Genomic DNA, 67,937 nt, shown 5'->3' on the forward strand with positions numbered 1-67,937 from the left:
CCTTCCCTCCCAACACTCCCAACACATAGGGCCAAACTACCTGTTGCAATAATGACTAGTTTGACTTGGAATGTTTATTTTTTCTAAAAGGCTGACTAGCAGTCAGGGGCTGGGGGGGTTGGGCAGTCAGGATTGGGACCATGCATTTGGGAAGGGGGTATTTAACCCTTTCCTGCCACACCACCATCCCAATGGAAAGCTTGTCCTCAAAGCTGTTGGGCCCAAGGGAAAGCTCTCATGGGGCCCAAAGGGAGATTTCCCGCAGGGCTAAGAGCAGCTTTGGTGGGGCAATTTCAGTCAGGACTGGCATGTCAGGAAAGTGTTTTGGCTCTCCTTCCCTGCGTGCCTGGAGCTAGTCCTCGCAGACACATGCAGAACCTTAATTTCATATGAACACAAGGCGAGCCTCAAACCCATCATGGTCTTCCCAGGTCTCCTCTGAGCCCTTTCCAGCTAATCAGCATCCCCCTTAAACTGGAAGTGCCCAGAAATGAACATGGTTTCATTCGTTCTGAGTCCAGTGAGGGTGCCTGGGGGTTAGCTGGTTGGTGTGTTTCTTCCAGTGGCCCATCTTCAAGGTGCCCGTCACAAAACTGCTCTTGATAGATCCTGTCCTGCTCAGTTCTGCTCTATCCTTCACCACCCAAATCCAATCTGTATAAAATGTCTCCTTTCATCATTTATTTCTGGCAAAATAGCTGTTTTGCCACAGAAAGAACCTTCTGTTTAATAAAGAAACCAAAAATTAAAGCCCACCCAACTCAGTGGACAGACTACTTAAATGGCAACAAAGGGAGAAGTCATCCCAGTTATCCCCCAATTCAGCTACAGATGCGAGGAGGAGCCTCCCAGGAAAAGAAGCAGGAGTCCTTTCCTTGATGAGAACGGCTTCTGAGAAGGGTCATTGCTGGATAATGCCATACTGTGCTAAGGGCCAAAGTGGACCATGGTTTCAATTCTGCTTCTGGTGGCTCAGCACTGCTATGGGACTTAAGCATGGAAGTGGCCACAGACATATGGCTCCGGATGAGCCTCCAGGCCCAGCACTGACAGAGGCAACCTTGGAGCTTCTAGAACCCACACGCTGATGCTCGGGCAGCTACCTCTGCAGCCTATCCCTCTGCAGTCCAGAAGAAACAAGTTCCCTCTCCACCCACTACCATGAAACGATGCTGGGACACAGCCATGCATGTCTGCAACACCCAGCCCATCTCTGGGCCACATGTTCCTCCAGAAGCCCAGGCAAGGCCGACTCAAGATCTCCTGGGGCCTGTGGTGTGTTAAATGCTGCCCCCTTTCACTGGTGATGCACTGGCCTTGGCTCCTCCTACTCCTTGTATTGACAGTCTAGCACACCACGCTTCACTCTACACTTTCTCTTGAGTTCCATGCCCCTCATCCTTTTCCAGTACAGAGAATGGGAGGAGGAGCATCAGTGGAGGTGAGTGGGTGGACAGAGGTGGGTTGTCCTCCAGTTGTTACCTGCTGCCTGAGGCAAGAACCTCAGTTGGCCTCATGGATGGGCCAGCCCTGACTCTGGGAAATGCCTCCACCTGGAGAGGGGTCATAGCTCTATTGCAAAGCACTTACCATGCAGACCTCTCCTGTGAGGAGCACACCTCAGCGGGAGGCCATTGGAAGTCCCTTGGAAAAGGCAAACACGCCAGGCTGGTAGTGTCCTTCATTTGCCGCCCTGACGGCCTCACAGTCGTGGTCCTGCTTCCTCTTCACCTCCTGCAAGGGCGACCACAAAGACATGGGGGGAGATGAGTTCACAATCTGAAGGGGAAGAGTTTATTGACACAGCTCACTCTTTGCGAGGACAGGCTCCCAAAGGGACTTGTCAATTAAACAATAGTAAAAAGTACAATTAAATGGGGTGGGGTTTGTGGAAGCCTTGGAAGGGGGCAGGAGGTGCTGCCATGGAGCTGGGAGCAGACTGATGCGATCAAGACTGCCAGCCCCCAAAAGCAGTCAGTCCCTGGCTCTGCTGAGTCTTCGGGCCCCGACCAGGGCTACTGTCAGGAGTGGGCCAGACCAGGGCCACCAAACGGCCCGAGTGGCTGGGCCAACCCTGAGATTCAGCACTGCTGGCAGCATCCGCTGCACCATCAGGGTCAGGTGTGGGGTGGGGGCCAGGGCAGGGCTTCCAGCAGCCTGATGCCAGCACCATTCCTGGCAGTTACGCAGATGGATTTGGAGGTCGAGCACTTGGAAAGATGTCTGTGTGATGTTCCCTGGAGAAGGAAGCCATTTGCATTTCAGAAAACAAAGGCTTGGGGACGTAAAGAAAGTAAAAGACGTGGGAACCATGAAAACACGTGTCTGGTGGAAATAAAACCGAGGCCACTGGCTCAGCCACATCCTGCCCCATCCCCAACCTTCCTGCAGCTTGCAGCAGACCAGATAGCCATCACCAGGCTCTACCATGAATGGAGAGCTGTCTCCTCACCAGGGAGCACCAGACACTCCTGGCACAACCCCACCCAGCTGGAAGGCATCAGAAGTCAGCAGGGCAGGTCCATCCAAGGCCTAGGGGTGCAGCTTACCAGACAGAGGAGGCAACTTTTCATTTGGAACACTTATGCCCCACCTTTCTTCCACATGGTGGGAGTCCAATGCAACACAACAGACACATTAATGTACAATCATAAGATTTCACAGGAAAGCTTGTAACCAGGGGCACATAAACCCAGTGGGAGAGGAAGGCACCCACTCTGGGGGAACGAAGGGAATCTGTGAGCACTGGGACCTTTGTCCTTGACAAGACTTAAACGTTCCCCCTTCTTGGCATCTCTGTCTTATTGGCCTCGTCCCGGGACACACACACACACATAAGAACAGCCCTGCTGGATCAGGCTATAAGCCCATCTAGTCCAGCTTCCTGTATCTCACAGCGGCCCACCAAATGCCCCAGGGAGCACACCAGATAACAAGAGACCTCATTCTGGTGACCACCCTTGCATCTGGCATTCTGACATTGCCCATTTCTAAAATCAGGAGGTTGTACATACACATCATGGCTTGTAACCCGTAATGGATTTTTTCTCCAGAAACTTGTCCAATCCCCTTTTAAAGGCGTCCAGGCCAGACACCATCACCACATGCTGTGGCAAGGAGTTCAACAGACCAGCCACACACTGAGTAAAGAAATATTTTCTTTTGTCTGTCCTAACTCTCCCAACACTCAATTTTAGTGGATGTCCCCTGGTTCTGGTGTTATGTGAGAGTGTAAAGAGCATCTTTCTATCCACTCTGTCCATCCCCTGCATAATTTTGTATGTCTCAATCATGTCCCCCCTCAGGCATCTCTTTTCTAGGCTGAAGAGGCCCAAACGCCATAGCCTTTCCTCATAAGGAAGGTGCCCCAGCCCAGTAATCATCTTAGTCGCTCTCTTTTGCACCTTTTCCATTTCCACTATTTTGAGGTGCGGTGACCAAAACTGGACACAATACTCCAGGTGTGGCCTTACCGTTGATTTGTACAACAGCATTATAATATTAGCCGTTTTGTTCTCAATACCTTTTCTAATGATCCCAAGCATAGAATTGGCCTTCTTCACTGCCGCCGCACATCGGGTCGACACTTTCATCGACCTGTCCACCACCACCCCAAGATCTCATTCCTGATCTGTCACAGACAGCTCACAACCCATCAGCCTATATCTAAAGTTTTGATTTTTTGCCCCAATGTGCATGACTTTACACTTACTGACATTGAAGTGCATGTGCCATTTTGTTGCCCATTCTGCCAGTCTGGAGAGATCCTTCTGGAGCCAATTCTGTCACATGAGGCAGTTTCCTAGTTTGTCTCTGTGGTTTGGCTGGTCCAGGACTTCAGCCCAGTCTTGAGCTGCCTGGTGCATGGGGCTGCCGCAGTGCCAAAATGGCTACCGCGACATCCTGAGTGCAACCAGGCAGCTGGCGGCGGCTCCTCAGAGGAAGGGGACATTCATCCCCTTCCCCCGAGTAAGGGAAGCAGCCCCGTAAGGGGGCTACTTGACGCTGCATTGGCTATTTTGCTGGTGCAGAATCAAGAAACCTCGTGTCGAACCATTAGGCCTGACAAGACACTTTCATCGACCTGTCCACCACCACCCCAAGATCTCATTCCTGATCTGTCACAGACAGCTCAGAACCCATCAGCCTATATGTAAAGCTTTGATTTTTTGCCCCAATGTGCATGACCTTACATGTACTGACACTGAAGCGTATCTGCCATTTTGCTGCCCATTCTGCCAGTCTGGAGAGATCCTTTTGGAGCTCCTCACAATCACTTCTGGTCTTTACCACTCGGAAAAGTTTGGTGTCATCTGTAAACTTAGCCACCTAACTGCTCAACCCTGTCCCCAGGTCATTTATGAAGAGGTTGAAGAGCACTGGTCCCAGGACAGATTCTTGGGGCACACTGCTTTTCACCTCTCTCCATTGTGAAAATTGCCCATTGACACCCACTCGCTGTTTCCTGGTCTTCAACCAGGTCTCAGTCCAGGAGAGGACCTGCCCTCTAATTCCCTGACTGTGGAGTTTTTTCAGTAGCCTTTGGTGAGGGACCGTGTCGAACGCCTTCTGAAAGTCCAGATATATAATGTCCACGGGTTCTCCCACATCCACATGCCTGTTCACCTTTTCAAAGAATTCTAAAAGGTTCGTGAGGCAAGACTTACCCTTACAGAAGCCATGTTGATTCTCCCTCAGCAAGGCCTGTTCGTCTATGTGTTTTGAGATCCTATCTTTGATGAGGCATTCCACCATCTTACCCAGTATAGATGTTAGGCTGACCGGCCTATAGTTTCCCAGGTCCCCCCTCTTTCCCTTTTTAAAGATAGGCGTGACATTTGCTATCCTCCAATCTTCTGGCACCGTGGCCGTTTTGAGGGACAAGTTGCATATTTTAGTCAAGAGATCAGCAACTTCATTTTTCAATTCCTTAATAACTCTTGGGTGGATGCCATCAGGGCCCGGAGGCTTATTGATCTTTAATTTATCAATGAGGTCTGAAACATCTTCTCTTTTAACCTCTATCTGACTTAATTCCTCAGTCAGGAGGGGCCGTTCAGGCACCAGTATTTGCCCGAGGTCTTCTGCCGTGAAGACAGATGCAAAGAACTCATTTAATTTCTCTGCCATCTCTAAGTCTCCCTTTATCTCCCCTTTCCCTCCCTCACCATCCAGAGGGCCAAGCGCTTCTCTGGTGGGTTTCCTGCTTCTAACATATTTGAAGAAGCTTTTATTATTCCCCTTAATGCTGCTGGCCATGCGTTCCTCATAGTCTCGCTTGGCCTCCCCTATCACCTTCTTACATTTCCTTTGCCACAGTTTGTGTTCCTTTTCTTTCTCCTCATTAGGGCAGGCAGGACCCACATTGGTGCCACCAGGGGAGACCAGTATGGGGGATGGAAGGAAATGCCCCACCTGGAAGATTGGGCTCTGCTCCGACAGGCAACGCAACGATTTGTCCAGCACATTTGCAGGGTTGTTGGAATCAAACTTGAAACAAGCCAGGCACAGCTGCTTCCTCTGGGCAGAGAGAGAGAGAAAGTGACACACACACAGAGAGATTGCTTAAGTCTGTTTTTGCATTTTCCAAACTGGTAAACAGACAGAAAACCAAGGTCAAACTGCACAGCCACATCCATTTTCTGCGCCATCATGCAGGCATTGCTGCGTGAGGTGACCACTTCAGTTTGCTTCATCAATGGACCAGCCATGGGTGGGCTTGATGGCCTCCGATCTGATCTAGCAGGGCTCTTCTTCTCTGCTAGCCTCTTCCGTCAGACCCCCACCCCCCTTTGCAGAAAGGCCCTGATGTGAATGGCCAGCCTGTCCTTGTCCTTGTTTGGACTGAGGCACCTGGAGTGCTGAGACTGCAAACACTGCAAGGGCAGGGCTGGACATACAATACCATTGAGAAATGGGACCCCTCAGAGTCAGCGCTGCCCACAACCCCACCATTTGGTTGAGCATCACTGCTCTGAGGAACAGGCCACAGAAGCATTCATGGACTAGCTTTCTGCAGGCTTCATGCCCATTGGCTTACCACATGTGAAATTAAGAAAAACAAGCTCATTTCACTTTTTTTAAAAGGGATCCTGCAGGGGATAAAGACAATGTGTCCCACCCCCCAGCCCGGCTCACCCCTCCTGGCTTGATTCGGCAGTTCTGGGTCTCCCGCTGCTGCTTCCTGCAGAAAGTCTGGATAAGATGAACCTGCAGCTGGACAAAGGTGCCCATCGGGAATTCCTGCAGCAAGACAAATGCAAGGGTCCATGAGCAGGAGTGGCCATGGCCTGCTCAGGCCATGGCAGGATGTGCCCCTGCCAGAGGGCCATGAAGGGGTGCCTGTCCTGTCTGGTAGCCCACAGGGGCCTTCTTCACGCAGAGCACTGAGTCAGCTGTCTTCCCAGCATGCACTGGGTGACAGGCGGGGATGACAACATTTGCATCCCCTGCTTCAGTGACCTCCACCACTGCTTCTTCCCAGGCACAAGGCTGGGTCCAAGAGCACCAAGTCATGACCTTGACCCTCATCAGAAGCAGGAAGAGGTACCATCTCCACCTCAGCAGATCTCCTAAGCAGAAGGGCCCAATTGCTCCCCCCTCCTTCATTCCATTCACGTTAATAGAGGAGTTAATGCCTCCCTCCCACCCTGGAAAACAAAATCCAGTTCCTTTCATCCTTGGCCATTGGGAAAGTAGAAATTAAAACTGAAATCTAGTCCTTAATTGAAGCACTCTATTGCAAAGAGAAAAGAATGTTTTTGAAACTAAGCGATGTCAGAAAGCCATGGGGGAAGGGGCTGTGGGGCACACAACTTGGAGATGCAGAGCAATCAACTGAGGACAGTGCAGGTGCCCCAGCCCTGCCAGCAGCTGCCCCACAGAGCACTTTGCCACACTGACTGGACTGGAAGGCTGCCTAATGCTGCAATTATCTCCGAAGTCAGAAAAAGCCACCGCAACTGTTGTTCCATTTGCTTAATGAGAAAAGCTGAGGAAAGCGCCTGCTGCAGCCACCCACCCTGGACAGATCCAACAGAAAGAAGAGGTAGCAGGGAAGACTTCTGAAAATCTGGATGTGCAGGCCGTGGTGAGCATTTCCAGGGCTGATGCTCACCAGTGTGGCCACAAGTGCCATAGGCTGTGGTGGTGGCAGGGGGGAGAGTTTCTTGCTGCAGTAGTGGCAACACTGAATTCTGATTTCCTATCAATGGGATAATCCCCCCAAGGAGCATGGCATGTCCGAGTGGTGGGAGTTGCTTGGGGCCAAATCAGCCCAACTTTGTGGCCCCTAAAGAGAAACAGGCAGATCGTGATGGGAACTGATTCCAATCAAAGGCGAGATCCCCTCAGCTGTCACTGCCCACACATTGGGTGCCGCCACCACTGCTGCCACCGGTCCCAATGATGCACAGGGCCCTTGGAAGGCCAGCCCCTGACCTGGTTGACATCCAGTGCCCTGCCTGCCTGCTCCAAATTGGGCGCACTCACCACCTCCATGGCTTCGGCTACCGACTGCTCCTTGAATGCGGCCTGGACAGTGCGTCGGCTGTGGAACTCCTCCAGCACCAAGTCCAGAGCCCGTTGCTGCAGGGGTGAGTGGTGAGCAGCGGCTGAGGCCAGGAGGCCCAGTACAAGCACTAGCCCCACCATCCTCTGTTGTTCTCTACTGCGGGTCTGCCCCCCAGGCCTGGCACCTGCAAGCTCCCCTCTGTTGATCTTAGTGGGTCATTAACTGGTTTCCCTGTGAGATGCCCCAGGCAGAGGCCCCCCCCTCCTCTGCTGGTTGTTTATTGATTTATACCTAGCAGATGAATGGGAGGGCTGAGCAAAGGGCATTGGATGCAGAGGGTTTCAGCAATCTACCCCCCCCCATCCCCTGCCAAAGGAGTGGGGCACTCAAGGCAGTAGTTTCAAGTCTGGCTTCATTCAGTGGAGAGAGAGGTAGCACAGAAGGCTTCTGAAATCTGCTTAAACAGACACCCCTAGACAGGGGAGAAATCGCCAAAAGGTTCTCTCTTGCGCCCTCCAATACCTAGAACAACTCCTACTGCTTCAATGGGTCTGAGAAGTAGGAGCCCCCAGGCCATGGCACTGTATTCCTCCTTTCCATCAGTGGATCTGACCAGTCTTGTGTTCCAGTGGGAGGGTGCAGTGCAGCACCCAGTGAGTCATCATGGTGAGTCATCAATCATGAGACAATGTCTGCATATTGCTTAAACACTGGAAGGACACAGCATACAGCTGCCATCTAGCATCATCATAATTCATCTTGGCCCCAGCAGGTCCCCTTTTCACTGCCTGGTGAGTTGCCAGCCCTCCAGGATTAGTCAGGACTACCAGGAATCTGCCCCAGCACTAGAGACAGGGACAAGGCCTCCCTGGCTAAATGACAGTGCTTTGTGGTCGAGGAAACAAATCTCCAGGAGTGGTTCCCATAAGAGTTGGCCACTCTGATTGGCAGAATAGCTCTTCATCGTGGATGAACTCAGAGACTGGAATGGAGGGCTTCATCCACTCACAGTCCTACATAAAGGAGCAATCCTGTTTATCATGAAGTGCCTGGCAGGGGGTGGCCCCCCAGTGGCTACTCAATAGCTCTTAGCCCGTCCTGGCAACTCTCTGACTTCCAGCACTGAGGCTGGGCCAATGTGGTGATTAGCTCCCTGGATATTGCAGCAATGATGTACCTACAGTATGAGCTAGCATCACACGCGTTATGGGCTGCATTGGGGCTTCCATACACTGTCAGTGGAAGGGCTGTCCCAGTGGGGCATTGCCTAGATGGATTTAGGAGATGACAGGTTTTGTACTGGTACCAGTACACCGTTCGCAGAGCATCTGAATAGGATTAGGCCGAAAGTCTTGTAATTCTTCAAAATTATTTTTAGGAGTGGGTATATACATGCGCACAACAGAGTAACTAGGTCAGCCCTCTGCAAGTTGGAAGAACAAGAAGGTCTTAACTATCTAACTCAATAACCACACAAAACCAGGGCCAGAGAGGTCCTTGTGGGGAGTGAGCAGCTTCATAGCACAGAACCTGTGCATTCCCCCTGTGCCAGGCATCCAAGGAAGGCTCTCAACTCTTATGCTAAGTGGAGCTATTTGGGAAAGAGCAGAGGTGATGCTTGGCAGTGTTGACATTGGAGGTTCTGCCTGCACTGCTCAGCCTATGGTCTGTTTTGTTTTCCAGGAACTGATCACCGTGTCTGATGGACAAATCAAGCAGCCTTCCCACCAGAGCCTCCTAGTTCCCCACATTGCTGGCCGGGTGCCTGCCTTGTGAGCTTGGCCATCCCTCTGGAGGTTGGGTTGTGGGTAGCCAATTTCTTTCTTTCTAAAAGTCAGGATGGATAAGGAAGTGACCACTGAAGGACAAGGATGCATGTATTCAAAACAGGCTATTTATTGAAACAAGTGTCAAGCAAATCCTCAGCATAAAGAATCCTATCTGTTCCGTGGGAAGAGCTGGAAGTGGAGGCATGTCCCTGAGGCAAGGTGTTCACTACAATGCCTAAAAACACTACGAGGAGGCAGTGCTCTTTGGGGGGCAGCCTGGCTCTGCTACTTTCTCATTTCACAGCATGCCAATGGTGGCAAGGGGCAGGGTCAGTTGGAAGAGTGATCACCTAGGCTGGTCAAGGGAGTCAAATTGCCATGTGGAGGGCAAGAAGTGTTTGTCCTCCTGTCACACTGCTGGGAGTCCGGGTTGCCCAATGAACCAGAGGCGCCACAGACACAGGGCGGGCAAAGCTCCAGGTTTCATGCCTGTCAGGAGCCTGGATCCTGAGCTCTCCCTGGTGGTCACTCTAGCACACGCCCAGCATGGAACATCAAGACCCCAGGAAGGGCTCACTTCTTCACCGGAAGACCAGCAGCTGGGAAGAATCTTTCTCCTAGGGGAGGATCCAGGAGGAGCCCCAAGGCTGCCTCAGCTTGAATGCAGGTCGCCCCCTGCTGCCTCGGGATGTCTAGGCTGGGATGCAGCCAGGCCAGGTCAGGCTTGGAGTGCTCAAGCCGGGGCCACCCCGTTCCCCCTGAGCCTGGGTGTCCCAGAAGGAGAGGAGGGGGAGAAAGTCCCAGCCCACGTGGGGCAGACACAGACCCTCAGCCATAGCGGGAGACCGTCGGCACCTGCACAACCTCTTGTGAGTGGCTGGCGCAGACAGGGGCAGAAGGGGGCTGCTCCATAAGGGAAGCTGCAGGTCCAGACTGAGACGTGCCCCACAGGGGGGCCCCGCGGGGGGGGAGAAGGTGAGGCAGAGCCTCCCCGCCGGGGTCCTTCGAAAAGCGCCTCCGCCCTGTGAGGCACTCAAGCACACTCAACCCATGCGCGTTGCGTTGCGCCTCACACGGCGGCGGCGCCTTTCGAAGGACCCGCCGGGGAGGCTCTGCCTCACCTGCCTCCCTGGGAAGGACCCCAGAGGGGAGGCCCTGCCTCCCCACCCACCCCACGCCCCTGGAGCCCTCTGGCCAGCCAGGGATCGCAGGCCCCCCCCCCCCCCCCCGCTGGAGGACCCTTCAGAGAGAGCCCCCAGGTCCGTCACTCCTCTCCCGCGACAGGGTTCCTACGTCCCTGCACTCCCCCGGAACTACACCTCCCATGCAGCCCACCCCTCAAGGTGCACGGGGACTCAAGTTCCCATGAGGCGCCGCGGCCGTCGGCGCTCACCCACAAGTCCACGCGGCCTCCGCCCATATCTGCCTGAGTGTGCAAGCGCCGCGGGGGGTGTGTGCGCAGGAGGGGCGGGGATCGGCAGAGGGAGCGTTTCTGGTTCCTCCATCCGGGTCCCTCCTTTAAAAAAAAGCGTGGCAGGCAGGGGGTGGCCTCGCCTCTGCGCTGCGCGGCCGCCGTCTGACGTCAGCACGTGAGGTCACCGAGCTCGGCGATGATGCGTCGGTGACGCGAGCCTCGCGTCCGCCAGGGCCGGGACCGTCGCAGTGTTGCTATGGCAACACCGCCCGTCGGGTCAGAGGGTCAGCGCGCGGCCTGGTGAGCGTGGTGGGCACTGAGGGGGGAGGGCCGCGCGCCCGACAGCCCCGCTCGCCCTCGGGGGGCCCGGCCTGGAGGTCCCCGGGTGCCGGGCCGGCCGGGGCGGGGGCTGCCGGTCGCTCTCCTGGGGCGCCCCTGGGGCTGGAGGGCAGGCGCCCTCGAGGAGGGGGGCGGGTGGGGCTGCCGGTGGCGCCTGCCCCGAGGGCGGCCTTGGCCGGCTCTCCTCTCCGGGGGGCTGCCATGGAGCCAGGCCTCTCGCAGGGGGGGCTGCGGCTGTGGAAGAGTCCAAGCCTATGCCTGTCTATTCAGAAGTAAGTCCCATTATAGTCAATGGGGTTTACTCCCAAGTAAGTATGGTGGGGATCGCACTGTTAGGCTGCAAGCCTATCCACGCTTTCCTGGAAGGAAGCCCCATTGACGAGAATGCAGGGAGGTGCGGTGGGTGGGGAGGCAGGTGAGGCAGAGCCTCCCCACTGGAGTCCTCTGAAAAGCACCGCCTCATATGGCTTTTTGGAGGACTCCGGTGGGGAGGCTCTGCCTCCCCACCCACTGCACCTCTTTGCTGTAATGGGCCTTCTGAGTAGACATGCATATGGATGGGAGACCGCCTGGGGATACCGGGTGCTGTAAGCTTATACCATAGTCTTTCGAGAGTGAAGGTTGCCAACCAACAGGGGATTGGGCTGCGATTAGGGAGCAGAATTTGCAGTCTGCATGTTGTGCTGCAGGGATTGGCAGCTTTTCACCCATTTCTGCCTGGCCCACAGGTGCGCACATTTGGTCCCTGCTGCGCACCTGTAGCCTTGGGCAGAAATGGTTAAAAGCAAGAGTGACTCCTGCAGCCTTCTGTCTTGACTGAGATGTGATTGGGGCCATGAGTGTTGTCCAGCCCTGTAATGTGGTGAGGCAGGGAGCTGTCGAACAGCCAGGAGCAAAGACTTCAGGAGGCCTGCAGCCCTAACAAAATACTGCCCTTGCAGCTCTCTGGGGTGGAGCACAGACTCTGCAGAGATCAAAAAGAGATCTGTAGCCTCTGGGGATGAGTGCCTGTGGTATTTCTAGATCTGGTACTAAAATGGTTTATTTTCTCTTCATGGCTTGTGCTGGAGAAGGTTGCAGTGTGTCTAACTGGGGTGGGGTGTGGTTTTGGTGCTCTGTTGGTGGGGCTTGTGCTGTGAGGAGTGAAGCCTTTCATTCTTGTGTGGCGGTTTGTCCAGTTGATGTCTCTGGATCTGTAGCGCCAACTCGGTCATCCTCTGAATTATGGTCGGTTGTTTCTTACCATGGCATGATTTTCGTCTTGACAGCAAAGAGTGTCAGGAAGTGATTAGCCAGAGGTCTTGCACTGCTGTTGGAAATAATTGCACCTATAGTTGGCAGACTTCCGATTCTGTGAACAGTATCACACTAAGAAGGGATAAGGTAGTTCCAGCACCAAAGCTTGAAAAAGAGCCTTTCCCAGCTGGAATATCTTTAGCTTATGTTGAATTTTGGTTTTGCATGGTTGCTTTTTCTTGCATGAATAGAGAGTTCAAGTCTATCCAAAGCTGGCTGGGTTCAGGTGTGCTTAAGGTTCTGGTTTCTCTCACTGTGAATGGAACCCATACTTTGTTGGAGAGATGGGAAATGAATTATGGGGTGGCAGCATCACTGAATTCCACCTTGGACTGGAGCTCCCCAGAGGCTGTAAAGAGCAGGTGTGCTGACCTTTCATGGGGGGGGGGGTAGTGGTGGTTGCAAGCTGATGGCTGCTTGCTCCTTCCCCCATGTGCTGAGCCTGGCTGTGATAGGAACAATGACTCCTTCTCTATTAGTTGAACTGCTTCTTTTGATAAGATGTTTAGAATCCACCCAGAGTTTCATAAGAACAGCCCTGCTGGATCAGGCTATAGGCCCATCTAGTCCAGCTTCCTGTATCTCACAGTGGCCCACCAGTTACCTCAGGGAGCACACAAGACAAGAGACCTCCAGACTGAAGACTGGTGGAGGAGGAGGGAGGGTCATGCAATCCCTCGGTCATTGAATTCTGAGTCCTGATTAGGTCCATGTTGCTCAGTCAGCAGTCCCCTCACTCTACGCCGTGGTTTCCAAACTTACTGCAGTCATAGAGCCCTGTTGTGGCGGCTCCATTGCCTGGCTCTCCTGGGTGTCGCCATCTTGAATTGTGCAAGATCTCATGCAATTCAAGGTGGCAGCACCCAGGAGAACCAGTAAGAAAAGACTACTGGGGACAGCCTGTGGCACACCTGTAAATTTGCCTTTTGGTGTCGTGGTGCATGGTTGGAAACCACTGCCCTACCCCCTTTTGATCTCTGGACCAATGGGGATGTAGACAATGGAGCAGCAAGGTGCATCACCCTTGTGACAGTCCTGCCCAGAAGCAGAGGAGCTTCCCTAATGAAATACCAGTTTGTTTGTTTTGCATATTTATGTATTGCTGTTTGACCAAAAAAAGATCCCTGCCTTAAAAGTGCACACAGATTTTAAAAAGACACACCAGTAGCAGCCATTGCCACCCTTGGGAGGGTTTGTGTGCTGGGGTGAAAGAGGACAGTGGTTATCCCTTTGCCAAACACAAGTGAGCCACCCATTGGCCCGTTAGGGAACTGAAGTGGGACTAACATTTTGAGGTTTACAGTGAAGGGGGGGCTTTGCTGTTTTTTTTTTAATTTCTGATGTTTGTGAGGAGGACAGCTGGAGTGGAAGATGCCCCTCCATGGAACATCTGCAGCAATTGCTGAAGGGAAGAGGAGAGGTGTACTGGTAGCCATGGCCCTGACTGTTCAGTGTGGCTCCTACTTGGACTCTACAGCAACCTTGCAAATGGCTCCCCCCCCCCCCAAAGCAAGTAGTAAGCAGCTTGCCAGACTTGCTGCTTGTTACTCACTGGCAGGTAACTGTTTTGTGTTTGCAGGGTGGAGGAGCTGATAAATTTGACTAGCTTTGCTGTTGGGTCTTAAAATGTCAAGAGTCAAAGATGGAACAGTTCCTGCCATGGAGTGCTCTGTTCTGGTGGTTTCTTGAGTTGTTTGCTGCTCTTGGTGGAATGGCAGACTGAATGCATTTCACCTCTTGCCTTGAGGACAAACACTTGCCCTTGGGGCAGACTTGGATGTCCTTTCCTCATAGTTTCAGGTGAGCTGTGGCCTGGGAGGAGAGGGGGTGAGAGGCTGGAGACAATGGCCCTTTCTCTTTCTGCAAATGTTCCTTTGTTCTCTCTACTTGTATGGTTGCAGATCTGTTAGCAGAGACATGTGGAAATGCTAGTTCTGGTATACTTCTCAGCTGTCCAGTGTGTGGCATTTCTTGAGACACTACAGCCTTCTCAACCTAGCCCCCCTCACAGGCTGAAAATATGCACTAGGGCAGTGGTTCTGTCTAGGGCAGTGGCTCTCACACATTTAGCACCAGTACCCACTTTTTAGAATGAGAATCTGTCAGGACCCACTGGAAGTGATGTCATGACCGGAAGTGACATAATCAAGCAGGAAACTTTATCATAATCCTAGGCTGCAATCCTACCCACACTTACCCAGGAGTAAGTCCCATTTACTAACATTGTTAAAAGAATATACATTGTAGCTTGTTAAAAGTACAGGTCTGTAACATTTTCCCAGATGCAGTCACATTCTAACATGTTAAAAAGAAAATATTGAATGGGGACCCACCTGAAATTGGCTCGCGACCCACCTAATGGGTCCTGACCCACAGTTTGAGAAATACTGGTCTAGGGCAATGGACTTCCCCGTATCTGCTTCAGTGTTCTTTACTTTCAGTCATTTGTTCTCCTTAATCGCTATCCTTGGGCGGTGCTATCTAAGGTCATGCAAATATCAACATTCAGGATGCTGAATGGTGCTTCCAGGACCCCGTCCATGTTTTCACTATTGTGGAATCTACATGGCCCTGGAAAATGGCACTTGATCATGAAAGCTGGTGGTTATAACAATAAGGAAACAACTGGCAGTGGGAAAGGTTTGAAAGACTGTTGTCCACACCACTGTCAGCTGAGCGAGAGAAGCTTCTTCAGATGCCAAAAAAGACTCCACTCTTAAAAAGAATCGGGCTGCAGCCACAGGCCAAGGGCTGCATCTAGTCCAGCTTGCAAATTTGCAGGGGCTTGGGGAGCCCCGCGGAGGGCATCGTGGGGCTCCCCACACCCCCCAAGAGGCAGGCGCCAGCTGAAGATAAGGTTAACCCCCTCAAGGTTAACCACTTCCAATCATCCCTGTCAGGGTACCTGCATGTCACGTTATAACCTTGCATGCTTATAGAATCCTGTAAAAGAAACATTTTCGTGGTAAGCACTTAAGCATTGTTAATGGGCATGGGGTGCTCCCCAAACCCACTGATAGGGGTGATAATATGTATGTTAATAATATGCCCAGGCTGTACTTGTTGCAGCTTGTTCGATAGAACTTTAGAACAGTGAGTGAGCAGGTTTTCACAGAGATGAAATGAAATTGCAAAACATGCACTGAGAGCTGACAGTATGCAGGATCCTCACACTCTCCTTGCTTATTCTTTTTTCGGGATGGATACAGGGCTTTTCAGAAATTGCAGCAAAAATAAACTGGAAGAAGATGGGAACAATGGTCAGGCCCACCCAAAGAATCCTGTTTGCTTGTCGATTGATGATGCGAAACGTAGTCTTCCTGCCCTGGAGAATTGCACCAGGGGATGCTTAAAGGGGATGCTGCCCAGGTAGGATGGGAGCAGAAGAAACCTGTGCCATGGTCTGGTGTAGTCTTTGGCTGCTTGCTGCATTTCCTCACCTGCTTACTCTCTGCCCATGGGGGGTAGGGGACACCTCTTTGCAACTGAGCACAAGAGGTTGGTGAGAGTGGATGCCAAGGAAGTGGGTCTTGCCACAGAGAAGAGAAAAGACATGGCAGAATACGTGTCGCACTCTGTTTGAGGAACAGACCAGTCCATGAGGATTTGGTCTTGCTCTCATTCTGTCTTTGCTTTCGCTGCACTTGATCTTCCTTATAGTTGGTGCTGTGGAAGTTGGGGTTTTGTGGTACCCAACCCTTAGTGTATAAAGGTTGGGCTCTGTGGTTTTAGCAAGTGGGTTGCTGTAAATCAGGCAGTGATAAGATGACTAGTCTGGCTTCTCACTGCAGGTGCCATTTGAGCCTCCTCCCAGTCTGCGTCTCCTGAAGGAGCTGCCAGAGAACCTGCAAGGAGTTGGTGGATGTGGTGATGGAGAACTACGAGCTGGTCACTTCCCTGGGTAAGGCGTCATAAGCTTGGTTTGGCGGAGGTCCTTACCAGAAGAGGGGAGCCTATGAAAGGCTTTGTCTGCTGTTTGCCCTGGCTGTGCTCAAGAGGGGCATTCTCTGCCTGCCAGAAATATAGAATGAAGCTGGAGAAGGAACTGGAGGCTCTCCCTGTGTGGTATACTCCAGAAACTGTGGTGCCTGGCAACCTCTGCGCAATGGCTGCACTTTGCTGTGGAGTACTATGGTACATCATTTCCTTGCCCCTGGCAGGCAGGAACCCTTAGTGTTCTACACCAGTTGAAGCCACCATACTCCTCCCCCCGCTGCTGAATCTCACCCTGGGGCTTCAGAAGTGTGATTGAGGGTTGTTTGGACCTTGTGTATGCAGTGAGTGAGTCTGAGTTGCTCCAGTGTGGACCCACCTGCCTGAGGAACTGGACTTAGCATAGATGATCTGCAGGCAAGAAGGCATTGAGCTTCTGCTCTCAACATGTGGAAATGCCCTTTTTAACAAAAGGGTGTGTGTGGCACATTCTTGTGCCAGTTAAGTAGCCAACTGCCAGTTCCCGAGAATGTTTTCCTTTTTCTGCTGGCCTTGAACCAACCACTGCAATGACCTGTTGTGCTTTCATGTCCAGGCTATCCGGTTCTCAAACCTGATCTCCTGTCTCGAATTGAGCGTGCTGGAGAGCAGAGCATTGGAGAGCAGCTGGACTCTGGCAGAGGGATTCCAGCAGATGCTTGCCCAGGTGAGAAATCGAGGGGGCCCTGCACCTGTCATTGCTGTTGTCATGTCCTTGGAGTTGGATACTTGTGGGACTTTTGCTAGTCAGATTGCTGTACTCTTCCCCCCCCCCCCCCAGCCAAGTCTGGGGACTGCCTTGCTCAGTTCAGGAGTTGGAGGAAAGAATCTTCTCCTCCCTGGGGTTCTGTAGCCACCTCAAGAGTTTGAGTCATCTTTTGGTGGATCTGTTTGAGGGAGAAAACTGCATTTTATTATTAACAGTATTTATATACTGCTTTTCAACAAAAGTTCACCAAGCAGTTTACAGAGAAAAATCAAATAACTAATGGCTCCCTGTCCCAAAAGGGCTCACAATCTAAAAGATGCAAAATACCAGCAGACAGCCACTAGAAAAGACACTGCTGGGGTGAGGAGAACCAGTTACTCTCCCCCTGCTAAATAAAAGAGGAGCACCCACTTGAAAAAGTGCCTCTTACCCAGTTAGCAAGGGTTTTTGCCCAAACTTCTGCCGAAAGCCTTTTGATCACTTTTGGATGCCTCATGTGTCTATTTAATTGGTTTGTACTCTACTGTTCTGCCCTTAAGGGAGAGCTTAAGGCAGCTCACAAAATATAAGTAGAGGTGTATTATTTATTTTACTCGGAAGTGAGCCTTTGTGTTCAGTAAGACTATCTTACTCACTGGAAACCAACACCTCTACATAAAAACAATAAATAGAAGAAACTTATAAAATGATACAATATAAAATTAACTCAGAATACCAGATTAAAGCAGAACACAGCACCAAAAACACTCTCAAGCACACCCAAAAATCACACAACAAAAGCAGCAGCGGCAGCAGCATAGAACGATCTGTAAGAGATGGAAATGCAAAGCTGTCAAATTGCAGCCAAAACCAAATAAAAGCAGCCTGCAGCAGCAGTAAAAACGGAAGCTCCAGCGAGACCCCATCACTCACCCTAGTTGCAATGAAATGCTGCCTGGAGAAGAAAAGTTTCAACCCTTGCCAGAAAACCTGGGGGGGGGGGGGGGATGGATGTTAAATTTCACAAGATGGAGTTTGTAACTGTGATGTCACCACAGAGAAGACCCTACCTCTGGTTGCCTGCCACCTAGTTTCCGTCAAGGGTGACACAGGGAGGGCCTTACTCCCTAGGACAGTCTGAATCTTCATCCAGGTACCTTGGTTCTAACCTATAAAGGGCTTTTAATCTTTAAACGAGTGCTCTGGCAGCAAACAGGCAGCCAGTGTAGTTGCTGGAGTAGTCGTCCGATATAATAAAACTACCAAGCCCTAGTGACCACATGGATTGCTGCATTCTGCATGACCTGCAGTTTCCAGACAGTCTTCAAGGGCAGCCCTACGTAGAACATGCTGCAGTAATCAAGAAGAGATGTCACCAGGCTGCGGGCTGCTGTGGTAGGGTTCAAATGACTCCCTCCCCCTGCCCATCTTCAACTGCCACCTGGCAATCCAGGAGCAGCTAAGAATGCAGGAGAACTCCTAAGCTATGTACCTGTTTCTGCACATGGAGTGTAACCCCAGAGGGAGTGCAAGGCAGAACACACCTGCCTTGTGGATTTCTAGATCAAGTGGACCTCTATTTTGTCTGGATTTAATTTCAGCTTGTTAACCCCATCCAGTTCCCAGCTGCCTGCCCAGCACTTGACACTTCAGCTGAAAAGTTATGCGCTCCCTTGAAATAAATACATAGCATTGACCTTGAGTGAGCTTAATTGTAGGTTAGTATGTGCAGGGTGGCTGTGTACATTCCACTGCGATTGCTGTGCCCATTGCAGACTCGTGGTGGTGCCAGTGTTGACTACACGTTCCCTTCCCTCTAACTGCAGAGAAAATATACAGAAATTATTTGCAGATTGATGCATGTTTGACTTTGTTTGCCAACAGCAGAACTTTGTTTTTTCTCCTGGAATTGGGGAGCTGTGGGACATAGCGGTGGCACAAGGGCTTTTGTTCGGGGGATTTGTGTTATGTACAGAAGTCCTATGTTTAATAATTTTAATTTAATGCAGGTCTATATACCGCCTTTCTTGGTCTTTATTCAAGACTTTATTCAAGGCAGTTTACATAGGCAGGCTATTTAAATCCCCGTAGGGATTTTTACAATTTAAAGAAGGTTCTATCTTTCAAGAACCACAACATTCAGATGTTTCTTTCTGATCTGGTCGCAACATTCTGGCCTCCATCCTCCCACGCTCAGAGCAGATGGAATAACTCGGCTCAGCTTGTCAGCTGCTTCAAGGTTGCACGTTGCCGGTGGCCTCGAACTGGCGACCTTGTGGATGTTATCTTCAGGCAAATGGAGGCTCTACCCTCTAGACCAGACCTCCTGCCCATGTTCTGCTTCCATTTCTTTCCCCTCAAGCTTCCTTTAACTGCTAGAGAGATGCCAACCTAGCCTGGGTTGCAGAGGAGGCTGTTTGTAGACCCAGAGGGAATGATTGCACACTAACAGACTCTTCTGTCTTCTGCACCAGGCTACCGGTTTTTCAAACCAGAGGGCTTGTCTTGGATTGAGCGCTGGGAGGAGCTGGGCGTTGCAGATCGACAGAAGCTGGAGGAAGGCAAGCTGTGTACAGGCTCCTGTCAAGGTGGGGAATGGTTTGTATTGGAGTTGACAAATTGCCGAACCATAATTTATTCCAAGCTTTTGTTTGCGTCTCTCCAAAATGTCCAGAGTGGACCTCGGTGACGTGTTCTTGATATGTGGTTTAAACATTTAACATGTTCTAAAGCTTGTATCCCCTGCTAGAACATGTTCTAAAGCTTGTAACCCCTGCTAATTGGGTTAACCCCTGCTAATTGGGTAAGAGGCACTTTTTCAAGTGGGTGCTCCTTTTTTTAGCAGGGGGAGAGCAACTGGCCCACCTCACCCCAGCACTGTCTGTTCTAGTGGCTGTCTGCTGGTATTCCTTGGCATCTTTTTAGATTGTGAGCCCTTTTGGGACAGGGAGCCATTTAGTTATTTGATTTTTCTCTGTAAACCGCTTTGTGAACGTTCAGTTGAAAAGCGGTATATAAATACTGTTAGTCAGTCAGTCAGTCAGTCAGTCTTTGCCCAATCCCAAGGACTAGTGGTGTAATGTGATTCTAATATAAAATGGTATGTTCTCTTTTTAAAATTCTCACTGTCGCTCTGTGAGGAGGGGGGAGAAGAGTGATCATTCATTCAGCTCTCTTAAGCCTGAGGAGGAGGTGAGGTCCCTGGGCAGGTCTGGGAAAGACCCCCCTCTGAAACCCTGGAGAGCTGTTGCCATTCGGCAAAGATGAGCAACTCTTAGCCCTGGAAGGGGGGTCCATAGTTGGGCTCCAGGGGAACCATGAACTGAGCGAGCACAGAAAAAGGTCTTGTGTTTCTGTGCATTTTTCTGGGGAGGTTCTGTAGCTTTCTATTGGATTCTCAAGGGACTCGATGACCCAAAAAAGGGCAGCTTTGGTGCCGAGTAAGATGATCTGATATCTGAATTGGAGAGCATCCAGTACGTGTTTCTCCATGTGTAACCACGACACTGTGTGTGAGGCACTGTTCAGAAGACAATTGAACTGAAGACTTTGCTGGAGGAGCACTTTCTTGATATTGACAGCGCACCAGGCCGCTGGGAGAATGGGAACTTTTGTCAGTGCTCAGAATTTTTGTGCCATGTAGCACAGGGACTTGGGTCCCTGTGGCCCAGAGGTAGAAGCTTCCAAGTCTTGCCCAGGGCAAAATGAGGGTGAACTCTGCCTACTGGCTTGCACAGCTGGGCTTGTGAGAGTGGCCTTGGAGCTGCCTGTTGCTGAGCAGATCCCTGCCCCTCTCTCTTGCCCTGGTTGGTGCTGCCAGGCAGTGCCTCTCTCTGAGGCTTCAGACAGGAATAATGGTTCCTACATCCTGCCTGGAGGTGCTTCAGCATACAAAGCAGGGATGGCCTCCCATCCACTGAGCTGTGTCACCAGCCCTGGTGGGGAGAGCCAAGAGCGGAGTACATTTGGCAGATTCCCTGCACCAGGGACTTCAGGGCTCCTTTGATACCTGCTGGAGCCTGGTGCAGAATAGTGGCATGCCGGAAGGGGGGAGCAAATCAGATACACAATGTGGCTGGAGAAGAGTTGATGCTCCTGCATTGGGGTGATCTGTGCATGCCTGGACAAATCTCCATCTGAGTGAGTGCAGACCACACATTCTAGTGCAGCTGGCAGACGTGCCAACAGTCTTGTCAAAGGTGGCCAGTTCATTCTCTTAGTTCACAAGTGAGGGACGCAGAGGCTGCAAGGGGAACAGTTAGCACAAGGCCAGCCCTGGCAGTGAATTTGGTTGCTTTTTACTGACTGTTTAACTCCTGTTTGTTAAAATTTTTGGAGTAAGAGATCTTGGCAGTCTACTATAGGTTGCTTGGAGATCTGCCAGCACCTCCTGATCTGCCTACTCCAAGACTTCTATCTTTAGAGAGTCAAGGGGAGGGCACCAGGATATAGGTCTCTTGTTGTCTTGTGTGCTCTATGAAGCATCTGGTGGGTCACTGTGAGATCCAGGAAGCTGGACTACGTGGGCCTTTGGCCTGATCCAGTGGGACTCTTCTTAATGTTGGTGTGAGTTGTCTAATCTTGTTTCAAACCTGAGGGGGGAAATGTCTGTGGGTGGGTGTTGACCACAATAGTGAGGTAGTCATGATCCTCCATGTCTAGCTGCAGTGTGCTGGTGAGCATGAAAGGCTGGAGGGCCAGGCCTCTTTGCCCTGTGGGTGGGTTGTTTGCAGGCACGTGGTGGACTGCAGTGGGAGACAGGCTGGTTGGTGGTCTAACCCATCCCCTGCCTCATGGCTGTGCTGATGTGTCCTCTCCGTCATTCTCTTCCCCTCCAGGGGCAGTCGGGCGTGGCAAGACCATTAAGGAAGAAGAAGGTGGACAGAAGGGCTTTGTGGCCAGCTTGGAGCGCTACCAGCTGTTCCCGGATAGCTCCAGAGCAGGTCTGTTCCTGGCTCCCAACAGTGTGCAACCAAGAAGCCAACCCCGGGTCAAGAAGGAAGAGGCCACCTCCTGTGAGCCGGGCCTCTGTGGCCCCGGCCGCCCCTCCCAGGGGCTGGGCTCAGGGCCCTTTGCCTGCGTCGTCTGTGGGAAGTGCTTCCGGCAGAAACAGGGCCTCATCACGCATGGGCGGATCCACACTGGGGAAAAGCCCTACCCGTGCCTGGAGTGTGGCAAGCGCTTCCGCCAGCGCCCCAACCTTCTCACTCACCAGCGGGTGCACACCGGAGAGCGCCCTTTCCCCTGCCTGCGCTGCGGCAAACGCTTCAGCCAGAAAGCCAACCTGGCAGCTCACCAGCGCACCCACGCGGTCCAGGAGGGGCTCATCAGCCCAGAGCCCAAGGCTCCCGTGCAGCGGGGTAACCGCCAGGTGGAGAAGCCCTTCCCCTGCAACGTGTGTGGGAAAAGCTTCAGCCAGCGGCCCAACCTCATCACCCACCAGCGCATCCACACTGGGGAGAAACCTTTCCCCTGTACCGAGTGTGGCAAGCGCTTCAACCAGCGGGCCAATCTCATCACCCACCGGCGCATCCACTCGGGGGAGCGTCCTTTCCCTTGTGCCACCTGTGGCCGGCGCTTCAGCCAGAAGGGGAACCTGGCTGCGCACCAGCGCACCCACTCGCAACAGCGCCCCCACGCCTGCACCTGCTGCCCCAAGCGCTTCAAGGGCGAGTCAGCACTGCGTGCGCACCAGAGGACCCACCGCCAGGTCTTGGGTGCGGATCCACTGACTGGCACTCTCCTGGCAGCTCCTAGCCTGCAGCAGGCCCTCCCTGGAGACACCGCCCCAGTTGCGCAGCGGGCAACCCCAGCCCCCCGCCAGGACCTGGCTGGGGACTCTCCTTCAGGTGTCCACCGAGCTGCTCCAGCTGCGCAGCATGGTCCCCCCCACGGGCAGAATCTTCCTGGGGACCCTCCCCCTGGTGGGTCTCATGCAGCAGGCCCAGCAGGGCACCTGCAGGCGGTGGCCCCGGGTGCAGAACAAGGGCCCAAGCTCAGTGTCCCACCAGCAGTGATGGATCCCCATGGTGATATGCTGCACTGCCAGCGCCGGCTCGGCTTGCCTGGCCTGCCCACCTCCAGTGTCCACCCTGCAGCGATTCCCATGGGACAGCCCCAGCCACCCGCTGCCAAGCAGAAGAGTGTCCCTGGGCCCCGGCCCACTGCCATGGATGCCCCAAGTGAGATGCTCCACTGCCTCTGCCATGCCAGCAGGGCCTCCCTGGTCATTCCACACCCTCCCCATCTTGGGCAGCTCCAGCCAGGAAGCAGAGACACCCCTGGCCGGGCCTGGCTGGGGATCCCGTGCCCAGCACGCACCCTGCAGCTCCAGCAGGGGGGCCAAAACCACCCAGCAGCCCCCAATCCCAGACTGTGTTCGATCCCAGACTCCTTGCGATAGCTTGCCGCAGAGACATTGCAGACAGTGTGGGGCTGGGCTGCCCCTTCACCCAACAGACATACCCCCTGGCGGGGGGGTCAGCCGGGCTCATGCATGTATCATAGACGGAGAGCCCTCAGCCTGCATTGCCTCCCTCTCGGCACACCCATGAGCTCTCTTCATTCCTGCGCACCCCCACCCGGCCCAGGATCATCAGCTGTGGCCCTTTAGGGCATCCGTCAGAGCAGATCCATTTTTTGGAGGCACGAAAAACTTATTGGGGTGCAACACGAACATTTCCCAGAGAAGCTTGTGGGTGGCCCTGGGGGAGTTCTGTGCCAAGTGAACTGCTTCATGCCAGCAGGCCTTCTCTCCCCCCCCCCCCACCAATGTATCACCCAGGAACTGGCAGGACTAGGCAGAGTCATTTTGCCAGAGCAGATCTGTGTCCATCACCGAGAGAGAGAGCGAGTCTCTTCTGTGAACTGAGGCTGGAATTGTTGCAGAGGTGCCTGTGGTGGAGCCCTCTGGGGGGCTGCCCTCCTTCCACAGCCTCCAGCATTGGAGCGGCAGAGGCAGAAGAGGCAGCGCCAGGACTTTGCTGTGATGTGTGCCAGATTGGGGCACAGAGGAATCGGTCCACATTTCCTTCCACGTGGTGGCAGCATGTGTTGCTGGGCAGCAGTCTTCGAGCACACCTGAGCACTGTGCAAGTCCTTGGCAAACTCCAGGCGCTGTTTTCTTCCGCCTGCCTGCCTGGCCCTTTTCCTTGGTCTGTTTGTGCAAGAGGGACTCTGTACGCACTCTGAGAACTCTGCTCCTGGGGGCAAACAAGGGGTGCTACTCGAGCAGTGCTGGCAGCTGAACTTTCCTGGAGGGAAGCAGATCTGAGAGTGGACGAGTGCCAAGACAGATGTGACTAGCAACTCTGGTAACTCCTACCACAATCCTGCATCTTGGGCACAGGGCAGGGCTGGCTCTGGTGTGTGGAGACTGGGCAGGCCTCCGGCCTTATTGGCGTAGCGTGCTCGGCTCTTGCATGGACGTCAGGGGGGTGAGAAGCCTACGTCTTCAAGGACTGTTGGGAGGGAGAGTGCCGGGGCCCTGTGCTTCAGAAGCATTGGGTCACTGGAATTGTCCAGATCCTACCCTGGTCTGGCCAGGTCTGAACTCTTAAAGAGTTGGCATGGGGGCAAGACGCAAAACTGACTCTCCAAGTGGGGAGTGCTCATTTGCCTGGCATTGTAGTTCAAGGGAAGAAAGCCCTCCTGCCACCAGATGCAGGCACACAGTGGGGGCCCCTTGTGGTCTGGATGGGTGACATGGGGCACCCACTGTGCACAGCAGTGCAAAGGTTCCTTCAGCTCCCTCTCCAGTGGCCGTGTGTGGCAGTCAGCCTAAAAATGTTTCAAAAATGGACAGTGAGGTATGGAAGCTTTGACCAAAGAAGAGAGTTTGGTCCAGAGGGGCCTGGAAAGCGGTGGGGGCAAAGCTCTCTGGCTGACCCTCCAAAAGGGCAAGCTGGTGGGGCAGGGCTTGGGGGGGGGTTGGGGTAGGAGAAAAGACGCACTTTACAAATGACCCCATTTCAGCCGTGGGCCCAGGTGTCCCCTTCCCACTCTCATTGGGCTGTGGCCTGCTCTGCGGATGTGAGGGTCCCTCCCCTCTCGTTGGTTTCAGCCTGGGGGTGCTGTGCTACAGGAGCACCAGCTGTGCCTGCGGAGCTTCTGCCAAAGCTCCCCTTGGAAAGTTCCTTCGTGCTCCAGGAAGGGTCTGTGGCCATTTGGGGGGAGGGTCTGTGCCTTAAGCTCTCGCCTGTGGGCCAAGTCATGGGCTGGGCAGCGGAGGGGCTTTCTGCTTGTTTGGGTTGTGCTAGGAAGTGATGGGGACGTGGCTGGCTGTCCAGGACTGGGCTTGGGATGACCAGGTCTAAGGGAGGACTTATACATGGAAGTCAGCGAGAGAACCGAAGTCTGTGAGGAGCCTAGAACAGGGGAGGGCCATGCCAGTTGTCTGCCCCGGGATCTCCTGAGACAGGCTTTTTTGTCTGAAGCGATCTGGTCTGTGCAGTTGGAGGGGCCTCTTGGGGACTGCGAAAGAGGAAGTAAGAGAGGAGCAAAAACATGACACATCAGAGGCATAAATACTTTGGGGGGACACGACATAGGAGACCAGTGATCAAATCCCCACTTTACATTTTTTCCTCTTACTGAAATGCAGTGATGGGTGGGAGTGCTTGCCTTGCTTGGGCAACATGTGCCTGTGTGTGCTGCCCCCCCCCCCAGGGTTTAGCAGCACTTGGAGGGGGCTTAAGTCCTCCCCTATGCCTTGTTGTCCACGCAAATGGATAGCCTACTGCAGCTGCATTTGAGAGAAGGTGGGGGTGGGATGCCAGGAAATCCAGTCTTGGCTCCCCCCATCACTGGGATGCCCAGTTCACACTTTAATACTTGGGAGGGGGGTTGGCCCTTCTCAAGTGTCCCTGGATTTGTCCATCTGTTGACACCAGCCAGCTCTGCTCAGTATCCCAGCTCAAGTGTGGAGAGGAGCAGCCCCCTTAGATGCATAGATGTGTCGGGTGCTGCTGTGATAGCCAGGGGGACAATAGCCCAAATATCCCCCCTCTGCCTCACAGCCAGAGGAAAGGAATAGGGCTTTACAGCCCTGTGGAAGAGTGCACAGCTCTGCACTGGAGTTCTCACTGTTCAGGAGAAAAGAGACGGGGGGGGGGCAGGCAGTGCTGTGGCTGCTGAAGATGCACTCCTGAGGGGGCTTTGGGCAATGGGGGACCTGCGGCTGCTTTTGAGGAATCACTCCTCTGGTCTGCGACTCCTGTGGCTGAGGGTCCTCTTGGCTCCTGCTGCTGGGTGTTGGAATAGCAGCCTGTAGCTGTCCCAGAGCTCAGACCAGGATGCAGACCTGCAAAGGAGCATTCTCTTTGGTCACCTTGCTTGTGTCAGCCAAGCTGCTGGAACTGAGGGGCTGAAATGTGGTTGGATTTGCTGAGGGGGCTGGAGCTGCCCCTGCTGTGGAGTGAGGCCTCTCTTCTTCCCAAAGAGGACAGCCTTGAGAGAGAGGCACTTGAAGAGCCCTTTCCAGCTGGCAAGGTGGTGGCAACTGCAGCTCAGTGCCTGCCGTGTCAAGGGAGCCCATGGCTGGTGAGGTTTTGCATACTTGAGTAGAGTTGGTGTCAGCCTGACTGCATTTTAAAGCACAGACTTTTAAAAAATGAGGGCAGGAAATGCACGGTCTACAGGAGAGGCAGAAGCCGGTGCCTCTCCTGAGGTGCCCCAGGTCCTACTCTTGTCAGCAGATGGCAATCCTGCCTGCTTGGACCGCTCTAGATAGCGGGAGCAGACAGGAGGAGGCTCTGCTTATTCCAAGGGTCCACGGGTAGATGTGCTTCTGGGTGATGCTTCCTGCACCCATGTGAGGGTGGAAGTCCCCCTGGTCCAAAATGGGATGCTAGCCTGTGGTGGTTCTGGATTTCAGTGGGAGTCTTCCAGCAGGGCTGGCCTCTTCCACTTCTGACCCTCACTCTTTCTCGTGTCTCCCCTCCTCCTGGGGCTGGTCGAACCTGCCAGAGATGGGATGTTGGATGGGCTGAGACTTCTGTGCCCCAGTGATGCTTCCTGTGCATCTTACATTGGGGGGGGGGGCGTTTCTTGGACCAATGATGCTTGTGTGTGGTGGGGCTGCTGCTGCTGTCATGTTCTGCTCTGGCTGCCCAACTTGCTAGAGCTGCCTGTGAAGCTCTGCCCTGCTGGCAACTGTCTGACAGGTGTCTGCTGCCTCCTATCCAGGGCTCTGGTGTGAATGACCCAGCCTTGGTGGCTGGTCACTGGCCTATCCTCGCCACGTGGCTCTCGCTGGTCTCTTAGCTCCTTGCCATCAGCTAGGAGAATGGCTGGTCTTCAGTGACCCTCCCTACACTAGGAAAGAAGGCTTCTGGTGCCACTGGTTCCTGTTTCTTCTTGTGGGCCAGATTGGGCATCTCTGCTCCAGCTGCAAAGGCATGCCCACTGGCTGGTGTACATGGCCAGGTCCCTCTGGGTCAGTGTCTGCTGTGTCCCAGAAGTAACCTGTTGGCTACTGGCCAGCCTGCTGAGCCTTGTGGCTCTGCCCCTTTTCTCTTCCTTGTCTGCAGTGCCCCAGGCCTAGTTGCATCTGTGCTGATGGAAGGGGGTGGAAGGCTTGGAGCAGAAGCAGGCCAGCGATGAGTCCCAGGCTGTCTTTGTGATTCTGGTGGTGCTGTCTTTCTGTGTGCTGCAGCTGCTTTTCCCTGACAGAGGTGTTGAGACAGGCAGAATGTCATAAGGAGCTTTTCCTGCCCCTGCCACTCTTCTCCCTACCCTGAAACTGGTTGGTCAGGAGTCCTGGAACAAGCCAGTGGTGTTCAGTGAACCACAATGTGGTGGCTTATGTTGGAGCAGCTGGGCCAGTTGCATCTTGCCAGGATGTGGACTACCCACAAAGAGGGACCTAGAATTTGGAGCCAGAACATGAGAGCAGGCGTAGTTGGGCCAAATTGGGAATCCCTTCCTTGCATCCAGTTTGTCAGGCAGGTGAGGTGAGTGATGATGCTCCAGGTGGAAAGTACTTAGGACAGCTGCACTAGGTGGCAGAGCCCTCCAACCCCTATCTAGCCTTATGGGGGTCAGAACACGCAACTCCCAAATGCATCACAGGGTCAGACCAGTTTTGAGACTGATGCTGCTGTCTTGACTTCCCTTGCACTGTAGGACCCAGTCCAGTGAAAGGCTGTTTTGATCAAAGCTGCAATCTTGTGCACACTTGCTAGGGAACAGGTCCCATTGTGCTCAGTGGGGTTTACTTCTGAGCAGACTTGCTTAGAATTGCACTGCTTGTCCCACTGAAAGCAACAGGACTTCAGTTGTGCTGAACTTCCTAATTGGTTCAATGGAATTTAATCCCATCTAAATTGCTCTGGAAGGTGACCATGGCCAATGACAGCCTTTGAGAATTCCTGTGCAGAGAGCTGTGCTAGCTGAGCTGTTCTGGGGGGGGGGGGGGGGAACTGAGACTTGGAGCATCCTCCTCTTCTGAAAGTTGCTTTGATGTTTGTTGGCCAGCATGTTGTTCATATCTGGCCTTGCTGTGGACATTTCACCTTGAGCTAGGACTCTGGCAAGCATGGGGTGGTAGAAGGCTGCTGGGGTGCAGCTGAGTTCTGGGTCATGCAGGGCAAGGCTGCTTCCAAGTTGTCTTTGCCATGAAGCTAAAGGTAGCAGGTGGAGCCCAAAGGTCCTTTTTGCCCTAAAACTTAACAAATCCACAGCAGAAAAATCCATGAGTTCTACTTTCTTTGTCAGAAACGTGCAGCTGAAGTGAAGTTCTAGCACAAGAAGCGGAATGGGGTTTCAGAGCACAAGCAGGGCCTCTTTGGACCAGGCCAAGGGTCCCTCTAATCCAACCCAGTGAGGTCTTGATGGTGAGATTACACTCTAGGTAGAATGGCAATGGCCACCCCCCATTCTCCTCTCCGTCTGCCCCCTCCATGTATCTGTGACCAGCTCCACCCAGGGAAGTTCCATTGGGCTGCTCGGTCACAGATAAATCCCACCTCCATTAATTTGTTGGAGCCTTTAAAAATATGACTTTGCTAGTGGCCATCACCACATCCTGCGTTAAGCAACAAAAGCTCAAATAATCCATTATGTGCTGACATACTTTAACCTTTTGTTCATACTGAACCCACTGCCAACTTGTACCGTTGGCTTTACTTGCTCCATTAGGATTTCAGCAGGACAAATGGGCCTTGATCAATCCTAGCCCTACTGACAGATTTACAGGGAGGGTTTGTACCTGACTGCATCCCAGAATGGAGACCCACATAGCTCTCACTGGAGCCTGGTTGCAGGGTGGGCAGCTGTTGGGGGGGAGGGAAGACCACCGTCCCCAGCAGCAGGGTTGGCAGTCCTTGTGGTGTTGCCAGGAGACCCTGGAGCCCTGCACAAGACCCCCTCTCCCATTTCCCACCACCTCTGCCATGAGCTGCCTCCTGAAGAGATGTTGGTAACTTCATCCCCATTAACCCGACGGGCCCCCTAGGGCTATTCCAGATGTATTACTATAATTATGTTTTATTATTATTTTCTGAGCTATGTCTGTTTGCAATAAAGGCTTTCTTACAGTTGAGGGAGTGAGCTGCAGCTTGTGTGGGAATGCTTGTGTATGGCAAAGGGGTCTCCAAAAAAGCAAATGTTAAAACACTGCAATGGAACAATATTTGGAGAAACCCCAAACAGCACAACAATATTTGCAGCATTCAGCAGCTCGTGGGCTTGTATTAATAAAAAGTCTCCAGCAAAGGTGAACAAACAAAAAACCTGCACTGCTGGAGCTATTCCAGCACTTCTGTCGTTTTTGGGTTTTGATAGGTCGGGAGAAAAAGCTGTTTGTCTTTCAGCGTGACCACCGCTCTAGTTCCTGAAGTATTCAGGCCCCTTTTTTATTCCATTTCCACTCTGCTTTCTCCCAGATGAGCACCCCTCGAGCCTTACAAAAAAAAATAAGCTGTGTAAAAGAACCAACAATTGCCCCATAATAGGAGTAAAATAGCAGAGCATCTCATACAAAGCAGCAATAAAATATGCTCAAACCTGCGGAGCCTCCTCTACTAAAATTTACCATATTAGCCCATTTCATCCAGGACCTGCTGGAGCTGAGCCACCACCACCCACTCAATCACCTTGTCCTGAAATGGGAGGTTTGAGACTGGCTGGTGATTATCCAATACGGTATTCTTCAGACAGGGCTGTTTCAGGAAGGGGTGAACCACTGCCTGCTTATTACCAATGGCAGTTGTCGTTCCCCCCCCCCCCCCGGATGAATTAACCACCTTCCATGTCCATTTGGCCAGCTCCTCCTGGGCAGATGAAATAAGCCACATTGGACAAGGGACAAGCAGGCAGCTCAATGGCTGCACCCTCCAGAGAATCCTGTTCATATCCTCAGGCAATGCAAACTGAAAAGAATCTTGCAAAATTGGCCCAACAGCTACCAAAGGGATGTTGCCAGATAGTGTCACTGTGGAATCCAAGTTGTGGCAGATGCAAGCAGTTTTATCTGCAAAGTGTCTGTCAATCGTGTCACAGCAGGCTTCTATATGTTCTTCCTGATCACTGTGGGGGGAGGGGGAGATGGCACCTGGTCCAATACCTGTCCTATCTCATGGGTCAGGCCAAAATCCTCTGGGATAGCCCCATAGTTGTCATGCAGCCAGGGCCCTTGAGAGGGGAGTAAAGGGGGTAATTTGTACCTGGGTCCAGGAGCCAAAGAAGTGGGCCCAGAAATGTCCTGGGATCTTCTATTTTCCTATCTCACCTGAACTCGCTGCTCGCATGGGATGTTAGGTATATGGCTGCTGCTACCAAAAGCCGCCTGTGCTGGGCTCAGGAATACATACATGACCCTTGTTAACAGAGTGTCAAATCTGACCTGCTGCAGTAGCTCTTTGGCATGCCTGCCAGCTTGCCATGAAGGAGTGTAGAGGAGCTCATGGACACCCCTGCAGGGTTGCAGCTGCTGCAGAAGGAGGTGTTTGTACACCAGACACTTTCCATTCCAGTGTGAGCCCAAATACGAAGATGCTCGTTTTCTAGGTTGAAAAGACTCTAGAGAGACTTGAGAGTGGGTTTGGTTTTCCATAGTAGGTATCCAGCTGCCACCACTGCATGGGCAGGTAGACCTGGGCTCTGCATTGGGAAGCCCGGTGAACCTGGGCTCCAAAGGCTTTTCCAGCTGTTGCCAGCACTCCTCCTGCCTTGCCCTTCCCTGCTCCTGTTCTGCTCACTCTTGTCACCACCCTCCCCCTTTCTGTTTCATCCCCTCTCCCTTTGGGAAGGGGCCCAAAAGAAACTTTGTGCTCCCTGATAAAATTCCTCTTGGAGGCCTTGCATGCGGCCATGAAATCTGAGCCTCACCTACCCCAGGGACCTTGGCCATAGCCACTGAAGTCTTGCAGCACCAATAAGTGGGGAGGCTCCAATGCCATACCTGAGACCTGCCCAGGCAGCCTTAGCAGAATCCCAGTTCTGCCTGCCTTTCCAACACAACATGCAGACTCTCAAACCTCATGGACTGCTGGACAAGGTACTCGGCAAGTAGAGATGGATTCCCAAGTCATGGTGCGGGAATTGGACTTAGCGTGCAATCCTAGTGCTGTCACTTTCCAGCACTGACATAAGGGCAATGCAGCTCCTATGTAAGGAAATAAACATTCCCTTACTTTGAGGAGGCCTCAGTGATTGTCCCCCAATTGCTGAAAGCAGCACACGTCCCATTGGCACAGCTGTGCCAGTGCTGGAAAGTGGGTTAGGGTTTGGGCCTTAGATATGGAAGAGCCAAGTTCAAATCCCCACCCATGAAGCTTCCTGGGTGGCCTTGGGTCAGTCACTATCAACCTCAATTACCTCACAGGGTGGTTGTGAGGACAAAAGAAGGGGCAGAGCTATGTACACCACCCTAAGGAAGGGTGGTGTAAAATATGAAAAATACACACATGCACACCCCGTTCCTGCAGTTGTGGTCACTGCAACACCCAGAAAGCTAGTGGACAAAGATGCCGGATTCTCCCACCTCATCCAACCAGGTCTCCAAAACACACATCAGGTCAGCACCTTTACCGAGGAGTAAATCCCAAATGAGGTAGGTTTAATTATTCACTGACCTTGCAACAGGAGCAGCAACCTCAGACCCAGGAAATGGTGCCAGAGGGTTGGGGAGGGGGCAGAAAGTGGAACAGTCTGTGACTGACCCTCCTCCTGGAACAACCTGTCTGACTCCACCCTCACCATACCTTCCGTGGCCCATCACTCTCTTCACAGTGGCACACTTCTGCACACTCTCTTTACATCTCCAACCCCCCACCCACCTGCTAAGACCACAAAGTGCCCCTTAAACACAGTGACTGGATAAACTGCTCTCAATGAAGCTTTTAAAGGGGAAAAAGCTGCCCCCTTCCAGCCAGCAGCATAGTCATTGGCTTTGTGTGCACAGCTGTGTGGTCCATTGGCCTTTCTTGGAAAGAACATTCCCAGACTTGCATCTCTTAGCAAGGACAAATGAAGGCAGGAGATGGCCAGGCAGAAAGGTCGGTCCTGAGAACTGCTTCAGATCTGGATCTCTCCCTTGTACCTGAAACTGCTGATGCCTGGCTATTTCCTGGCCGCTTCTCTCCACTCTGCTTTGAAGACTGGTTTTTTTTTCCCCAAGCAGCTGCTTGATGAGGGTAAAACCAGACCTCTGCATGGAGGCAGCAGGTTTTGATCCACCCTTCAGACTGGATGAATCTTTAAAGGAAAAAAAATAGTTTGTAATGTCAAAAGCTCAATAAAGGCAGAAAGGGCAGAAAGCTGCCATAATGGTAGCTACCATAAGAGCTACCATAATGGTGGTAGCTACACTGTGGGTTTGTGGAGGGAAAGCCACAATGTGAATGTGAGATGTGGTGACCAGAATATGAATGTGGCTGGATCCAGACTTGGCACTCTCAAACAAAGCACATCATGTTGACCAGAGTGACTTCTTGGCACAGCCATGGAGTCAGCAAGTTAGCAAAGAGGGTGCTATTTCTTTATAAGAGTGTAGCTATTTCTTTACTCAGCGTGTAAAGAGTCTCCTTGTGGAACTCCTTGTGTCAGCGTGTGGAACTCCTTGCCACAGGATGTGGTGACGGCATCTGGCCGAGATGCCTTTAAAAGAGGATTGGACAAGTTTCTGGAGGAAAAATCCATTATGGGTTACAGGCCATGATTTGCACTAAAATCAGTGCAACCTCTTGATTTTAGAAATGGGTTATGTCAGAATGCCAGATGCAAGGGAGGGCACCCGTATGAGGTCTCTTGTTATCAGGTGTGCTCCCTGGGGCATTTGGTGGACTGCTGTGAGATACAGGAAGCTGGACTAGATGTGCCTATGGCCTGATTCAGTGGGGCTGTTATGTTCTTAGTTGCAGAGGTTAGCAGCTGCACCAGGCAACAAGCTTTAGGGGAGCAACAACCTGAGCTTGACATTGGTGGTCAAAACTGAAAACCTTGGCATTTTTGACTGATACCATTATGTTATATACCATTCAGTGCCGAAATTAATGCAGAATTCAAAAGAAACAAACTGTGTCAAAATATCTCCATTCTATCAAGTTATAGGCAAACAACCAAAAAATAAAAACACAACTACTGGTTTTTTCTTAACTCAAAACTGACCAATGAGACTGATTGTTCTAAGATCCAATTAGGTGTTAATATGATACAGCAGGGAACCAATAAGGTGTTAATATGGGGGGAGCCTGTGGGGAGGCAGTTATGTGAGAGTGTAAAGAGCCTCTCTCTATCCACTCTATCCATCCCCTGCATAATTTTGTGTGTCTCAATCATGTCCCCCCTCAGGCACCTCTTTTCTAGGCTGAAGAGGCCCAAATGCGGTAGCCTTTCCTCATAGGGAAGGTGCCCCAGCCCAGTAATCAGTCGCTCTCTTTTGCACCTTCTCCATTTCCACTATGTCTTTTTTGAGATGTGGTGACCAGAAGTGGACTCAAATACTCCAGGAGTGGCCTCACCATCGATTTGTACAACGGCATCATAATATCTTCTTCTCCACCCTTTTTCAAACGGTGGCCTCTTCACTCCGACCCCCCCTGCACCCCAAGGACACGGAGCTGCCCCCCAGCCCCAGGGTCTCTGTCTGTCCTGAGCGGGCACAGGCAGCTCCGCGCGCCAGCCTGCGTGTGAATCAGCCTACACGTGTCTGCTGCCTGGAGCTGCAGCACTGGCCGCCCGCCTCCCCGGCGAGGAAGAAGGTGGCTCCCCCGTCCCCTCCCGCCCTGCGACGGCTCTGCCCAGCGTCCCCGCAGCGATCCCGGGAGGGCGGGCGGCGGCAGCGCAGGACTACAGTTCCCGGCGTGCGGCGCGCGAAGCAGCGTAAATCTTCCCGGCTAACAAAAGAGCAGCAGCCGGCGAGCCTGACAGCCGCCCCGGGAGCCCGCGGGCCGCGACCCGCTGCCTCCTGCGCGGTGGACGGGCGGGCAGCGCCGCTCCTGCTGCGGCCGGGAGCGATGGCCGGAGGGGGCCCGGCGGCGCAGGTAGGCGGGGGCGCGTCGGGGCTGAGCCTCTGCCCCGGGCGCGCTGCGGGGGCGCTCCGGTGGGTCCCGCTAGGCGCTGCCCTGCGCCCCCCGGGAGCGCCGCCCGGTGCTGGGAGGCACGGCGCAGTTTCGCGGGGACCTGCGGCGGGCAAGCGACCCCCTTCGACGGCTGTCCTGCGCGGGGGCGCGAGAAGGCGCGCAGTGGCTCCAGGGGGGCCGCCTGCCCGCTCGGGGTCCCCGCAAGACTCCGTGCTCGGCCCCCGGCTGCGCCCCTGCCAGGGAGGCGGGGCGCCGCAGCCTTCTTCCGCAGGCGCCTCCGGGCCCTCCTGCGCCTGAGCCGGGCCGGCTGCTCCCCGCCCCCGCGGCCGGTCCCCGCCCCCGGGAGCCCCCGGCTCAGCGGCATCCGGACGGCCGGGCGGGGCGACGCAGGGCAGCCCGTCCCCGGCCGGACGGGCAGGCGGCCGCCTCCGCCCGGCACCTGCTGCGGGGCTGCGCAGCGCCCGGCCGGCAGGAGCCGGGGAGGAGCCCTCGCCCCAGGAGGGCGCCGCGGCACCCGGAGGCCCCTCGGCGGCCTTCCGAGCGGGGAAGCGAAGGGCGCTGCTCCGGCCGCCACCCGGCGCCCCCTCCGACGAGGCCCCCGGTCGCAGGCGGGAGGGCGCAGTGTGGCCCCCGGGGGTGCGGGTGCCCGTCGGCGCCCGGCCGAACTGCTCCGCCGAGCCGTGCCGTGCCGTGCCGAAGCCTGCTGCAGGCGACCTGCGCCGCCCCCTGCCTGTGCTCAGGCTCCGGGCAGGCGGGCAGGCCTCGCCCGGCGCCTCCTTCCCCGCCGGGGGTGGTGGCTGCCTCCAGGGCGCGGCGCTCTTGGAAGGGCTCCTGGGAGGCTGAGCCTCGCCTGCCTCCAGGCTGAGGAGGGGGGCGAAGAGCCGGGCGCAGGCCGGGAGGGGCCCCCCGAAGTGTCCTGCGTCTTCTGGTTTCCCGCCTCGCCTGGACTCCCTGCCCACGCGGGCTGCTGCCGCTGCTGCCCCGGGCCGGGCACTCCTGCACAGTGTCCGGGGGGGGGGGGGGAGGCTGGCCCGCCGCAGGCGCCCTTCTGGCTGAGCCTCCGAGCCGCGATGCTCCTTTTCTGCACTGAGATGCCTTGAGAGAGACTTGGGTGCGCCTGAGGTTCCCTGTTGCTCCTTCCAGCTGCCAGCGCTGCTGGGGAAGGTGGACCTGGCCCTGCCTTGGGAAGCCCGCTGGAGCTGGCTCCCAAGACTGTGGGCTGCTGCCCCCTCCCCAGCTGGGTTCTGCTCACCACCTTCCCCTGCTCTGTTTCATCCCCTGCCCCTCTTGGAAGGGGCCCAAGCAAAGCTTTGCACCCCGACAGTATTCTTCTGGGAGGCCCTGCCTGCTTCCTCGCCCCCCCCCCCTGTCCAAAGGAACAGCATTTTTTCTCCCACCAGGGGAGCAGCAGGAGACCAGCTCCCTCAACCAGCCTCCTCCTGCAGCCTCTGCAGCTCCAGTTTGCTGCAAGAAGAAGCCCTGCCAGGAAGCACCGCGTGGGTGGCAGAGCAGCACCCATAGTTGGGTCTTTGTGGGTGCTATTGTCAGGGACCCAGAATCACGTCCCACCCATGCAGCGGAATGAGAGGTGGAGGTCTGAGATGGTGGCAGGCCTTGCATCACTCCCAGGAGGTGGGGAATTTCTCAAAATTCTTCTCTGCATAAAAGGAATAAAAACACACACCCCCACTCCTTGCAAGGGGGCAGCTAGCAGAGCAGGGAGAGTGCTGGGCTGGACTCTTGTCCTGATGTGCAAGGAGGTATTTTGTTCGCAGGGCATTCTCAGACAGAGGAGAACTCAAAAGTGGCACCTCCTGTCCACAGGCTGGGTGAGGAGGTGCGCTCCATTCTTCTGCATGGGGTATCAATATGCAGCTGAAGCCTCTTGTTCCTGACACAAGGGGGGAGCCTTCCTGCACTGCAGGGCCCCCACAAAGTGCACTCTACATGTGTGTGTGTGTGTGTGTGTGTGTGTGTGTGTGTGTGTGTGTGCTTGGAGGTCCCTGCGGTGGAAGCCCACCTCCTGCCTCTGGTCAGCATGTGGCCACCTGGAGGAGGGTGAGCAGATAGGCAGGCAGGCCAGCCTTCCTCCTGGGTCTCTCATGGTGGGAGGGGGGGCAGAATTTTGCCACTGCTGCTTCTGCTGGGGGTGCTCAGCAAGGGCTGCTCCTTGTTGCAGGTTCCCGTGGCCTTTGAGGACGTGGCAGTCTACTTCTCCCCAGAGGAGTGGGTGGAGCTAGCAGAATGGCAGAAGGATCTTTACCAAGACGTAATGGCAGAGAATTATGAGCTGGTCTCCTCACTGGGTAAAGTCTTGGGGGGGGGGGCTTCTGGTTTCCTCTTTGGCACCTGGTGCCAAACTAAGAGTTCTCATCTTGGCATTGCTGGGTTGTTAAATCCATAAGCCTTTGGGGTGTGTTTGATATTGGGTTGGAAACCACCCTGAACCTGACAGGTGGGGCAGGTTAGAAATCCCCACACAGGTGTCCCGGAAGGCTGCCCTAGCCCCTCTTCATGAGGGTGAGATTCAGCCCTTTCCCCTTCCCAAATGGATCTGCCTCTGTTGGCTACTAAATTTGCCAAAGGAGAGAGTGGAACGTGCAAGGTGGAGCCCCCTGCCTCACCCCCTGCAGCTGCTGGCAAGAACAGCTTTGTGCACAAGGCAGCTGGAGTGAGTGTGCCAATGGCTGCTGCCCAGGGAGGCAGAAAGACACCCTTTTGGTGGGGGGTAGGGCAGGGCCATGATTCCATCCTCTCAGTTGGGAGAGTTTCCTTCCTGATGCCCTGAGCAGTCAACCACCCACACATGAGCTCTGTGGCTTGGCGGCCCACTGTGTGGATTCCCTCCCACAGTTGCAGGGTCTCCTCGAGTGTTGGGGTCCCATGGCATGCCTGCACACCCCTGCTCTCCACTTCCCCAGACTGCTTGGAGTACTGCTGTGGAAGGGAGGTTCCCTCTGCCTCTGCAGCCCTGCACAGTTGTTCAAGGCTGATCTGTCTGCACAGGTGCTGTTTGAGGTGGCTGGGAGGCCCAGAGTTGCACCCTGGCACCATCTCTCCCCCCCCCCCGCAGGCCCTGGAGGGGAATCTGAGGTGCACCCCTCTGAACTGTAAAGTGTTCTGCTTCGGGAGGGGCAAGAGGAGCCCCAGATGAGCATGTGACCAGCGGAGGCGTATGCTGCCCACACCCTGGACTTGGAGTCACAGTGCGCAGCCAGCCGGGCAGCCTCTGACGCCAGGCTCCTCTTGTGTGTCTGCCTGTCTCCCTTGCAGAATGCCTGTTTGCCATCCCGGAACTTCTCTCCCGACTGATGCGAGGAGAGGCACTGAGTGCTCCAGGCATCCCAAGTCCTGCGGGGGACAGCAATTCCCGAGGTAGAGGATGCATTGAGGCAGAGGCAGTGGGCAGGGGCTCCGGGAGGGTGTGATGCCTGATGATGGTGGGTGGCCACTGTGACCTCGGCCACCCCTCCGACACAGTCACTTTTCTGATGGCCTGAAAGAGGCTGGCTCAGAAGGACCCCCCTGAGCAGGAGGCTGTGCTGGCTGGGATGAGCAGAAGAATGGCTTGGAGCTGGACTTTCCCCTGGGTGAGAAGAGGGACTTGGGTGAGAGCCCTGGGGGGAGGAGCCAGGCCTTCCCTCTGACAGACAGGTGAGGCCTGGGGTAAATGGATGCTCCAAACAGCCACTGCAGACAGCAGCAGAGGGGGAGGAAGGGGGCAGATGCAGGAGCAGTGGGAAGGCGTCTTCAGACAGGCAACCCAGCCCATGGGTTGTGAGTGGTGGGAACAGAGCCATGTATGGGCTTTGTGCTGGGCAAAGATCAAGAAGGCCAGATCCTGCCTGAGGCGCTTACAGCTGACATATCAGGGAGGGCAGAGATGTGGCCAGGCTGGACGACCCTCCAACTGCCTGATCAGCGCCCTGCAATTCAGACCATACACTCAGTCTCGGTCCCTCCTTTCCCTTTCTGGTGAGCTTCTGGTGTGCATGGGTGGTGCAACTGACCCTCTATGCTTGCTCCTACACTACAAGGTCTGACTGGAGTGGGGATGGTGTTGATCCTGCAGCCCTCTTCCACCTGTGTCTGCCTGGGGCTGGGTAGGCTTGCCTGAACTGGGCTCAGACCCTTGAGTGGTCCAGGGGGGATCTGCTTCCAGCAGCAGTTGCTAGTCCAGGTGGGCCTGGACTGTGGTGCTAAGGGGTGTGTCTGTCATTCGGCCCACCCTCACTGCAAGCTGGGCAGACCATTTCAAACCTGCATGAAATTAACACTTTGCATGTCACTACTTCTTGCAGTCCATGGCACTGGGAGGCCAAAGCAGGAGGAAAGAGTGCCTGACGCGCTGCAGCTCCCTGATCCTGGCTCTGACCTGTTGAGGGGGACCAGCCCACGCCACTCCCGGACTGCAAGGAAGAGCTCCAGGAGACCCAACTCCCAGGTTCAGCGGAAGTCAGCAGGGGCAGGCCAGAGCGCCAAGGGGAGCAGCACCCAGAAGCCAAAGAGCAGGAAAAGGGAGAAGCTCTACAAGTGCCCCAAGTGCCAACGTCGGTTCGTGGGCCACCTGGCTCTGACTGCCCACCCGCGCTTGCACGTCCGCAAGTGGCCTCGGATTTGCCCCCAGAGCAGAGTGAATCCCTCCCACACCCCTGACTCAGTGGTCCCACAGGAGGGTCAGCTGGGCACCAACACCAGCCCCCTCCCCTGCAGCCAGGGTGAGGGGATGCTGCCCTTCTGGCCTGAGATGGCGCTGCACCAGCAGGCCCCTGCAGCCCACAGCTTCAATCCCTGGTCCCTGGGCTACGGCCCTCAGCCTCTGCCAGGGCACCAGGCCCCAGGCCTGCACAGCAATGGGGAATTCATCTGTGACCAGTGTGGGTGGAGCTTCCATGGGTGGGAGGAGCTGGTCACGCACCAGATGGCGCACATGGCGGCTGCAGAAGGGATTGCTGGCTCTGTCCCGAAGGCTGGGGCCCTCTCGCAGCTGGCTGGTGACCGCCCCTACATCTGCACGCAGTGTGGGAAGAGCTTCCGGCACAAGCCTAATCTCCTGGCCCACCGGCAGGTCCACACAGGTGAGCGCCGCTACCAGTGCCAGGAGTGCGGCAAGTCTTTTGGCAGCAAGGCCTACCTGGCCTCTCACCAGCATATCCACACCGGGGAGAAGCCCTATGTTTGTGGCCAGTGTGGCAAGAGCTTCCGGCACAAGCCCAACCTCATATCCCACCAGAAGATCCACACCCGGGAGCCCCTGCCTGCCTCAAGCCACCCGTTGGACACCTTCACCGGGGAGACCTTCCAGAGCCAGCGCCCAATAGTGGACCCCCTTGGCCTGGAGGTGTTTCAGCCACGCCAGCCCCTTGCAGATGCCCGTCTGCCCTGCCCCCAAAGTGAGGCCCTTATCCCTCAGCTACTGGGCACCCTGCCTTCGCCCCAGCCGCAGGCCGACCGCCCCTTTGTCTGCCCAGTGTGTGCCAAACAGTTTCGCTGCAAGCCCTACCTGGTGGCCCACATCCGCATCCACACGGGGGAGAAGCCCTATGCCTGCAGCCGCTGCCCCAAGCGCTTCTCACAGAAGTCCAACCTGGTTTCCCATGAGCGCCTGCACACAGGGGAGAAACCCTATGCCTGCCCGCTCTGCCCTCGGGTTTTTAGCCAAGGCTCCAACATGCGTGCCCATCAGCGCAGCCATAGAAATGTTGGCGCCAGTGAGGTGGGGGGCTGCCTGCGCCCACAGCAAGGGTATACATCTCACCAGACGCAGCCACCTAACTAGGCTCCTCACTGCAAGTGGCCATCCCCTGCGACCACTACCCCCTGCCTCCAGCCCTCCTGGAGGCAGTCATTGCCTGGGCATCTCCTGGTTGCTGTGCCCCCTAAGGCAATGTGTGCACCATGTATGGAGGAATGCAGAACTCTGAGATGGGTTCCCCCTCCTGCTGCTCTTTCCAGATCCCTCCAAATTCCTGTAGATGTTCCACTTGAGCACCTGGTGGAGGACCTTCCATGTCCATCTTGGAATGGTGCTTCAGGCACATCAAATGTGGGGAGGGAGAGAACAACGGGCAGGGTGATAGCAGTCTTCCATGAGCCTACTGCCTGGGCTCAGGCCAACCTGGAAGTCTTATCCCTGTTGGTAGGAACGGGGGAAGAAGTGTGCCACCTAGCAGAGGAAGGAGTGCATGTTGCAGGCGCACTTCACACAGTTTGGGGGTTTGCCTGGCATCACTAAGTAGCGGAAGGGCCCCTTGTCTTTGGCAGAAGCACAGAGCAGAACCTGTGCAGGCGTCAGAGGGAACCACAAGGAGCAGCAACTCTGACACACACCCCTTCTGGTTCTCCCCCTTTCTTCTGCAGGCCCATAGCCATCTTGTGCATGGGCCAAGGCGGAAGCTGGGGTGAGTGCCCATGGGCAGAGGGCAAAAGAAGGGCTTGACTGATCCCACAAATGATACTGCATGACAATTTCTTTATAATCACAAACAAGGCCTGGTTTTCATGACTTGGCAGTGGAGCAGTTCAGACAGGCCACGGATTTCCACTTTTGAGAATCACAGCTCCAATTGTCTTTAAAGAAAAAGCACGTTGCTCGTCCGCATTGTGGAGACGTATCTGAAGTTATGTGAGCAGTCTATACGGAAGGCTGAAGGAGGTGCTGAGGGACGCCTCAGCGTGTTTCTTGCATGGTGACCTGCTGCACCCTCACACCTTCTGGCCCAACTCTCCTACCTCTTCTCTCCACTCCTCCCCCGCTGCAACCACTGGAGCAAACTGGTCAGAACACTGGCATGTGTTTGGCATAATTTATGTCAAGGGCAGAATTTGGATCTGGAATGAGAGTGGCAGAGATGCCAAGAGGAGACCTGATCAGACCTCCTAGCACAAAATGAGCATTGCAGTGAAACAAAGGCCTTTCGAGGGGCCTGTTTTGGACCCAGTCAAGCTACAGTTTTTCAGATCAATCTCTTTCTTACTGTATACACTTTTAAACAAATAAAGCAGTAGGTGTTATTTTAAAAGTTCAGCTATTTGCATTGTGGTGACTTTTGCCACTTGACCTCCCCCTTTGGCTTAGTGCTTATTGAATTAAGAAAATGCTCTTCCACTTCCACTGCTGGAATGATGGTGGAAAGACCACCAGTGGCACTGGGAGGGATAGTACTATTTTTTTCAGGGTGCCTCAACATATTGCGGAAGCTGCCCCCTCTCCCTTGGAGCCCTGAGTGACAACAGCAGAGTGGAGATGCCTCCGTATTGCTCTCACCACAGAGAATGGCTCCAGTGGGCAAAGGGGAGGAGCAGCTTACATGGTGTGTTGAGGTGCCCTGCAAAGCTCTGCACTGTGCCCCAATTCAGGAACACCACTGAAGACCACTTTAGCAGAGAAACTACAGAAGTGTAGCTGATTCGAGCTGCTGAGTTACACAGAAGTCTTTGCCAGATTCCATTGATGTACATTCCTCCCACTGGCCAATATGAACATGGGTTTTGACATGCCAGAATCCTGTCAGTGGACGGCCTTCTTCGCAAAGTGACAACAATGTTGCATTTGGAAAAATGTTTTTCTACGACTTGCAGTGGACTTCTTGATGAATAATTCTGCAGCAACATGGAGGTCAGTGCACTTTGCTGTCTCCAAAGCACTCCATGCTCCAGTGCTCATTCTGTCAAGTGGATTCCTATATTCCCCCCGTATTGCAGGAGGGGGAGGCAAGGCTGAGAGAAGAGGGCACACCAAAGGCCGCCTCTGGAGTTCACCATCACGGCCAAGCTGAGATCTGAAACAGGGTCAATCCGACTCGCAGCTGAGGCTCTCTTAAGAACCTAAGAACAGCCCGCTGGATCAGGCCAGAGGCCCACCTAGTCCAGCTTCCTGCATCTCACAGCGCCCACCAAATGCCCAGGGAGCAGCCAGATAACGAGAGACCTGCATCCTTACGAGTAAGCCCGTTGCCTCTGACGGGCCTTACTTCTGAGTAGACGTGCCCAGGGCAGGGCTCAGGCTACAATCCTATCCACACCTTCCAGGGAATAAACCCCATTGACCCTGATGGACTTACTTCTGGGGCTCTGCCTCCTGGCAGTGATCGGGGCGGCGGGAGGTGACAGCGCCTCTCGCAGCTCCTGCCCCGCAGCCCGCGTCCCTCTTCACTTCGCTGCAGCAGCTCAGGGGTTAATGAAGGGCCCACGTGGGGGAGGGCGAGGTGCGTATCCCGCCGCCCTACTGGTCCGTCCTGCGCTCGTGACGTCAGGCGCCTCCGCCAATGGCAGGCGCCGCCTCGTGCACCGGCGTCCTAGCCACCCCCAGGTCTCCCCGCCCCCTGAGGATGATCGGCAGGCGCGCCGGCCAAGCGCTGCAGCCAAGTGCTGCCGGAGGTGTCGCCGCGCCTCCTGCCCTCCGGCGAGCGGAGGGTGCGAGGAAGGCGGGGCTCGCGGAGCGGCCAGGTAGGCAGGGACCCTCGCGAGCTCGGGCTGGGCTGCTCTCCTCTGCCGGCCCTGGAGGGGCGCGCCGGGCGCCTCGGCCTCCCCGTGCGGGGCTCCCGCTGCCTCCGGCACCCCCGCGGTCGGGAGCCGGGGATCCCGGAGCGCCGCAGCGGGCAGAGCCCGCGCCTGTCCCGCTGCCGGCAGAGGAGGAGGGAGGTGCGAAGGCGGGCGAGGCAGAGCCTCCCGCCGGGTCGAAAAGTGCCGCCGCTGCCGCGTGAGGCTCTCGAGCACACTCAGCCCACGCGCAGCGCGAAAGCCTCGCGTGCCGGCGGCGGCGCTTTCCGAAAGACCCGGTGGGGAGGCTGTGCCTCACCTGCCTCCCTGCGCTGCGCGCGTCCCTGTCTGCAGCCTACTCCGCTCCTCTGGAAAGGGCGTCTCAGCGAAGGCTCTTCGGAGCTTCTCCGTCCAGCGCCGCAGGCAGAAGTCCAGCAGGCGGGGCTCGTTCCCGGAGCCTCGTCTCCGCAGGGGGAACGTCTCTGGCTGCCTGGCTGCTGCCGCAGGCGCAGGCACTTCTTGGGCTGACCGGTAGCTGCAGGCGGAGCCCTGGAGACCCTGTTGGGAAAGGTCTCTTGCAAGCCAGGGGTGTTTCGTGCCTGTGGGCGCTGGAGCCAACCTCGCGTGGCGGGGCACAGCACGGTGCGGGTGGGGGCCGGGGGAATGCCCAGCAGCAGTTCCCTCTCTTGATCATCAAGGCGGTGCAGAGCCCCGAGGGAGTGAGCAGCCCTTCTAGGCAGCTGGCTTTGCCCAGAGACCTTCCCACTGGCTTGGGCCCTGGAGCTGCCTCTCTGTGGCCTCTGATCTTGGCCTGGCCTTAGGAGCTGCGGCCTCCCCTGGAGACACTGTTGCGGGCCCCCCTTGGGTTCCCAGCCAAGATCTGTAAAATCTGAGCATACGCTGAACATTCATTGTGGGCTTTTTGTCTCTGGGGTAGAATGAAAAGCAGTCAAAATGCTGCTTAAAAGGGGCATGTGGGTTAATGGACCAAATGGATCTAAGCACATTTTAATATTCAGTTGCATACAATTTGGAGAATTGCATGCAAGCCCTGGTGCTTGGCCCCCTCTGGCGCAGGGACCAATTGGCCCAGTTGACTTAAAGTTGGTCCTGCCTGCTCTGCTGCCCACATTGCTGCTTGAATTCCAGGCAGAAGCTGCTGCGTCTCCTAAGAGGGTCAGAGTTCCACTCAGCATGGCTTCTCCTGTCGCAGTAGCCCCGTGAGTGGGGCAAAGGTGCGCTTGTCCTTCCAGTGTGACTCAAAAAGGCACCGAAGCACTTCCAGCCCCTGGCTCTGTCTTTCTCGGCGGATTCAGACCTCGTTGCTGAACAGAAGGACCTTTGTAGAATCTCTCCCCTTGCAGATCGGTCTGCCTGCCTCTCTTTCTGCTTAATGGACATTTGGCCATTGCAGTTGTGTGGTATGCCTCAGAAGGACCCCTTGCAACACTGCGGAGGATGCTGCGGCAGGAGTCTGCCTGCCATCCTGCCTGGTCCCCAGCTGCAGGCCAGTATCCTCCTGCTGTTGGAGGACTGTGCCCTGTCATCCTGTGTGAAACTTGCAGGGAGTGTGGAATGGCTCAGCCCTCCTTCCTGGAAGGCTTCAGGAGCAAGAACCCAAGCAGGTGATGTGCTGTGCTGAAAGCCTGATTGAAGCCTTTGAAAAGCTGTTTGTCGTCTTCTTGCTGAAGATGTGTATACACTGCTTTTCTAGGAAAATATCCCCAGTGACTGACGAGTTAAAAGCACAATGCAATTTTTGAGCTTTGCATTAATAAGAAGCAGTCCAAAGTCAGGGAAAAAGCCCAGTAAGATGTAGGGTGCCAAACGCCCGTTAAAAACCTTGCAGAATGAAAATATCTTGATGAGTTGATTAACTCATGCTCAGGTTCTTGCCAGCCAAACCTGCCTGTGGGAGCGTCTTCTACAACTAGGGTGCCACTTCCGAAAAGCCCTTTCCCGTTTGCACCCACTTGACCTCTCTGACAGCAGGAGACCCCTGAAGCAGATCTTGTGTTTTCTGCACGCTGAGATGGGGGAAGGTGGCCTTTCAAATGCTTTTCAAAAACCTGCTCAGTTCCTGCAACATGGAATATTTTCCAGTCATTCACTTCTCAGCTGAGATCTCTTGTGTCTCAGTCCAGCCTTGAAGGAGAGGCATTTTTTTTCTTGCTAATGCGAAATGTTTGTGTTGGTTTGTGGTACTTGCTGCATTCTGTGCATGTTCAGAAGTGATCTTTCCTTGATCACATAACATGTTCCAGGGTTGAGTCCTGGCAGAAAAAAGTCCTGCTCTCCAAGCTGAACCCTGACCCAAGCTTGAACTGGTGATGCTTGTGCGATCTGGTTTGCACAATTTCAGGCTTTTGGAAAATGTCTTGGAGCCAGGAATGAGAAACTGCCTCATCCAGAGAAAATGTGCTGGCTAAAATGGACTGGTCCGTGTTGTCAACAAGGAGAAATTCAGAGAGACGCAGGTGGAGGCAGCCCCTCCTGTTCTCTCTGAGTAGCTGTCGTGATGAAGCTGCACTGGGTGGCCTCTAAGCAGGACTGCTGGAGTCTGGAAATGATGTGTGTTTTGTCTTTAATTGTATGTGTACCTCAGGTAGGTCTTTTTGTTTTAATAGCTGGAGAGAATGACAGGCATCTTGGCCTCTGCATAGCTGTAGGGCGGGCCAAGACCTGCAGTTTTGCTTTGCCCCCATCAGGACCCCCCCCCCCACACACACACACACTGGGAAAGACAGCACCTGCTGGACTTCTGCAACTGTTCCCAGGCCAAGAATGGTGGATGGGGCGGGGCGGGGCAGGAGGCAACAACAGTCCAGCCAGCTGCCATTATCCACATCCAGAGGCTTTGTGAGCAAGGTCTGGCCCTGCCTGGTGAGACTGGGAGGACAGTCAGAACCTGTATTGAAAATAGGAGGCAGCAGCCTCCAGTTTTTGCAAACCTTTCTCTCTCTCGTTTGGTACCTACTGGTGGTTTAAGGGCAGGGCAGGAATACAGCAAGTGAAGCTTTGTATATCACCACATCTCCATCCAGGTAAACCTGTACCTGTTGCATTTTTGCCTGCTGCATAGTTGTCAAATACCTGAGTTGTGGAGTGAGGGCTGCCTCTCTTGCAGGCAGGTCTGTCCCCAGCGTGTGGCCTTCATTCCCTTTTCCAGTTAACAGCCTGCTCACTTTCCCTCAGTGTCTGTCTGCTTGCTCTGTCACAAGGCTGTGTCTCAGTATCCCTGTCTTCCAGCCATTCCCCTCAACTCTGACTGCTGCAACCCTTTCCAAGGCCACCTTCTGGTAGACTCTCCCTCTGACCACATTCTTGTCCACCCTCCCTCCCTCCCTCCGGTAGGCTCAGGGTTCTCCTGCTGGACTCAGCTTTGATCTGCTGCTCTGCTTCCCCACACAAAACCCACAGACAGGTCTTCCTTCTGATTTCATGTCTACTTTTGGTTGCCACTAACTTTGCTCAGATGTTCCAAGCTGCCCCTTCTTCATCTTTGCTTCAGTTCCTCCACTGCCGTGTTCTAGACTAGATCTTTGGAAAAACCCTGCTTATAGTTCTAGTCATTCTTTCTTATTGAGTGTGCTGAGAGGTTCAGGGTGACCCGCAGATAGGCGAGGCATTGTGTGTTTCTCTCCCCCCCATGTTGTCTGCATGCTGATGCTTCCGCCATTCCAGGCAAAGTGCTGCGTGGCAGAGTGAGCTAGGGCAGCTCTCCATGGCTTGGCCGATAGTGCCTTGGGGTAGCCAGCATCCTTTCCACCTTCTCCCTCCAGGCAGCTTCCCTTTACCCCACTGAATGGGCAGGCGTTGCTCTGCTGGCCTTCCAGTACTGTGAAATACCAACTTTTCAAGCCCCAACTTGTCAGCCTCTCACCTGCCTGGCCAGGATAGTTGCCAGCCTCTCTTCTGAGGCCTGCTCTCCCCTGACTGGGACAGTCCCTGGTGTGTGCTTCACGGCTGTTTCTCCCTGTTCTTCTGACCTGGCTTGGAGAGGATGGAGGACTCCTTTTCCTGACCCCTTTCCCCCTTGGTCAGCAACTGTTTCTGTATTCACCAGGTTTCCAGAGGTTGTTGAGGATGGAGCCAAGGGGTCAGATCGGTTTTCCGAGTCGGAGAGCATCAGGCAAGAAGGCATCTGTCCAGGAAAGTGGCTCAGGTGAGTGGTGTCCTTGGAGGCGAACCTAGTAGCAGCCATGGAAGAGCCATGTCTCTGATTCTGCTCAGGAAGCCTTTCCAAAGACCCTTCTGTTTGTATTCACCTACCTTCCCCAGTGGGGATCAGCACTTGCCCTTCAGCAATTGGCCTTCCCTTGGCCAGGAAGGTCTTTCAGTGGTTGTTAGCCCTGATAGCCAAATGTAACCTGCCCACCCTATTCAGAAGCACTCCACCCCTGAAGACTAGACTGCAGGCGCCAACTGCCTCTGTGCTGTGTTTGTGGGCTTTCTAGGGGCAGCTGCTGGGGGAACTGAGCTGGGCTCTCATCCAGCCTGGCAGTGCTGATGGCATATACCTCTGTTTTGCAGATGTCAAAAGCATGTTGAGCTTGATGTCATTCACAAGCTGAACACAGTTCAAGTCCGAGCCTTTGTCTGTCTTTGCTCCTTCTGGAAGTAGACACACTTGGTCACTGTCCAGGTGCTGGTGATGCATGCATTTCTGTGCTCATTGGAAGCTGCCTTGTACAGTCTTGAACATTGGCCTACTGATGAGGAAGAGGTGGAAGAGATCCTCCCTCCTTCTACCCTAGCATTGCCCAAACTCACTGCAGTGCCCTCTTGTTGCCAGCTTGCCAGGCCACGATCATGTGAAATTGTGTGAGAGTTTGTGCAATCTTGGCCTAGCTCTCTGGGAAGAAGAGGCTGTTCCACCCCTGTGAGTGTGCTGTGGTGCATTGATGCACCACAGCACACAGATTGGGAGCCACTGCTCTAACCCATTTATCTTCAGCACCACCCTGTGAGATGGAAAGTGACTGGCCCAACAGGGTCTCCCAGCACTCGAAGCTTATATTGTGCTGGATCTCTGCCTTGCCCAACATTGCCTCCTGGCAGTCACTACCCCCCCCCCCCAGACTGAGAGTGGGGCCCTTCTGGGCTCCCTATTCCCTGCTCCAGACAGTTTTCTCAACAAGCTGGGCATGTGGCCTTTCCCCAGCAGCAGCAGCAGCAGCAGCATGTTGTGCTGGAGATGCCCTGAGGAATCCTGGGGTTCCTTTCCAGAAGAGAACGAGCCTGGCCCCTACTTGCTATGGGGGGAGTTCTCAGCTCCCCCAGGCGCCCTTATGAACGATGGCACTTGTGACAGGATCGCTGTCTTTTGCTGCAGCGCCCTGTGGCAGCACAGTGTTCAGCGTTATGAAAAGCACCTGTCCGGGCTGCGGCTTGCCACCCACCAGCCTCCTCTTCTGATCCGGCTGCGCCCTCTGCATGTGGAACCGTCCGGGGAGGCGCAGCTCACCCTTTCCTTCTGTGGAAGCTCACAGCAGCTTGCAGAAAGCCAAGCAGCAGTCCTTGAACCTGTAACAGGCACTGCAGTGACTCCTGCTCTTGATTAGCGCAAGCATTAGGTAGAGTTGATTGGCACAATCGATTCCCACCAGTGGGCCAATGCTATGGCTGTGTTGAAAGATCAGTCGAGATCTAACTGTTCCCAAAACAGAGGCTGGAGTGCCTGTCCTGTGCTTGCTTGGAGTCCCTCATGGCTTTCTCTCCAGGTGATGGACCAGGGCCACACCTGTCCAGCCTTGGTGGTGCTGCATGCAGTGGGGCTCCCAGTCCCTTCACTGGGCCTTTGATCTGGAGACCTGAGTGGCAACCTCCCAGTGTGAGCAGAATCCTGCTGGCTCAGAGCAGAGCTGCACTGGACCATACAGATGCCCCAGCGGGCAGCCCACAGGTGGGGCACAAGACCCCTCTCCATGTGCTTGATGTGCAGCATGGAACACGGAGGCTGTACAGGGCTGCTATGGCTAAGAGATCTCTCCATGGATCAGTTGGGTTCCCTTTAAACCCCCTTAAACCAGTGGCTGTCCTCACATCCTGTAGCAGTGAATGCCATAAAGCTGGGGGGGGGGGGCTGGGTGAAGAAGTGCACTTTGGACTTTCTTCAGCCCATTTGAAAAAGACCAGACGAAGAAACCTGTTGATGGTGATCTCTCTCTGTCCCTACAGACATTGTGTCCCTGACCGGGATCAAGGAGGAAAATCCTCCTGTAGAAGATACCAAGAAACCAAATGGAGCTCCTGAAAAGCCTCCTGGGGGAGATGGTGTTTTCCAGTATGTTGAAGCCAGGGGGGGTTTTGCTTGGCAGCACAGAGAATCAGAGGACCAGCGGGTGCCAGCAGGGCCTGTGCAGGAGGGAGACACCCTTGGCAAAATGGGTCTCTGTGGCAATGGCGAGCAAGGAGAGGACCTGATGGGCAGTGAACTGAGTGGCAGGGTAGTGGCCTCCCAGGGAGGCGAGCGGGCCAATAAGGCAAAGGCCCACCGCAGGGCGTACGCAAAGGCAGAGTTCACGTGCAAGGAATGTGGGAAGAGTTTTGCCTGGAGGTCGTCTCTGAACATCCACAAGCGGATCCACACGGGAGAGAAGCCCTTCCGGTGCAAGGCCTGTGGGAGGAGCTTCAGCCAGAAGCCCAACCTGCTGTGTCACCTGCGCAACCACACTGGGGAGCGGCCCTTTAAGTGCCCCAGGTGTGAGCGGAGCTTCCGGCAGAAGCAGCACCTGGTCAAGCACCAGCGGACCCACACCCAGGCCCGGTCCAGCACCCATGCCTGCCCCGATTGCCAGCGTAACTTCAGCAACAAGGCTGTGCTACGGCTCCACCGCCGCACCCACACCCACCACCGGCAGCAGGTCTTCAGCGAACTGAAGAAGGTCTATAAGGAGGCGGTGGTGCGGCAGCGGGAGGAGGCCAGGGTTGGCCTGCGCTGGGGGGCACGGCCCAAGGGGCGCCGCCGTGGGGTGAAGAAGTTCATCTGCAGCGAGTGCGGGAAGGGCTTCACCTGGTGGTCCTCGCTGAGTATCCACCAGCGCATCCACACGGGGGAGAAGCCCTTCCCCTGCCCCGAGTGCGGGAAGAGCTTCACGCAGAAGCCCAACCTGCTGCGGCACCTGCGCTACCACAGCGGCGAGAGGCCACATGCCTGCCCAGCGTGTGGGAAGGGCTTCACCCAGAAGCAGCACCTGCTTAAGCACCAGCGCACTCACCTGGCCGAGCGGGGCTTCCAGTGCCATGCCTGTGGACTGACCTTTCCCACCAAGGGGGCACTGACAGTGCACCAGAGGTCTGGCCACGATGGGGTGGAATTCTTGGGCACGGGCACTGTGGAAGAGGAGGGCTGCCCTGCTCTTAGCCAGCAGGGGGGCCTGGAGAGAGTACCGGACCCACTGGCTCCCAACAGCCAGGATGCCTTCCAGCCTCCCCCTGATATCTGGAGTGGGCAGAATGAGGTGGAGGAGCAGCCAGTCCTGATTGTGGAACCAGGAACACGGCCCCTGGCTCTGTCCCAGACCAAGAAGGGCGTCTTCTGGAAGCCAGAGCTCACCAAGCCCCCTACCCCGGAGCAGAAGCAGTACATCTGCAGCGAGTGTGGCAAGGGCTTCGTGTCCTGGTCAGCACTCACCATCCACAAGCGCATCCACACTGGAGAGCGGCCCTACCAGTGTGGGGAGTGTGGCAAGTGTTTCAGCCAGAAGCCCAACCTGGTGAGGCACCAGCGCTATCACACCGGCGAGAAGCCCTACCCCTGCCCAGAATGCGGCAAGTGTTTTGTTCAGAAGCACCACCTCATGAAGCACCAGCGGGTGCACAGGAAGGGGGATGCCCCAAGCCCGGCGCCAGCTGTGGGAACAGAGACATTCTAGGGCTGGCTGGAGGCAGCAGTGGCCACTTTTTGCCTCTTTGCTGACTGGTTTTGGTGACTGGAGGGGGAGGAGTCTGCCCCCCCCAAAGAAGTTGCACATGTGGATGCTGTCTTGGGGGCTGCAGAGATGCTGCAGTGCTGGGTTGACTGGCTGGGGTTTCTTGCAACCTCTCCCTGCCTGGGGCCAGGTTGAGATCCTCTCCTTGGCAGAAAGACACCTGTGGCTGCCCCTTAGCCAGTGACAGTGTGAAGAGGCCCAGCAGATGGGGACATTTCTTCTTGCCGAATGTAAATGTCCCACCTCTCTCTTGCCATCAGTGCCCCAAGGAGAGCCCTTTTGGTGACAGAGGAGCCTGCCTGCCTCTCAGGATGAGCTTGTCCCACGGACCCAGACCCACCATGGTGACAGGCTGACTTCCAGGGAAAGTCAGAGTCCCCGAGTTGTACCTGCTCATATTCTGTGTGATGCAGCACCGAAGTGCATTTAATAGATGAGCGTTTGGAATGTGAGAGCTGGACCATATTTTGGCCTTCTGTTAGAATTTTTTTGGGGGGGGGGGGGGGGAAGGTTTGAATTAAAACAACTGTGACATGTTCCCCTCTCCATTTTGCTCTAATCTAGCCAGCATAAGAACAGCCCCACTGGATCAGGCCATAGGCCCACCTAGTCCAGCTTCCTGTATCTCACAGCAGCCCACCAAATGCCCCAGGGAGCACACCAGATAACAAGAGACCTCATCCTGGTGCCCTCCCTTGCATCTGGCATTCTGACATAACCCATTTCTAAAATCATAAAGAGGGATCTGAAGGCCTTAGGGATGGACCTCAACAAGTGGGAAACCCTGGCCTCTGAGTGGCCCGCTTGGAGGCAGGCTGTGCAGCATGGCCTTTCCCAGTTTGAAGAGACACTTGGCCAACAGTCTGAGACTAAGAGGCAAAGAAGAAAGGCCCGTAGCCAGGGAGACAGACCAGGGACAGACTGCACTTGCTCCCGGTGTGGAAGGGATTGTCACTCCCGGATTGGCCTTTTCAGCCACACTAGACGTTGTGCCAGAACCACCTTTCAGAGCGCGATACCATAGTCTTTCGAGACTGAAGGTTGCCAATACAAACCCATTTCTTTACACACTGAGTAAAGAAATATTTTCTTTTGTCTGTCCTAACTCTCCCAACACTAAATTTTAGTGGATGTCCCCTGGTTCTGGTGTTATGTGAGAGTGTAAAGAGCATCTCTATCCACTTTATCCTTCCCATGCATAATTTTGTATGTCTCAATCATGTCCCCCCTTTGCTCCCTCAGGAAACATGGGACCAAGGTCCAAAAAGGATCAGGCCAGCACAACAGCTCCTTGTGGGGAGGGCTTCTGGGTGGGGGCCCGTTCACCAGCAGTTCAGTGAAAGTGCTGGTTGCTGGTTTCTCCCCCTCCCCCAACAAGGGAGGGAAGCAGCTCTGGGCCATCCTTCTGCTGATGCAGCTGCAACGTTTTGGTCTTCCAGGTGCCCCAATCAAGTCTGCAGCTTTGCTGCCAGTCTGTGGCTTGGTTCTGGAGTGGACTGTTACGGGGGGAGCCAGTCTTGCCCATTGTGCCTTGGCTCGTCCAGCCCTGAATTTTTCAGCAGTGGTGGGGGCACTGCAGAAGTTGAGGGGGAACCAGCGAACTGGGGTCTTTGTGTGGCTGCCAAGCATTTTTTGGCCTCTTGCTTCCTGGACACAGCTCCAGGCACAAACTCTGAGAGACCCCAGCCCAGCTGTGCCACTCCCTGAGACCAATTTCAGCAGCGGGCTGGTCTAGTGTATGTGACCTTTGGACTGGCTGGAGTGAATGAGGTGCATTGGAAACACCAGGGCGCAAGCAGACCTGAGCTTGGACAAAGTACTGAGCCAGTTGCTAGGGTGCAAGGGGAGCATCACTGTGAGAAGGGGATGTGATCTGTGTTTCACACAAGCAGGAAGCAAAGCAGTGTGGTTTGCATTGGCAACCCATGTCACAGGGGGGCTGGGTGTGTGCCCAGGGGTGGCACACTTGGGATGAGAGCTTCTGCCACAATGCTGAGCTGGGCTTGCAAGACCCTTTGCTGCCCAAGGTGGCTGGAGAGCATCAAATTCTGTGCGCAGGTGCAGCAGTAGTGGAGGCCTTCTGCCCTAGCTTGGCTTCAGCCTCCCCCCCCCCAATCATCAGGTGCCTTCAACCTTTTTTCCCTGCTTCTCCCTCTCTTCCTAAAATTGCTGCTCTTGTTCTTTCACACCAGCCTCCCTTTCCCCTTCAAAGCCCTTGGTGGCTTGCCAGCGACCACATCGCAATGAGCTGCTGTCTGGCCATGAAGAAATTTCTGCATTCCTTTATCAGGTCTGAAATGGGGCATCTCCAACACCATCGGGAAAGCCCACAGCACTCTCTCCCTGATAATGAGGGCTAGCCACTTGCCCTCTTCTCTGCAGGAAGACTGGCTGGCACTCTCTGGCCACTCCAGCCTCCCCACCTACAAGTAATGCTTGTTCTTGGCCCTGGGGTGGAAGTCCCTGATGCTCCCTTTTGGCCACAAGAGGGCCTGTGCACTGCGCCACAGTCAACCATTGGCAGGAAACCTGGCCTCACATGGGCAGCACTCTAGGACCCCACTGCTGGAGAGTTTTCTGGTATGAAGAAGAGACTCTTGGAGTGGGGGAGGGAAGTGGCTGGAGACTGCAAGCCAACCCCTCCCCCTTGTTTGGAAGCCTGGATGGACCCCCAAGTGTTGCAAAAGGGAGGGAGGCTGGCTGAGCTTTTCATATACCAGATTTCGGCCAGGCCTGGCTCTCGCCCCACTAGGGGCCAATAACCCTGCTCTGTGATGGTCCCTTGCAGCAAGGTCTGGTTGCCACCACAGTGCTCCACGAAGCCAAGGGCTTGGTCTCCTGCCAAAATACCATGGCATAAGAACATGGGGGACTTCAATTATCCTCATATAGACTGGGTCAATTTGTGTTCTGGTCACAAAAAGGAGACCGGATTCCTTGACAAGTTAAATGACTGTGCCTTAGAGCAGCTAGTCATGGAGCCCACCAGAGGACAGGTGACTCTGGATTTAATATTGTGCGGTACTCAGGACCTGGTTAGAGATGTCAATGTTATGGAGCTGTTGGGGCACAGTGATCATGCTGTGATCCATTTCGTCATGCACGTCGGGGGAAGAATACTGGGCAAATCTCTCACAAAAACCCTTGATTTGACGAGCAGACTGTCAAATGAGCAGGCTGGTTAGAAGAAGGTTGAAAGGGAAGAGTCCATTCTCTTCAGAGTGCATGGAGGATGCTTAAAACAGTAATAGAGGCCCAGCAGAAGTTTATACCGCAAAGGAAGAAGGGCTCCACTAAGTCCAGGAGGGTGCCTGCATGGCTAACCAGCCAAGTTAGAGAGGCCGTAAAGGGCAAGGAAGCTTCCTTCCGTAAATGGAAGTCTTACCCTAATGAAGAAAATAAAAAGGAACATAAACTGTGGCAAAGGAAATGTAAGAAGGTGATATGGGAGGCCAAGAGAGACTATGAGGAACACATGGCCAGCAGCATTAAGGGGAATAATAAAAGCTTCTTCAAATATGTTAGAAGCAGGAAACCTGCCAGAGAAGCGGTTGGCCTGCTGGAGGGTGAGGGAGGGAAAGGGGAGATAAAAGGAGACTTAGAGGTGGGAGAGAAATTAAATGAGTTCTTTGCATCTGTCTTCATGGCAGAAGACCTCGGGCAAATACCGCTGCCCGAACGGCCCCTCCTGACCAAGGAATTAAGTCAGATAGAGGTTAAAAGAGAAGATGTTTCAGACCTCATTGATAAATTAAAGATCAATAAGTCACCGGGCCCTGATGGCATCCACCCAAGAGTTATTAAGGAATTGAAGAATGAAGTTGTTGATCTCTTGACTAAAATATGCAACTTGTCCCTCAGAACGGCCACGGTGCCAGAGGATTGGAGGATAGCAAATGTCATACCAATCTTTAAAAAGGGAAAGAGGGGAGACCTGGGAAACTATAGGCCGGTCAGCCTAACATCTATATCGGTTAAGGTGGTGGAATGCCTCATCAAATATAGAAAAAACACATAGATGAACAGGCCTTGCTGAAGGAGAATCAGCATGGTTTCTGTAAGTGTAAGTCTTGCCTCACAAACCTTTTAGAATTCTTTGAAAAGGTCATCTGGCATGTGGATGTGGGAGAACCCATGGACATTATATATCTGGACTTTCAGAAGGTGTTTGACATGGTCCCTCACCAAAGGCTACTGAAAAAACTCCACAGTCAGGGAATTAGAGGACAGGTCCTCTCACGGATTGAGAACTGGTTGAAGACCAGGAAACAGAGAGTGGGTATCAATGGGCAATTTTCACAATGGAGAGAGGTGAAAAGCAGTGTGCCCCAAGGATCTGTCCTGGGACCGGTGTTTTTCAACCTCTTCACAAATGACCTGGAGACAGAGGTGAGCAGTGAGGTGGCAAAGTTTGCAGATGACACCAAACTTTACCAAGTGATGAAGACCAGAAGTGATTGTGAGGAGCTCTAGAAGGATCTCTCCAAACTGGCAGAATGGGCAGCAAAATGGCAGATGCGCTTCAATGTAAGTAAGTGTAAAGTCATGCACATTGGGGCAAAAAATCAAAACTTTAGATATAGGCTGATGGGTTCTGAGCTGTCTGTGACAGATCAGGAGCGAGATCTTGGGGTGGTGGTGGACAGGTCGATGAAAGTGTCGACCCAATGTGCGGCAGCAGTGAAGAAGGCCAATTCTATGCTTGGGATCATTAGAAAATGTATTGAGAACAAAATGGCTAATATTCTAATGCCATTGTACAAATCTATGGTAAGGCCACACCTGGAGTATTGTGTCCAGTTCTGGTCGCCGCATCTCAAAAAAGACATAGTGGAAATGGAAAAGGTGCAAAAGAGAGCGACTAAGATGATTACGGGGCTGGGGCACCTTCCTTATGAGGAAAAGCTGTGGCGTTTGAGCCTCTTCAGCCTAGAAAAGAGACGCTTGAGGTGGGACATGATTGAGACATACAAAATTATGCAGGAGAAGGACAGAGTTGATAGAGAGATGCTCTTTACACTCTCACTTAACACCAGAACCAGGGGACATCCATTCAAATTGAGTGTTGGGAGGGTTAGGACCGACGAAAGAAAATGTATTTGTCCCCGTGTGCTGTCCCTGGTGTGCTCCCTGGGGCATTTGGTGGGCAGCTGTGAGATACAGGAAGCTGAACTAGATGGGCCTATGGCCTGATCCAGTGGGGCTGTTCTTATGTTTGTGGCCTCTTCCTTCCTTGCAGCAGGGCTGGAGCCGGCCTTCCTCAGCCTGAGCCTCCCCAAGTCCTTCTTCCACAGGTAAGTAAAAACATCAGAACCCTCATGCTGGACCAGAGTCCCTCTAGCTCAGCATTCAGACCCCAACAGGCCCAAGCCAGTCTCTTGGAGGGACTAACAAGCATGAAAGCCTTGGCCCTCCCCTGTTGCCTCCAGCACTTGGTACTCACAGCCGCTGGCCAGGAGGCTTCAGGCAGACCAACTGCCAATGAGGGAGGGCCCATGACCATGCAGGCTGGTCCAGGGCCAGGCAGCTCATATGGTTGGGAAATTCTGACCTGGACCTGTTTCCCAGTAGTTTCAACCCCTAGGTTCCAGTCCTGCCCTTGGAAGCCACAGAGAGCAAGTCTTCCCTTCAGATACTTGAAGGAGGCCATCAGCTCTCTATTCAGTTTCTTACTTTCCGGGCTAAAGGTATCAAACTGAACATCAGAAGAGCCCCACCGGATCAGGCCCAGGGGCCACCCAGTCAGCTTCCAGAATCTCACAGTGGCCCTCCAGGCACCTCTGGGCGCACTCAAGTCCACAAGACACCTGCACCCTGTTGCTGCTCCCTTGCATTTGGCAGCGCTTTCCACTGTTCCTCCGAGGTCTTGGTTGCCAGACCTCACCTGTGAGAGAAGACAGATGCAAAGCAAGGACCAAGCAGTTCTGCCTTCTCAACAATGTTGTGAGACGGAGATGCCATCTTTGTCCAAGTCAAACTAAATAAAGTCATTTCCCGATAAATTCCAGTTCTGCAGTTTCCTTCTGGAGCTTCCCTGTGCAATTCCTGGGTTGTAAGATGATAATTCTCAGATCCAGTGGCTTCTGCATGCTGCCCTGTGTCCTGGCAGACTCATGTTAATTATCTACAGATTGACCAGTTGGTCCTTCAGAGACTGCAGAAGGGCACTATTGGCAGATGATGGCGTTTGGGGGGATGGGCATGTGAGTGAGCCCCCCCCCCCCAAGGCATGGCTGATGAGGAAAGGGTCAGAGTGGGCCTGAGGATGGAGCCGCAGTGTGTGGTTGTCGCAGGTTCTGGTCTCCTATCTGTGTCTGCCCTGTAGCTGCCGGTGGTCATTAGCTACTCCAGGGTTATCAGGATAGGTCCATCAGTCAAGGCATGTGAGGGAGGGAAGTGGCATTGCACAGGCTGGGCTATCAGTCTCTGGCAATGCGTCCGAGTGGTGTAGGGGGGAGCTGTGGGTGCCAACCAGCAGGGCTTGGACACTTTCCCTCCTGGGTTTCAGGCAGTCTGTTCTTCCTCGGTGGCCACCTTGTTTTCCAGAGGTGGTCAGAGGAGGTTGCAGCTGCGCCATGACCAGGAGACTGAGAGGCAGCTTTTCACGCAGCTCCAGCAAAGACGCGTCCTGCAGCTGCATGAGGCCAGCGATCCCCAGCTCCCTTCCAGGAATCTTCTACTGGCTCCCCAAAATGAGGAAACAAGGCAGTCCTGAGCACCCCATCCCTTGTCCTGAGCACGGGCATGCCCAGGGGAGGGTGTCAGGCTGTGCAGACACCCTCTATCCTCTGAGTGGAGGACTACCTCCAATTAAAGCCCTGCTCCAAAAGGCAGCAGGGCTGGCCTGGCTTCCAGCTGAGATCAGTGGCTGCTGCCAGTCTGAGTCAGCCAGAAGAGCCAAGGGCTCGACTAAGCCCACTTCTGATACTTTCTCTTGAGCCCCAGAGAAGCCCCAAGACTTTAGCAACCCTGTCCAGAACCTGGGCCCGCACTACCTGCAAAACCTTGCTGAATGTTGGCTGCCTTTCACCCTCAGCCTATTGCCAGGCTGAGTTTAATCACGTGTCGTTTTGCAGTCTCGCAGCACTCTTGGTGAGGCTGTCCGTGATTTTGTCATCTGAAATGGAGAGATGAGGAGTGACTCACCCAAGGCCACACACACAGTCAGAGCTGAAGCCTGCAAACACCACCCACGCATGATTTAATTGGACTAAACCACTTCACAGACTATGCAGGTGGAATGTTGTTATGCTCTCCCATGTTAAAAAATAACAACCCTCTTTGCATATTCAAAACTAGGCAAACCAGGGAGAAGCCTGTAACCAAAATACGTCTTTTATCTGAGAAATTGGGTTCCTACGTGTTTGGACATTGTGCTTTTGGGGGGGTGCGATGCTGTCTCTCCCCAAACATGAAACTATGCAGAATCGCAGCATTATACACACCCCATCCAAATTCTGGGTCTGAAGTCACGATTGGTGGCAGGTGCTGCCGAGTCCAGCATCAACCGTGCTCACGGCAGCCACATGGAGAAATCGGGCCCAGGCCGGAGCAGGACGGCTGACTGCCTCCGCAGTGGTTTGACAGGGGAGGAGACGGCAGTGATGTTTTCAGGGGCACTGATGCAGCAGCGTGCCCAGGTCTCCTTGCACTGTCCCAGGCCACCCCCTCTGTGACAGTGCAAGGGACCCTGGGTGCATCTCCTGTGCCATAAGTCAGGCCAAGCACAAGAAAGTCCTTCTTCCCCCAGTGTGCAGCCAACTGATGGAAGTCACTGCCACAAGATGGGGTGATGACCACTGACAGCCCAATCCTATGCACGTCTAGTTGGCATCCTTCAGCCTCGGAAGACTATGGTGTCACACTCTGAATGGTGGTTCTGGAACAGAGTGTCCTCTCCAGTGCGTGAAGCCTGGGTAAAGTAGGTATGGAGGATAGGCTGTTACCCATGCAGCAAATCCCCCCTCTCCACGTTGCTGGAATGGTCCAATGGAAAGGCAGAGGCAAATATGGTTGGTTCCAGCGGCGTCGCAGGAGTTGCCAGAACATGACTGTGTTCGGCCATGAACTGCCTCAGGGACTCCAGCTCCAGATTTTGCCTCGAGGTTGACTCCTGAAGCCTTTTCCATAACTGGATGTAGCCACAAGGCAGTGGAGGTTTGGGATCAGAGTTTTCCTGCTCTCAGATGAGCTGCCTTCCCAGGCTGACGAGTCCCATCTACCCCGTGGCTCTTTAGTCGCCTCTTACGTCTACTCAGAGGTAATCCCCATTAGTTTCAATGGGGCTTACTCCCAGGAAAGTGTGGATACGATTGGGCTGTATGGCTGCAGTCCTGTCCTTGCTTTCCTGGGAGTAAGCCCCACTGACTACCATAGGGCTTACTTCCGAGGAGACATGCCGAGGACTGGGCTGCGAGTGGGCTTGGCGGGGGACCTGCCGCGTCCGTGCCTCACAAGGGCCCTGGCGGCTGACGGGAGCCTCCGTGTTCGAGGCGGCGGCTCTCTGGATTCCAGTTGCGGGCCGCCTGCGGGTCCCACTGCCGGAGCGGAGCTGCTTGGAGGCCGCGTGGCGCCGGGCGCCGTCTGCGGGGCGGGCTCCCCGCCCGCGTTGCCGCCCAGAACGCCCAGCTCCGCGCCCCGCCGGGCCGTCCTCATTCGCAGCGCCGCCGCAGCAGGAGCAGCCACCCCGCGCAGGAAGCGGCCGGCCGGCCGGCAGGGCACGCACAGCTCGCCCACCCGCCGCAGGAAGCGGAGCCGCCGCGATGCAGGGCCACGAGCCGCACGCGGGGCGGCTGCTGCGGGGGGGCGCCGCTCGCAGGGGGCCGGCCGAGGAGGCAGGTAAGCGGCGCGAGGGCCGACCCGCCCTGTGCTGGGGGACCTCGCGGCCGAGCCGGGCCGAGCCGCCGGCTGCGGGGGGGACGGGACGCCGGGGAGGCCGTTCCGCGCGCCGCGTGCAGCAGGGCCGCGTGGCCGGGGGCAGGCGCGGCAATCCCGGGTGCGGGCCCCGCCTCGCCTGGCCTGGCCGGGTCGGCGGGAGCGGGAGGCGCCGCCACCGCCGCGGCTCCTGACCTTGGCGGGGCGCGTCTCTTCCGCGGAGGCGAGCGCCCCCGGCCCTTCTGCTGCAGCCCCCGCGCCGCCCTGCAGCCAGGCCAGGCCGGCTCACGTGGGGCTGGGCAGCAGCACCTGCGTCTCCCGCCCCTTCGAGCGCGGCGCTCCGGTGTGCCCCGCGGGCGCCCCGGGTGTGCCCCGTCCAAGCCCGGCGGCGCAGGTAGCGCCCGGCCAGGTGCATGCTGGGGCTCGTAGTTTCCGCGCCGCCCCTGCTTCCAGGTGGGGCTGCGATGCTGCCGACGTCACCGCCCGCTCCGCGGGGGAGCAGCTGAGCCTGTCCGGGCAGCGCCGCCATCCTGCGCGGAGCTCTGCGGCTCTGACTCAGCGCCGCGCTGCCTGCAGCAGGGCGCCCCCTGGTGCCCCAGTGCGGCCCCTTCCCCCGCCAGCGCCCCGCTGGGCAGGGACTGGTTCCGAGGCCGCAGACTGGCTGCTGATCGGAAGCCCTGCAGGAGGCAGTGGGGTGAGGGGCCCAGAGCCTGTGGCCTCCAGGGACGTGGTGGGTGGGGAGGCAGGTGAGGCAGAGCCTTCCCAGCGGAGGTGCTGCCGCAAGGCACTCAAACACACTCACAAGGCGGCGCTTTTGGGAGGCCTCCACTGGGGAGGCTCTGCCTCACCTGCCTCCCCACCCACCACACGTCCTTGGTGGCTTCCCCACCAGAAAGATCTTGGGTCCCAAGACACTCTGCAGAGTCGCCCCAGGCCACTTGGAGACCAAGGCCCTGCTTCCCAGCAAGGCAGCTTCACCAGCTCCTGGCACTGGACGGTTGGTGGGAGAGAAGCCAGCCTGGTGCTGTGCTTCTGCTTGGGGCTGGGCCAAGATATTTTGCTGCCCATTGGAGTGCAGTGCCAGCGTGTTTCTTCTAACACATCCTCTTCCTCCTTTCCCTCGTATTGTGGTCCGGGGCAGCCCAGGAGATTCAGGACTTGCTGTATGGTAGGAAAATAAACAGACAACAGCATTGCAGTGAGTGAAGCTCACCCAGGATGGTTTGGGAATTGCATGTAGCCCTGAAGTCCAGCCAGGAAGCTTCCTAGGTGACCTTCAGCTCATCTCTCACTCTCACCTACCTCACAGGGTTGCTATGAGGAAAAAAGGAGGGGAGGAACTGTGTCTGCCACCCTGATCTCCTTGGAGGAAGGGCTATATAAAAATGTGAAAAATAAGTGTGCAGAGTAGACAGATGCCCAGCATCACAGTGGATGCTGGGATGTGGCTGACATGACCCAAGAGTGCATGCCAGCGTCCTCAGCAATGCTGCAAGAGGCTGTGCACAGCTTCGTGGGCACACCTAAGCCTATTGCTGCTTGTGTGATCAGGCTGGCCATGCTTTGGCCCACTTGTCTGCAAGCAAACAGCTGTGACAGGCTGAGTAATCCGTCCATATGGAGGGATTGCAAGTTTGTGGGCCCACCTCAGCATGCAGGGTTTCCAGAGGGCTGGGACAGGCAGGGGGTTGTGGGTGTGATGAAATAGGACCAGGATGGCGGTTCCCCAAATGACGTGCAGCAGCAGGGCAAAAGGGGAGGAGCCATTTCCTCTCTCTCACAAGGACTGATTGAATCCCCCTCAGTGAAACTGGTGGGGAGTGGGTTCCACTCTCCTTGGAAGGCCTCGTTTTCTGCCTGGCTTGGGGGCTGCCCAGAGGGGTCTATCTAGAAGCTGTGGCAGGCAGGAGGCTTGGTGGCCCAGCTGGGCTCCTGGGCTGAATGCACCCACATGTCTTCTGTTTCTCCACCCCCAGCCCGACCAGACAAATCCTGTGATCACAGTGGTCAGAGTTTTATTTTACCCAGCCTAGGGCCCAGTCCTATCCAATTTTCCATGGCCACTGCAACTGTGCCAATGGGATGTGAACTGCATCCTGTGGTGGGGAGGAAGTCACAGAGGCCTCCTCAAGTTATGGGAACATTTGTTCCCTTACCTCGGGGCTGTATTGCGGCTGCACTGGTGCTGGAAAGTTGGATAGGATTGGGCCCCTATTCTGCACTTCACATTGTCAGAGGATTGGGAAGGTCAGGCAGATGAAGCTGAGGGGCAGTGAGCAGATTGTCCCCCCCGAGGCCTGGAATTCCTGCTTGGCGGACCTGCCACCACAGCCAGGCGTGTGAGATTTGACTGGTTACTGCTCACATAGTTTTCCCCTTGGCCACCTGGGGCTAGGCTTAAGGCAGTGGTGAGATTTGTGAACGAGGCTGCTGGTGCACTGAGTTCTGTGGGTGATGGCTGGCTTGCGCCCCAGTCCTCAGGGTGCCCTCAGCTGCATGCATGTCTTTACTACCTTCAAGCTCCTGCTCTGTTTTTTCCCCAGGAGACAACGGACCCATGGAGGGGCACAAGGAGGAGGCTGCCCTACCGGACCAGGGCTCCCCACCAGCGGACCGGCCCTTCCCCTTCCCGGCCTGGGAGGAGAGCTCGGGAGATGAGAATGTCCTGGTCATCCACAGCCAGGTGGAGGAGGAGGAGCACAAGTGCCCGGTGTGTGGGGAGAGCTTCCCCCAGCCGCTGAGCCTCCTGCGGCACCAGAAGCAGCAGCACGCCGGGGAGCGGGCCTTTGTATGCCCAGAGTGTGGCCGGGGCTTCAGCCTCAAGCACAATCTCATCATCCACCAGAGGATCCACACCGGGGAGAAGCCCTTTGGATGCAGCGTCTGCGGGAAGCGCTTCAGCCTCAAGCAGAACCTGCTCACGCACCAGCGGGTGCACAGCCGGGAGAGGCCCTTCTCCTGCCCTGCCTGTGGAAAGAGCTTCCGGGAGCAGCGGCTCCTTCTGGCCCACCAGAGAGGGGGCTGTGGCACGCCTGTTGCAGAGAAGCAGGGGGACCCCAGCCACCAGCGGATGCACACCAGGGGAAGGGCGCGCGCGGAAAGTGAGCGCGGAGAGAGCTTGGTGCAGAGGCCGCTCCGGGTGAAGCACCAAGAGAAACCTCACCGGAACGGGGCTGTGTTCCAGTGCCGGGAGTGCGGGGCAGATTTCAGCTGCAAGAGCGGCCTCCTTGGTCACCAGAGAATTCACCAAGGGGAAAGGCCACTCCAGAGTGAAGAGGGCAGGAGGCGACGCAGCCCGAGAGAGACCTCCCAACCACCAAACCAGAGACACCTTGCGGGAGACGCCCCCTTCCAGTGCCTGACGTGTGGGAAGAGTTTTGCCCAGAAGGGCAGCCTTGCTGCACACCAGAGAGGCCACCTGGGTGAGGAGATGCTCAGCTGAGGCAACCCCTCCAAAGGCCATGCCGAGATGGGAGAGTTGGAGTGCCCGGAAGTGCCAGAGTGTCTGTGGTGCCCCTCTGGAATAGGGGAGTGCTGACAGCTCCTGTGGGAGGGGAGCTGGGAGTATGCCTGACAGGTGGGAGGCGACTGGCATCCCAGAAGGCTTGCCACAGGACAGTGGAGGGCAGGGAGCCCTGGCCAGTTGCTCCTGGAGGCCCTGAAAGACCCGGGGTCTTGGATAGTGTTTGGGGAGCACATCAGGAAATACCCTTTTGGGTTCCAAAGGTGTGCCTCTTTTCCACTGATCATCTTCTCCCTCCCCCCTCCACACTGGAGTGGGAGTGCTGACTCTCCTACAGGACGTCTGTCCACTCTGCCCCTCCCTCTCTCCCTTGGGCAGACTTTGGGCCAATTTCCACACAGCATTGCTACTTTTTCCTTTCTTTTGTTACAAATCAGGTGTACACATTTTTTTCAAGTGCTATTCAGTGACTAATATTACCCCCCTAAATCCCTGCTGCACATTCAGCTCCAGGCTTTTCTGTTTGTCCTCCAGAGCAACCAGACACACACGTTTTAGGGTGGACAGCATTCATGCCAAAGATGGCCAGTGTCATCTTGGGGGCCAGATGTGGGGGGACTTGGAGTGAGTCTCTTACACTAAGGAGGCACAGTGGACCATTGCAGCAGGTGCAGCCCTGGAAAGAGGCCTCTTCTTTGGTCTTCTTTTGCTGCTTCCTGTGGATTTGAACTTGCACACAAGTGTGGGCAAGGGAGGGGCCTCTGCTGGTTCACAAACATGCAAACAACTTCAGTTGATAGCAGCATCATGCAAGTTCACTTGGAGAAAGGCAGTGTTACTGGGCCTCCTCTGGCTGGAGAAACCCTGTTCTGTGCCGGATACTCCCAGGTGTGTGGCAAATGCATTTGTCGCGCATTGTCAGAAAACTTCTTCAGAGAGAACTTCCAGGGCTGCAGCACCTCTTGAGAGCTCCCCCCCCACACACACACACTTGGAGAAGACATGGAACAAAAGGCCTTGTGACCGCTGGAAACATGAAGTTTGAATAAGCAGCGAATGGGCATCTAAAGCACAATCAGCTGCCATTTAGATACCCTGAATTTTGGAAAGAGTTCTGGATCGGGAGAGACTCTTGTGTAACACACTGGAAATCCCCTTGACAAATCCATTGTATATCTCAAGAGGTCCAGTTCAGGAGCAACTTGTGAAAAATGCACCTGGGAATCTGCTTTGGGGAGCGGGGTGGCTACTGGTTTGAGTGACTGTCACTCTGCCCTGGTCCAGGAGGACATCCAGGTTTATCTCCACTGGCCGGGCCATTGTGCTGCAGCTGTGGCCGTTTTCTTGAGCTCTAGATCTGCTATTTGTTTCTGGCCCCAGTGAGGGTTGGTTCTTGCACCCAGTTTCCTCTGTTTTAAAGCTTCAGCCTGACAGTTAACATGTTAAATATGTTTAAAGCATTTTTGGCTCTCCTGTTTAAACCATATGTGAGGGGGGTTTTCAGAAGTTGAAGTTCATGTGGCAGCCTCGGTCCAAAGAAAGAAGCGACACTTGTTAGTGTTTCCCTGGCCCTCATGCTGGAGACAATCAGTTACTCAACAGTAACGAAGCATGTCACAAACATGCTTGTGGTTGAGCCAAGGAGGGGCGTGTTTGTGTGTAGGGGACCTGCTCTGGGCCAGTGCCAAGGGGGGTTTCGGCAAGCCCTGTAGAGTTGCCTTGTGTGCCTGATGCAAAAGGGGTTCCAGCTTGCTCCCGTTCAGGACTAGCGGAAGTTTCCAGATCAAAGTGGGAAAAGCAGCTGCTTTCTCTGAGGGCCAGGTAAAGCTGACAGCCAAGTGTGTCTTCCCACTGACCTGGGAACAAGTCTGGGAATTGCGGAGACCCCACCTCAGAATGGGTACCAGGGCATGGTCTTCAGTCAGACTCGTAAAAGTTGTGCCCCCCCCCCCCAGCTGAGGGCAGCCTGGCAGCCACAGATGCTCCACTTGCTGCCTGTCAGGGCCTTGCAGAACCCAGCTGATGGCTTCACTCAGAAGCCAGGCACAGGACCCCAGTGGGGGACAGTTTGCCCTGAAGAGAGACCTCCTTTCCGTTGCAGCTCTGCATGGTCTTTTTGGATGAACAGCTCCCCAGATTGCTTGCGTTTAACCACTTGTGGGCAGCCCCCCCCCAAACAGCCATGCCAGTATTCTGATTAGCTCAACCCTTTTGAGAGCTTTTCTCAGCATTTCCTTAGTGGCGTCTCAACAACATCCTCTCCATTAGCAGGATATTCTTAACAGGCCCTGCAGACTTGATAAAGTCTGCGTTTTGTTTCAGGGTGGACATCCCCTGGTGGTGCCTCTTTCTCCTGCAAAATGGGGGAAAGCCATTTTCAAGGTGGACTCCAGGACCCTGAAGAGAAGCGTTGGGCCCTGTGCAAAAGGCCACCATTACCCCAGCCATGTTCTGAGTCCTCCTCCCTCTTCTGCAACTTGTGCTGTGCCTGCCATGGGCCTCTTTCTCAGATTCTGGCAATGGCCCGGTTGGACGAAGCAGGCAAAGCAGAAAGCAACCGTTCAGGCAGCCAAGGCAAGACCCCCATTCCTGGGCCAGGTGTGGCTTGGAGCAGACCTCACCTGTGAAGCTTTGGACTTGGAAGTCTCCCTGTGGAAGGTTCTCAGTGCAAGTTGTGATGCACCTTATTTCCCCTACCCCCACTTGAGTCTCTTGGTTGAATAAAGTTCTCTTTGTTTTTCCTCCTCTTTTTTACTGTGGTGCCTTCTGCAAAATGGGGGAGGGGGACTTGGAGGCCGTGGAAAGCCATCACCTTCCTGCCCTGCTTCTGGGCTTCTTGGGGACATCTGGTGGAAACAGGATACAGCAGTGATTCCCAAACTGGGTTGGGACCCAATTTTTGGTGGATTGTGAAACTGACAAGCTGATAGCTGACAAAAGAAAATGTATTGAGCCCTATGGAAACAAAAACAGCAGTACTCATGAGTAGGCAAATGTGCTGCTGTCCACTTTGAAGGCCAGCTGAAGGGTCCCAATCCACTGAATGTGGAGCTCAACAGATGCTCCAGCAGGTGCACACTAAAGGATAAAAGCAGTGGCTGGTAAAGTGGAACTTTTTCTCATAAAACTAGGTGAGTTCTGAGTGTCACTTGAAGGACACAGCTCAAAGGAACTGCTGGGACCTGGGACTTAGTTGATTCTGGGTGGGCTCAGCAGGCTGGTTGTCAGCCATTTTGAAGAGGGAAGAGTTTGCTGAATGGGCTGAGTAACGGGGGGGGGTTGTGGCGGACCTCCGGAGGGTGCCTGCTTCAGGCGTACCTTTGGGGAAGGTCTTGCACGCCTGAGCCTGTGTCCTGCTGTCGGTGGGGCAGCCAGTGAGAGTCCCGGGGGCTGGAGGGGGCTCTGCTTGCAAGGAAGCCAAGGCGCCTCAGTGCACAGAATGGCTGGAGTCGCAGCAGGGCAGCTGACCTGCCAGTGGGGGTGACTGCAGGTGATGCTGCGAGAGCTCTGCTGCCTGTGCACTTCCTTGCTTGGCCCCCCCCCAGTGTGCTTGCAGAACGGGTTCCCCAGCCTCCATCTGTGCCTGGGATGAGGGGGTGGTGCTGGCAGCCACAGGACATCCACAGCTGGCACCTCAGCAGCTCCTGCGCTCTCCAGTCTGCAAGAAGCAAGGGAGGCAAAGGGGAGGGGGCAGATTTTAAACCACACCTGGAAGGTGGGAGAGAGAGAGGCCCTTTAAGCATAGACGACGCACAGCTGTTGCGCCACAAGCCAAAGCTTGGTTGATAACGAGGCTGACTCACAAAACAAGGCAGCTGGAGAAACAGCTTGTGTATACTGGGGCGGGCGGGGGGGGGGGCAGGCTGGGGAGGTGTCAGCCAGAGGAGTGGTGGAGCTGTTCTCAGTGATGGGGGCTCCAGGCAGTGGGTCAAGTGAGGCAGGCAAGAGGACACACCAGGCCCCCCAAAGGAGAAATGCTGCAAGGAAACGGGGTGGGTGGGCTCTGTTCTGAGCAGCAGGTTTCTTGTGCCCCTCCTGGCCCAGAGGGGCTTCTCTGTAGTGTGCAGTTAACCCTCACCAGTGCTGGGCCAAGCACACCAGTGAGGGTCCTCAAGGCCTGCCAAGTACTTGTACTACTTGTCATCCCCTGCTAACCCTAAGCCTGATCTCCCTGAGCTCTGCCACATCAGAGGCCCAGGCTCTTGAGACTGCGGCTGCCTGCTTCAGGGTGCATCAAGAGGAAGAGGATTGCAGCAGTGGCAGCCCTCTCTTCCCTCCAGTGCAGCAGGCAGAGGGGAGGCCCAGGACAACCCACCAGCCTGAGCCAAAACCACTGCCTTCTCCCCAGCACTGTCTATACAGCCTATATGGATGGAGCATGATGCCCACAGCCTTTGCACCTGGCAGGTAAGACACCATGTGGTTCACACACCTCCTCTAACCCTCCTCTAACCCATCTCGCTGTTCCTAGCAATCCAATCACCCACAAGTACAGATAGATGAACACATACGAACAGGCCCTGCTGAGGGAGAATGAGCCTGGCTTCTGTAAGGGTAAGTCTTGCCTCACAAACCTTTTAGAATTATTTGAAAAGGTCAACAGGCATGTGGATGCGGGAGAACCCATGGACATTATATATCTGGACTTTCAGAAGGCGTTCAACACAGTCCC

The 67,937-nt window shown here is 55.0% G+C and overlaps 4 protein-coding genes across 9 annotated transcripts in view; 3 read left to right on the top strand and 1 right to left on the bottom strand.

The window, feature by feature from the left end:
* RARRES2 (retinoic acid receptor responder 2) overlaps window positions 1-7,653 on the bottom strand; it is an 8,388-nt gene extending 735 nt beyond the window's left edge. The window contains exons 1-4 of the mRNA XM_066626895.1: window positions 7,492-7,653; window positions 6,139-6,243; window positions 5,416-5,520; window positions 1,591-1,734 (exon numbers count right to left, since the gene is read on the bottom strand). Of these exons, the coding sequence (XP_066482992.1) occupies window positions 1,621-1,734; window positions 5,416-5,520; window positions 6,139-6,243; window positions 7,492-7,653 (486 nt within the window). The 3' untranslated portion in view covers window positions 1,591-1,620. The remainder of the gene's footprint in view (window positions 1-1,590; window positions 1,735-5,415; window positions 5,521-6,138; window positions 6,244-7,491) is intronic.
* Window positions 7,654-10,081: 2,428 nt separating this feature from the next.
* Window positions 10,082-24,872, top strand: LOC136650926 (zinc finger protein 250-like). Of its 3 annotated transcripts, none has more exons than XM_066626882.1 (6): window positions 10,082-10,151; window positions 15,541-15,700; window positions 16,123-16,232; window positions 16,860-16,970; window positions 19,466-19,579; window positions 21,830-24,872. In XM_066626882.1, exons 3-6 carry the CDS (start codon window positions 16,202-16,204, stop codon window positions 23,392-23,394), a joined length of 1,821 nt encoding a protein of 606 aa, XP_066482979.1. In that variant the 5' UTR covers window positions 10,082-10,151; window positions 15,541-15,700; window positions 16,123-16,201; the 3' UTR covers window positions 23,395-24,872. The 3 variants fall into 3 exon arrangements, with proteins under 3 accessions (XP_066482979.1, XP_066482978.1, XP_066482980.1); XM_066626881.1 differs by lacking the exon at window positions 10,082-10,151 and adding an exon at window positions 10,802-10,996; XM_066626883.1 differs by lacking the exon at window positions 10,082-10,151 and adding an exon at window positions 12,542-12,693.
* A 9,543-nt stretch (window positions 24,873-34,415) lies between these two features.
* REPIN1 (replication initiator 1) lies at window positions 34,416-41,538 on the top strand. Of its 4 annotated transcripts, XM_066626884.1 has the most exons (5): window positions 36,110-36,145; window positions 36,289-36,350; window positions 36,693-36,819; window positions 37,787-37,888; window positions 38,815-41,538. In XM_066626884.1, the coding sequence occupies exons 1-5, from the start codon at window positions 36,115-36,117 to the stop codon at window positions 40,290-40,292; spliced, it is 1,800 nt and encodes a 599-aa protein (XP_066482981.1). In that variant the 5' UTR covers window positions 36,110-36,114; the 3' UTR covers window positions 40,293-41,538. The 4 variants fall into 4 exon arrangements, with proteins under 4 accessions (XP_066482983.1, XP_066482982.1, XP_066482984.1 ...); XM_066626886.1 differs by lacking the exons at window positions 36,110-36,145; window positions 36,289-36,350 and adding an exon at window positions 34,416-34,474; XM_066626885.1 differs by lacking the exon at window positions 36,289-36,350 and having other exon boundaries at window positions 35,383-36,145.
* A 1,242-nt stretch (window positions 41,539-42,780) lies between these two features.
* ZNF775 (zinc finger protein 775) lies at window positions 42,781-51,374 on the top strand. The gene is made up of 3 exons (XM_066627475.1): window positions 42,781-42,961; window positions 47,061-47,159; window positions 49,175-51,374. The coding sequence occupies exons 1-3, from the start codon at window positions 42,781-42,783 to the stop codon at window positions 50,869-50,871; spliced, it is 1,977 nt and encodes a 658-aa protein (XP_066483572.1). The 3' UTR covers window positions 50,872-51,374.
* Window positions 51,375-67,937: the final 16,563 nt, after the last annotated feature.

Source organism: Tiliqua scincoides, chromosome 5 (assembly GCF_035046505.1).
Source record: "Tiliqua scincoides isolate rTilSci1 chromosome 5, rTilSci1.hap2, whole genome shotgun sequence".
Taxonomy (NCBI): Eukaryota; Metazoa; Chordata; class Lepidosauria; order Squamata; family Scincidae; genus Tiliqua; species Tiliqua scincoides.

Bases quoted from the DNA above. Each gene is read 5' to 3' on its own strand.
- LOC136650926 (XM_066626882.1), top strand. From the start codon at position 16,202: ATGGAGAACTACGAGCTGGTCACTTCCCTGG. The intron at 16,971-19,465 runs GTGAGAAATCGA...CTTCTGCACCAG, and splicing joins TCCAGCAGATGCTTGCCCAG to GCTACCGGTTTTTCAAACCA. The intron at 19,580-21,829 runs GTGGGGAATGGT...CTTCCCCTCCAG, and splicing joins GTGTACAGGCTCCTGTCAAG to GGGCAGTCGGGCGTGGCAAG.
- REPIN1 (XM_066626884.1), top strand. From the start codon at position 36,115: ATGGTGGCAGGCCTTGCATCACTCCCAGGAG. The intron at 36,351-36,692 runs GTGCGCTCCATT...TCCTTGTTGCAG, and splicing joins TCCACAGGCTGGGTGAGGAG to GTTCCCGTGGCCTTTGAGGA. The intron at 37,889-38,814 runs GTAGAGGATGCA...TACTTCTTGCAG, and splicing joins GGGGGACAGCAATTCCCGAG to TCCATGGCACTGGGAGGCCA.
- ZNF775 (XM_066627475.1), top strand. From the start codon at position 42,781: ATGGCAGGCGCCGCCTCGTGCACCGGCGTCCTAGCCACCCCCAGGTCT. The intron at 42,962-47,060 runs GTAGGCAGGGAC...TGTATTCACCAG, and splicing joins GGGGCTCGCGGAGCGGCCAG to GTTTCCAGAGGTTGTTGAGG. The intron at 47,160-49,174 runs GTGAGTGGTGTC...CTGTCCCTACAG, and splicing joins TGTCCAGGAAAGTGGCTCAG to ACATTGTGTCCCTGACCGGG.